The sequence below is a fragment of the Sycon ciliatum genome, chromosome 9, assembly GCF_964019385.1.
Source record: "Sycon ciliatum chromosome 9, ocSycCili1.1, whole genome shotgun sequence".
NCBI lineage: Eukaryota > Metazoa > Porifera > Calcarea > Leucosolenida > Sycettidae > Sycon > Sycon ciliatum.
Window position 1 is genome coordinate 17854109 of NC_088651.1, and position 72089 is coordinate 17926197.

At 45.4% G+C, this 72089-nt stretch overlaps 2 protein-coding genes across 2 annotated transcripts in view; both read right to left on the reverse strand.

Moving 5' to 3' along the window:
- Positions 1-15538: 15538 nt before the first annotated feature.
- LOC135824313 (CUB and sushi domain-containing protein 3-like) lies at positions 15539-58204 on the reverse strand. The gene is made up of 16 exons (XM_065337047.1): positions 58114-58204; positions 56841-57011; positions 55102-55266; positions 52272-52436; positions 48725-48895; positions 46813-46983; positions 46079-46243; positions 39528-39704; positions 38966-39130; positions 32943-33113; positions 29372-29536; positions 26019-26189; positions 22920-23090; positions 20429-20599; positions 18142-18282; positions 15539-17443 (listed from the first exon to the last, which is right to left on the reverse strand). The coding sequence occupies exons 1-16, from the start codon at positions 58202-58204 to the stop codon at positions 15693-15695; spliced, it is 4182 nt and encodes a 1393-aa protein (XP_065193119.1). The 3' UTR covers positions 15539-15692.
- A 7129-nt stretch (positions 58205-65333) lies between these two features.
- The window catches only part of LOC135824314 (sushi, von Willebrand factor type A, EGF and pentraxin domain-containing protein 1-like), a 72595-nt gene continuing 65839 nt past the window's right edge, over positions 65334-72089 (reverse strand). Inside the window, exons 8-11 of the mRNA XM_065337048.1 lie at positions 71265-71429; positions 70394-70564; positions 67846-68010; positions 65334-65359 (exon numbers count right to left, since the gene is read on the reverse strand). Coding sequence (XP_065193120.1) covers positions 65334-65359; positions 67846-68010; positions 70394-70564; positions 71265-71429 — 527 coding nt within the window. The remainder of the gene's footprint in view (positions 65360-67845; positions 68011-70393; positions 70565-71264; positions 71430-72089) is intronic.

A 72089-nucleotide genomic window follows, 5' to 3' on the forward strand; every position in this document is an offset into this window, starting at 1 on the left:
ATACACATTATACACGTGTGGGTACTCGATCGTGCTAATGTAGCGTACTGATACGTGATGGATGCTACTGCACCTTCTCCAGTATAGAGTGAAGAACTTCTTGGCCCAAAGGCATCATCCAGGAAGCACCAGACCAGAATACCCTATGACAACACACATGTGGCTCCAAGTCGAGACATCAATGCCTCACACTTGTGTGTTGCTATCACTATAGACGATAATTTTTCTGTGCAAAGAGGTGTTTTGAATGGTGATTCTGTATCCTTATAGCCGATTTATCGCTATATACGATATATTGGTTATAATGATAATTTGACTGGCTTTTTCTGGTTTTGCTTTTGATATTTTCATTTTGTATCAATATAGCCGGTTTATCACTATGTCCGATGACTTTATAACCGATATCCACTGTACATGTACTCCTGTGGACATTGAAATGGCCGGAGCCGGCGACGTTATTTGAAATCGGCCCTTGTCGCGCGTACACGCACAGTATGACAATGCAAAAATGGACCCGCAGTAGTCACGCCTTCGAGGCCAGCGCACCACTTCCCAACGGATGTCAATATCCTCTAGTAAGAGAACATGACATGTACGTAGCAAGTGGCTTCCACAGTACTGGGCAAGCTCCCATCGCTCACTGCTACCTTCACTGCTGCTGTGAACTCCAATGGTTGTAGATGGCTCTGTGGATACATGTGCAATGTATATGTATATGTACCGGTACATGCACTTCGAAGTAGTTTATGGAAGGACATTGGGTGACGAAGACTTTCTGATGGTACATAATACAAATATGTTCAAGAAAATGTTCGAGCCTTTGGTGTCAATGCAGAATTTTAACCCTTTAAGTGGACCAGCTGTACAGCTTTCGATCTCCTGGCATTGAAGCGTTGGATCAGTTCCGATTACATCACTGTACTTGTACATGTACGTGTGTACATTCCGCCGCATTCGCGCCACTTCCAGGGCGTCGAGGGCGTCGAGGGACGTGCAAATTTTACGTTTTTTTTCTTAACCCTTTCACCACTGTCGACGTATATATACGTCATGACGTGTGCACCTGCCCCACTGACGACGTATATATACGTCCTCAGTGTACGTCGCGTTTGTACTGATGCCTCAACATCAGCGGGGCCTGGAACTGTTCCTCAGTGGGCTGAAGGACCTGACCGACGTGTACGCAGCGTATGTGGCCAGTCTGCACAGCAGAACAGCCGCGAGCATTGAGTTTGAAGTGCGCATTTTGGCATATCGTTCAAATAAATTGTTTTGCTGAAAGTTCGTTTTCGTCATCTTGCCCTGCTGTTTCTCGGCAAGGTAAGTAGCTCAACTACTCTGTGTCGATGGAAGGAGTCCTGTGAAGCAGTGTGAGGCGGGTAATGACTCTGAGGATGATTCTGGAGACAGCGAAATTGTGTCGGAGTCGTTTTCTGAGGATTACGAATTTGCTGCTATTCAAAAGATCGCAGCTGACTCGGACGCAGGGGATGCTGGAGACCAAAGAGATTTGGAAAGCGATGCTGAAGTCTCTGACACCTAGGCATGGTGTTCTGAGTAGGAGCTGTCTGTCGTGAGCCCGTTTGCTGAAGTTCCTCAAGTAAACTGCGATCAAATTTGAAGGTCAGATTTTTGAAAATATTTGAATTTGAAGTCAAGTGTACTGGTCAGACATGCATGCAGATCACAATAGAGATGTGCATACATGTAAGTATTGTATGTTGAGTACAGAGCCAGGCACCTACAGGATGGAGATTGTTATCTAATATGAATCCAGAATAATCCAGAATAGTCAATAATTGTGCAATTTTGAACCACTATCAGAAATTGCGCAGCCGATTGTTTCTTGAATTTTCATGCGTACGTACACCGGTACGCAGTATGCACTCGGCTGTTTAGGAAATGCTTCAAACTATTTTCATAGCTGGATTGTCTTGCCAATGAGTGTCTAAATCAGAGAATGAGCAGTATTGCATTCTCCATCAATATGACTTTACCTGCGCCGTGTACGTACGTACGTACGTACGCGTGCGGCCAGAGATGAATCACCCTGGGATGAGCCGAGCACAGTGAGTCAACCGCTGCCACTGCACCGGCTGCTATTATAGCTGATGCAGTTGCTGTGGTTGCTACTCCAGTCACTCGGCATCCTCACTGTCCATCATATGGTTTTGTCTTGAAGTAGGTAGGGCTGCTGGAGGATTCAAACTTTACGAGGCGCCCAAGAAAAAGAAAGACCCATTCTGGATCGCGCAGTCGCATATGATGCAAGCGCCGTATAAAACGAGTCGCTGTACTCTAGTCTAGGTTGCCGTAGAACACCAGGATCATATCAAGCATGTTATATGACATTTCTCCATTCTGAAGTCAACACTGACCAGTTATAGCACTGCTTGCCATTGCTTGTCTGATCTTTGTCGTCAATTGCCTAAATTGAATGAATTTTGAGGAAAAATCGCCAAAAGTCGCATATCTAAATATGGTGTTATGAGTCTCGTACAATGAAATCCTGCAAAATTTCTTCGGATTCACAGTGCATATGTCCATACCCAACATCTCCAATCAATTTTGGACCAGAATATGCATTCTCAAAAATTGCCATTTTTGGCCCAGTGGGAGGTGATTTTCCAGTCAGGGCTGAAAGGGTTAAAATACAATAAATACTACATTTACATGTACTACTAAGTTGAGAAGTATTCTAAGTTCGTACTAAGTTGAGGGCGCCAGAAATGCGATTCGGGGTCAGATTTCACCCACTGCTGTACTAGGATGAAGGCGAACGAGCACCTCAGAAAATGAGTACAGGACACTCAACGATGCATGCCACCTTCTGCTGACCACAGCCCCTTTCGCAATACCCCATATAGCGTGTTGGTGCTCGAAATGCCATGTGTAAGTGCCAGGAAATGTTGACTATATGCAAAGTACTAAGTGGCCGCGCACAATATTGGTATACGTTAGGCTCCAGTCATCCTTCCCCCATCACCGCAAAAGAGACTGTATTTCATCAACATTGGAAACCAGAAATGGCAGCTTGCATACCTACAATGTACATGTACTGATGTAGGTAGGGTATCCATGTACTGATGTAGGTAGGGTATCCATGTACTGATGTAGGTAGTTTATCCATGTACATGTAAGTAGGGTATCCATGTACATGTAGGTAGGGTATCCATGTACGTGTAGTAGGGTATCCGCCGAAACTCTGTCTCAGGACTAGGGAGTGAAGATTACGTGCCTAGAGTGCGACCTGTCACGAACAATGTTCGTACGTCACTTCAAGCAATGATAAAGTGAGAGGATCCATGCAGATAAGATTGACGTTTGACAGTTTCTGAGAGGGCCAGATGGATGGAGTTACTTTTAGATGCACAACACCTACACACAGAACCCCCTCACGAGGATGATTATCACAGTCCAGATTACAATGGGCAAATGGTCCCTACAACAGGCGTCAATGCGTTTATCATCGCGGATCTCTCTGTGTCACCTTATTCAGTAGAGGTTATGCATACACATACATGTATACCGGTATATGTACCTTGTACATAATCACTCAATCTGCGGACAGAACTTTTACTTATCATTATTACTCCGATGGTGAGCCAATCAAATTATTGTGAAAAAGGAGAAGGACAACATGTTACGAGTTATGACTAACTGTCCACCAACGTAACCAGATCTTATACAGTCAGCGAGTGCGACAAAATGGCACAAAACTGGCAAGGAGTACTGAGACATTCGGCGACCTGACACTAGCTTCAACACTTCTCCAAGGCACTTCTTGTCAGTTTTGTGCCATTTTGTCGCACCCGCTGACTGTTTCAGATCTGGTTACGTTGGTGGACAGTTAGTCATAACATTTTGTCCTTCTCCTTTTTCACTATTATTATTACGGTTACTTAACACCCGGTTCATACATGTACGTAACTGGGAGCGGTTTTCCAGCCGTGCTGCTACCCACAGTCAACTGGGAACTTGTCGCCAGGCACAAGGGGTACATGGATTCAGCTAATGGGGTCGTTTTCGGCACTTGTGCCAGTGGTTGTGAGACTTATCCACTCACCCCCACCGTTAGGCGCTACATCTGCCGCTAGGTGTTAGCGGCCGTCGTGAGTTCCCTTCGGGAACGGACACGATAATTTACCTTTTTTTTTACATACGTCATACACTAAACGTTTGTGTCCTTGTACATGTACAGGTAGGTAGGACCACTACGGCAATGCCATTCGTCATAGGCTTGTTGGGACGCTTCATAAGAAAAGAATTCTTCTGGCAGTGCCATAGGGGTCCTGTGGCTTGTTAGGATGCTTCATCAGACAAAAATCCTAATACCCCGCTTGGCAATCCATGTGAAAATTCCTTAACTTAATTCGCGATTCGCAATTTGCCAATGCTAAAATCTCTACACACGTGTGATATACATGTACCTGGGCCAGCGCCAATCCCCCAGGGACCAGTGTTGTTGAGACTGCCTGCAAGGAGCGGCAATATGACAGCAACGACAATTGTCTTGCGTCTATTGCCGCGCGCATACTGCAGTGTATAACTGGGTCATTTTGCTTTCACGTGTCATTGCCTTGCACTCATGAGGAGGAAGTGCAATTTTTAGTAAAAGTCAAGTTCACATGCATCCGCGCATCTTTGTCACGTGACTAAATTTGTACAGAAGGTGATCATAGCATGTGGACAGTGGAACCGACATGGCCACGGACATCATCTGCATACATGTAGATGAGGGGTTGAGTGGAGTTGGAACCAACATGGCTATAATAATAATAATAATAATAATAATGTATTTATTAGGATGACCCAAGGCTGACCGCCTAACGGTGGGTCCGTCGCATTGAAGGATGATGGCACAAGAGAGTACAGATAGGGAAAGGGGTTGGTGGTGGTGGTGGATAATTGATGTAAAACCACAGTACTCTTATACAAAACAACAGCACAAAGAGCCGACACGCTTATGCAGCCATGCATTACGGGTTTCACGCTACGCATGCACGGTCGCGATGCTACCGGAATCAGGATCTTTGAATCTTGAAAACCTGAAGCAAACCTTGTCCTTTTAGGATTTCATTACAGTGATGCCTGAAGAGGAAATTTTAAGTAGCTACTGAAAATTGTGCAGGTTTACAGAGGGCGCTGGCCTATAAAGTATTTGATTAAAGAGGTGGCTGGCTTACGATGCTATATGCTTGTTCTTTTCTTTTCTGTCTTACTTTCTTTCCTTGTGTTTCTTATTATTCCTTTTTAAAACCAATATTTCACACTCACTTTGCGCACTTTCTCTCGCATCCATAAGTATGTTACTAGTACATACACAAATAGGAGATCCCCCAGATAGGCGTTAGCCTTTGGGTAATCCTGAAATAAAGATTATATTATTATATTACTCTATAGTAAGGAATTTAAACAAATAAACACAACCAACCAAAACACAACCAAACGTCTTATTTCTGGTTAACTGCGCCTGCCTCTACTATCGTCATCTCCTCGGGTTGGGTTGTGTTTATTTGAATTCGCAAACCGAACGGACTGAACATGTCCAATGACAAGGAAGCGAATGAAGTCCAGGTAACCCAGGAACGGGAAATTCGGCAGCAGACACAGATAAAAAGAAAATACGGGAACAGAAGGCTCTCAGCAAAGCATATTTTCGACTCTTGATTCCTTCATGCCTTTTACTTTTTTTAACTGTTTCGGATAGTCACCGTCGTTATCAGCCTTCATTTCACATTCATTTGCCATTGACAGTTGTTTGACGAGCCAGGAAATGTTGAATAAATACAAAATACAAAATTGAAGAAGGACGACTGCAGTGGGCTGGGCAACCAGGCAGGTGCACCCTCAGGACATGGGTGACCTAACCATACGGGTTGGGGTTGACGGTACGGATAGTTCGTCACGCCAAGGTCAATGTACATGTATGTACATGTGTATGAATAATAATTATCCGAGTGCCTACTCTGAACGGGTATACGTACACAGGGTTTGACGTGGCCTTTAACAGGACCACTGGCGAATGATGGTCTCTGGAAGTCCATGATGGGGAAAGGTACATACGCGTGCAGGGAAATTAGCGTTTACTGGACTTTGATGGTGGTGCTTCCGAAATGCATTCTCGCTTTGTCAGATGTCTTTTGTACTCCACAATCACTATACAGCCGTACCTGCGTATATACAATACAAAGGCAAATAGAGGGTTGACGACGTCCAGTGGCTGTATCGTTGTATGCTGATCTCTGTATTGGACCTGAAGGACGCTTTCCCCTACACCGCTGCCGCATACGTGTACGTTGGTCGTTCATATTAAATTTAGTCCTTTCGGAACGCACTCAGAGAACACTCGAAGCGAGGTGATTCGATTGCAGCCGAATCCCCTGGCACAGGCGCTCTCCCCGGATTTGATCAAGCTCACAAAAGTCATCATGCCTAGGAAACCTCACAATCCGTCAATCGACTCCGGCGGCCAGGAGCTGGTCAAGGGTTGACAAGGGTGCTTTTGGTACAGCTACTTTGCCATGCCTGTGGCACGTGATTAGAAGTTGCCCTCGGGCAAGATGTAGAGTGCTATAGAAAACTGCTACCCATCAAGGCCTCTTACGCTGCATCCCATACCGCGTATTTGAGTTCCAGAAAACTGACGATAAACAGCAACAAATTCCACAAATCCAACTCTATTCTGCATGTAGAACTTAAAAAGAACTTTGGCCTGGGATCGAAGGTTCCGAAAGAACACAGGCAATTATTATAGCGTTTTGCCTTCTCCTGGCATCTGGAACAGGATGCCGTTCATAGTGTAGAGCGAATAGGGAGGCTATCTTACATAACGATTTACTTACGCTACGGGCTAAATGCGCTACAAGATGAATGTCTTGCAGGCGTTTGTTGCACCGCTGGAGCACTCCCAGGTGTGTTGGACGCTCCTAGAGGGTAGGGAGCTCCTTTAGCAGAATCCTAATTTGTCCGAAGCTCAAGCCACAGCAGTAAAGACATGGGAGTACTGAAATTCTTGGTTTGATCAGGCAAACAGTACATCCACTTTGAACGCTTATACATGCACCCAATGCAGCACCTCTTGTTCACCTGTCATCTCTGAGAGCCAAGGAGGCAAAGGCGAGAATTTCGCTGATTTCTGGCACTTTTCTTCTATGAATATCATACCCTCCAATTTCACGGAAGACACCAGAAGTTGACACGTAATTGAAGTTGCTAACTGTAGCATCATCTATACTGAGCAGCCATATTGAAATAAATATAATCAAACTTTACCTGGAATTGATCTGATCAAGCTCTGTTAAAATTGAGAATAAATCGTGATGTTCAATAAGGATAAAGCGTTGTTATTAAAAATGTGTTGGTTAAGATGTGACGGCCAAGTAGTAGTCTCATGATGCGTACAATTTTGATACAGAATTAGAATAAACAACTCAAGTATCACGTTAAAAAGTTTGGGGCGCTTCATGCGCTCACATTAAATCTTCGAGAGAGCAACGATGTGAATCCTCAGGGTTGACTCTTTGTCTGGTATTAGTATTCCTGGTCAGCGTTGACATTGGCAGTCTAGTGGACGAGCTACCTTTGCCAGTTTAGTGGTGCCATTGCTACACACTAGAGTGACGTCTTCCGCTACTGTTTCTGTAGGGCGGCAACACCGTGACTCCTCCATCTTGCTCCATGCTTTCAATGATGGCGCCGTGGCTCCCTGGAATGCGCGAAGCAGGCTGTTGGAATGGCAGACGCCACGACAGGAGATAATGGTCACAGATGCCGAGCACCCGTCAACGGTCATTGTCGTGTTCTTCCGATGTGGCTGGCAGGATTCTCGTGTTGCAAGTGACACCGGCACTGCAATTTCTGGTGTTGAAGTAACATTAGTCGTATTTTTGGCGAACACGCCTTTGCACAGTCCAGATCTTGCCAGCACAGGACTCGAATAGCACAGAGCCTGTCCTATGGCCCCTAGAACAGCAGCATTTCTCTGAACCCGGTGGTGCTGCGGGCTTGGCTTCATCGGTAGCGCTCCTGCGTGAGTGACTGAATAGAGAAACATTATTGCTAGCGCTTTCAGCACAATGATGGTTCTTGCTGAAGACTGCCGGGATGGTAATACGCGTCTGGAGTACACATTAGCGGATTCTAAGTCGCTCGAGATTACGGGCCTTGCCACTGTTGATTCCTTGCGCTGACAATACTTGGTTGCGGCCTGGTTGTCCATCATCTGACTGATTACTGCAAGAGCTGATAACACGAAATGAAGAACCTTGCCACACCAATGCCTCTACCTGTAGCAACATCCTTACAGGGTTTTTATAGGACTGCTTGGAGTGCAGCGGGAGCTTGGAGTGGTGTCGAAACCATCCGGAGTCGGACGGTGTGCGTCAAGTGTACACAATACAATGCTCCTTGGATTCTACAGGCAATGTCAACAACAACTTGTATGCCAAGGACCCGGGGCGGTTGCGGGACATCCCGGCGTGTAAAGACATACACGCAATGAGTAATACTTGCTCCGCGTGCCCAGGAGATGGATGGAGGGTAGCAGAGCAGCTGCTTAGGCCAGAGCAGCACACGTGTACGGTGCGGCAAGCAGCAGCATTGGCAAGATGATCGAAGCACCACTCTAGTCTTGGCGTATCACGACACACTGTCATGTACATGTACATACTCGGATTCTTATCTATGGGAGCTACCGCGAGTGAATAATTGAAAACCCACTTCGCTCTGTTCGAGTTCCCCTTCAACGCAAGTTCCCATTCTACACTGCTACAGCGCTCAAATACTAGTAGTAAAAGTCCATTGTAATCTGCCATTATTTGGTAACCTGGTTGCGATGCTTACTTATAATTACCCTCTTGTAGCGACCATGACTAACAGTTGGCGATCACGGCGGAATGAGATTCTCATCACGTGGGGCTCTCCACGTCGCACTGACATGACACGGCCCATGCGTGGGCGAAGTGTGGAGCATAGTGCCAGCTTGAACTGGCAACCACAGCACTCGCAGCGTATGTCCTGACGCTGATGGGCCACTGGGAGTGCATCTGGTGGTGGCATTATCACCACCAGGGCCTGAAAGACTTTCTAAAGTGAACGGAAGATTTGGACTGTGTCACGTTTGCCTAGGCACTTGCGGCGCTGATGGTAAATGAGTGCAGTAGATATCTAGCCACTTACAATACCATGCTACAGTGATTATCTAACTTGATCAAGTGGGTGGTGTTCAATGTTCAGTAAAAAATGCTGTTACCGATTGTACTTCATATTTAATATTATGCATGGGGAAACGTTTAGCAGGTTTATAGTACAAACATGGACAATGCATATACAATGTACCTGTGGATATCTCTATGGTCAATGGCGGGTTCTCAAATATTCTGCTTCCTTGCGCACTTGACCCGTCAGCTAATCTACGTGTACGTGTACATGTACATGTAGGCGTACCGTTAAAATGGTAACGCGACTGGGCAAACTTAACGTTTTGACTTTTTCCATTAGAACAATCAATCCCCACGTTTATAAGTTGCATACTATACATGTACATGTACATAGTGGACATAATACCACTGGAAAATTCCAAAAATTCAATATCGGATCTGGCACTGTGTGGGAGTGACGTGTTCAATGCATTTGAATCAAAATCAATGGTAACAGGTCCAAACGCACATGTATGATTACCCTCGATTAAACTGGCCTTGTCTACGTCTTCCAGTATAATTACATTACTTGTATACATGTACATGTACATGTATACAGATTAGCAGATACAAGCGATTCCCGTTTATTCCCATTTAGGCAAATCGCCGCTGAACCTGGCTTTACTTAGCTTTCAGTGCGATAGCGTTGCAGATAGCGCAAACAGCGAGGCGCTACTGAGCTGTGTACATTGCACAGTTTGGTTCTGGACCAGACACGGTATGATAACTATTCAAGTCTAGTTGAAGCCCACGCCTGATCATCCTTATGTTGCGAAAGTCGCAGTTGCAACATCCATTTTCTGCTGGCATGTGAACTAGTGACATCTGTATGGATCTGCAAAGGTTCACGTTCGAAGGTTTCCTCTGACGCGTGATGTTTGTGGCGACATCATCTCATCTACTACCGTCCATTCATTGGAAACTGGCACCATAACCTTTTGGTGTCTCCCACACACGGTTGTAGATATCATAAAAACAACAGTACATCCTGCATTGTGTGACCCGTGCAACTACACCTTGCCATATCAGAGGCCAGAAAAGTCCAAGAACAGGGAAATATAAATTCAATCAGGTTTTACAAATTAGAACAGGTATACCATGGCAAAATGTACGGAGAAGCATATCCCAAAAAGTGAGGTTTTGATCCTCGATTCGGGCCTAATCGGACTTTCAAAATCCTGCGGGACGGTTTCCTATACATGGACTGTATGTAGTACGTTGTGGCCACAATTCACATCCGTTGCCCTGGGTTACTAGTGAAATATGACTAGTGTTCGTGGAGTTATGGAGTGGTGACGTAATCCGAATATAAATAGCAAACTCGCTACCCATGTACCCAGAATGACTTCATTGCTTATGTTGATTTGTCTGCTAGGGTCGGACAATAGTTACTCTACGCTAGACACTGATGATGATGACGTAGTGACTGTCTATGTTTTCCTTACGGACTGAATTCCGAAGTCGATTCAGTGGATGAATGAATACCAGTGCCAGACGCTTGCATTCCTATCAGTTAGCATTTATTAAACATCTATGATGCTCACTGCATGAGGGTTAAGTACAGAGTGCACAACTAGGTCGCAATTTTGACGGAAGACTTTGACGACTAGCCCAGATTTTCTCTTCAGCGTCCGGACGAAACTGCAAGGGACGCCTGTGAAAAGTGCATTCAAAAATCTCAGACACCCAATATTGTTAGAGAGAGCGCGACCAACTCCAACAGCTCACAACTTGCCCTAAACATGTTTGTTTCTGCACTACCACTGCTTGCAGAATAAACAATGGACAGGATGGGCGAGACAGGTGTGCATGTAAATGGTGATTCGTGAAGGCATGTCCATGTAGGTTTTTCATGAAATTTATTTGTTTGAAGTGGTTATAATTCCTATTCTGACTGGCTCAAGCTATCAAGCCTCGCCCACCACTGCCACAGTATGTCTCAGTTTCGCCAAGTTGTTTGAACTGAGTTGCGTTTTCCTGCAGCACTCACGGGTGTTTAGCTAAACAATGTAATTTCCGGCTATCTCACTTAATTGGCTGAGCTTTGTTTCCTCCCTGTTCCTTTCTTTCCACGGTTTTCTTGTTTTCTTTTGTACTTTTACCATGGCTGGTTATCGCCCTCTTCTCTGGGGTTGCTCCCCACATTAGCAATGCGTGCACATGCTACGAGATTGAGTTTAATAATAATAATCACTTTCTGTCTGGCCCGTAACTATCTCGGTTCTCTGTCAGACTTCGGAAAGACAGTGTCGTTGAGCACGACATAAAATATCGCAGAGCCATGTGATCAACCAAGACCTTTGCGAGCAGCGTGTAGAGTAACCACACGTGCAGCTCAATACATTCAGCTCTTTTGCCTTCTGCCTCCGCAGAAAACGTATAATAATGATGGCGAACAATTCAGAGACCATCCACCTGGACGTCTGTAAACGTACATTGTACGTTGAACATACAGATTGATGGGAAGGTCTTTGTTTGCTCCAGGGTATAGCTGAAGTGGATGAAGAGCGGGCGAGCATTCTTTGCAGCCTTGGGCTAGGCCATCGTTAGATCTCAACACCTGCCGTGATCGAGAACCGTTTGCAAACCCTCTGGCTACTTCCACAATCAGCGGCCTGCTTATAACGACTATTTCCGGTTGCCCTTTTGAAAAGGAGCTACAACGAAGTACAATGCGAGCGTGGTACGGGTGTTTGTGGTATGGATCAGGAACGGTATCGAGATGTCCATTTCTCATTATTCTAAAACGGTACATTGTGCTTCACGTGGGCTGTTTGCATGTACCGGCACTAGAGGTGCATGCACATGTACATGTATATTTACTAAGTAAAAGTGGGGAGGCTTCGTGCATTTACATTTCTTCAAACAAAAACTGACTACTAATATTGTACTGTATGAACGACATCAGTTCCTGCAAACGCCTGGTGCGCTTCCTTGCTCCATTAGAAGGCGACAGTGAAGTAGCTGATACCGTTCAACAACAACACTTGTGCGTGAAACTCGGAGTAAAAACACTTTCTCTGTCCTCTCATCGTGTCAACTACATGCACATGTAGAAGGCGGAAAGGTGAGCACACAAACAATGATTGCGCCTGCCGAAATAATGCATTACCTACCATCGACGGTTATGATGCGCAGGGTTGGGGCATGTTTTTTTCTTCGCTCTTGTGACGGTCCTAGTAAACCAAATGCTTCTTCACAACGATGTTTTTTTCTGGGTGTACGTATGGGGCCGAATACTGCTACATGGTGCTAAGTGCCCTAGTACGCCTTGGGCGTTGGGTGCCATAGGATGATGAACGTCACGTGACTCGCAGTAGCCATTTCAGGTTTATCCCATGCCGGTTATTGTGAATTTCGTGATGCAAATACATAATTGCGACTCTGGGCGAGACCATCTGAGGAACAGCTGATTAATGTTTGCTGATGAGCGACACCAGCACGGTGGTGTTTGAAAAATTCTACAAAGTTTTTTTTACGAGATAGGCACAAGCCATCATCTTGCCAAAACGTACAGGGATACACATAGCCTTGGCAGCCGAATCAGTGGAGGCTGGGCGAGAACAGGTAAACCGACTAAGGCAGTAAGGGTCTCAATAGCAGCACTGCTCATCACTGCTCATGCGTACCAGACAGAAAAGAATGAGACCGAGAGAAGAGAGAGGGGGGGGGGGGGGCAGTACCATGTCGAGCTGCTTTGCCACGCGTCCAGTGCATCAATAAACATGCCCTTGTGCGTGGAAGCACACTTTGCACAGATCCACACGCACAGCACGCTGTACATGTATAATACGTAGTACCCCTATGAACCTCCCCCCCCCCCAAACACACACACACACAACACCAACAGTCTTCACTGTTTTTAAACACCCACCGTACATATACAAGGGCTAATCGAAATAGGGCTGCGTGCCTGCACACCTGCGTTCAGCCCCAGGGTTGAAATACGCCCCTGTAAACGACGGGTGTGGTGCAAAATACATTAGCAGCAACTGCGTGCTCCTTAGCTGCACAGGCACGGGCATGTGCCCCTCTAAGTGCCACTATTGCTTTGACATGTTGACCATAACATTTCCCCTTGACAACACATGAATCATGTACTGTATCGTGTACATGTCGGGCATCGACTATAATCATGTGAAAGCAAGTAAAAAGTGTCCCGACATGATACTTGCCACTTGCGCTCCCGCATACCCTACAAACAACCTGTGTGCCTATAATTATATGAACCACGGTCCTAAATGGCCAGGTTGCATTATTTATATGGCATGGCATTCTACACTGCGGGACGCCCAGTGATTGTGTGTGTGATTACCTTAATTCTGAGTAGTGTTGGAGTTGAAATCGAGACGACATGGCAACAGCTGGTCAGCTGGGACCACGAATGCATGCAGCCTGACCCGCGAACCCAGGCCAACACGGATTCTACACTAAAACTTATCACAACTGGACGCAAGCGGCGATTAGCAAAACATACCCATAGTTTCAACCTTTCAAATCGGAAGGCTGTTGGAGTGCGCATGCAAGACTTGCTAGAGCTGATAACCACTTACACGTTCATGTAGCTGCAGAACGTCAGTACCGTCGGTCAGTGTTGTGCAATGTTATCGCATGAGCTGATTATAACTGGTAGTGTTTGTGGACATTATTATTATCGTAACTTGTAGTTCCTTGGTTCTCTTAATCCTTGGCTCTCCATCCGAGTCTATCCATGGTTTCAAAAAAAATATTTTTTTTGGAATTTTTAGACTGACAATAATTTATATTGCTAGTGTCGCTCGTGGAGGAGCAGAGCAAGCGCTGAGGACAGTCAGCCATTTGCAACGTTCATGAATTCAAACCATCTGTGGTTCGCAGTCCCGTGCTGCGGACAACAATGTGAATAAGAGGCACTGCCTCACGCTGCTGCATGGAGTTCGCGAAGTGTTTGTCTCGCTGAAAACGGAGGGTCACTGTAAGCATAGTATCCCTGTTGTGCTACCGATAATTATGTGTTGCCTTTATCACTGATGATATGGCATGAACGTATATTACATAAATTATAGTATAATTTTTATTAATTTACTGAAAACTTTCAAAATGTTGAGCCTGAAGTGTGTTCTACTTCTCGGTAGTGAAGTATAATCCTTTATCACTTGCAAAGATGCTGCATGCTTTCTGAGTTGTAAACACATCAATCGGTTGCTCTTGGTTATGCTCAATACTTGAGTGACGACACCCTCTGAAGATAGTCGCGAGAAGGCCTTCTGGTGAATTTAACCACAAACACACACACGCACGCACCCACGCACGCATGCACACATACACACACACACGCACACACACACGCGGTTTTAGTAACAATGAAAGAGGGAGACGGAAGAATTGGAATCAAAGAGGGGAAGACAGAGAGGGATAAAATGTACGAGGTATATTAAAGGGAATAACGAAACACGGGGAGTTGAAATCTAAACAAATTGATTATCCTAAACCGCGTAATTGAACATCCATTTGAATAATTAGAGAGAAAAAGGTAGAATGTACTTCGAGGAATGAAGCAGAAAGAGCTGGGGCCAAAATGTGTTAATGAGTAATGGGAAGGAAACAAATGGGAAAATGAGGAGAAGAGATGAGAGGTGGAGACTTATCATTGAATATTGATTGTTCATTGAGCCCCGTAAGAAATGTCTTGATGTTCAGTTTCGGCAAGATCGTCCAGTGAAAATGTCAAGAGTGATTTGTGTGTGTGTATGTTCGTTTGTGTGTGTGTGTGTGTGTGTGTGTGTGTGTGTGTGTGTGTGCGTATGTGCGTGGGTGTGTGCTCGAGTGTTTGTATGTATGTACTGGCATGGATGAGTATGTGTGTGTGTCTGCGTGTGTGTGTGTGGTTGGCGTTCTTCTGGAGCAGCTTCGTGACATCGTTCAAGATCGACAGGGATGGCGGGTCACCTGCCATGACGCTGTCGACCCTATTGTCCAGTCCCCCATGGAGCCTGTGGTGAAGCCCCTTATCTGTGGCACTTGTGCGCGCAGTTTTCGTCGGCCACAGGATATTGCGAGGCACAAGTGTAACGCTGTTCGCGCGGCCCGCGCGCGCTGAGTATGGCGTTCCCCACCCGGTGCACAACAAGTCTCTTGGCCTGCCCCGTATAGGGCCACATAGCCAGTCACGGCAGTGGAAGAAGGAAGGAAGGAAGAGGTGTGTGTTGCTATTCCTAACCCAACTTGTTCACGTTCCCACCCTAAATCAGGGCAGTTGTCAGTGCAAGTGTTAGTGTAAGTGCAAGTGCAAGTGTGCATGTGTGCATGTGTGGATGAGTGCATGCGAGCAAGCGTGTTAGAGTTGGGGGGGGGGGGGGTTGGGGGGTGGGGTGAGAGACAAAAGGTGAAATGCACCATGCAAAACTTCCCTGCATTACAGTCAATGGGAGGATAAAGGTTAATTAACCTAGAAATCAGGGAGTGGAAATGCACGTAACGTGAAACTAAAAACTGTGTTAATATGGTTTGGTACTAATTGATGGTACCATACACTCCATCGTCCTCCTCTTTGACAGAACTGAAGCTACGCTCGATGAATTCCTCTTGAGCCTCATTTGGCTCTGGTAGGTCTGCATATATATCATCTACTGATGTAGTGGACGTCGGGATGTTTCTAACTGGCAATGGCTGTAGCTGCTTCATTTCGTTAGATATTGGGGCTGGCGTCTTTTTGCCAACAGCGGCACTGAAGCCTGCAGCACTAGACGAAGCTCTCGACACAGTGCTTCCTGGAGGTTTTGTGTCGCCTTGGGGTACTGCCGAAATCAAACTGTTCGCGCCTGCATGAGATGAGGTGCGTTGACGTTGAACAGGTACGTTTCCTGTCGACACCTGACCCTGGCCATCACTGAGAGCTAGGCACGCATTAGATGGCTGCAGAGACTTGTCAGATGTGGGATATTGATCAGGTAAGTTTCCAGGTGCATCACCAAAATTGGAACTCTTTCTAGTTGCTGTTGCTGAAACATTTGGAGTCTGATTAGGTCCCATGTTCAGAGTTTCCTCCGCCTTGCCACCATCTTGCTGTGAATTGACCCCTGAGGCCTGAAATGAATCCCTCGTTGATACCTCGGTGCAGGACAGTTCAGCACTAACACGACGAGAACCATTTGGTGATGGTGCGTTTCCATAGGTCAAGTCGTCGGTAGCCGCTTCTTCGGACAACCCTGCTGGGGTACTGGCGTTACCGCTAGCATTGGGAGTTTCATAGGTCATGTCTTCGGTAGCCGCTTCTTCGGACAAGCCTGCTGAGGTACTGGCGTTACCGCTAACATTGGGAGTTTCATAGGTTGATAAGTGGTGAATATCTAGGCCATTTCCAGCATTACTTTCTCCCATCTGAAAACGTGCGCAATTGTCCTCAGAGAAAGTCACTGTGGAAATGCCACCGGCACAGAAGTCTACACTGTTCGCGAATGAGGTCTGGAGCGAGTTTCCATTGGCCTGGCCTGATTCCCTGTTGTCGTTGCCAACCAAACTGTTGTTCCGTGAGGCCTCGCGCGACTCTGCATTTCCATATATATACTCAGTGTCGGCAGGATCAGTGGAACTCTGTCCAAACACTGTTGTCAGAACATGAGAGTTCAATTTTAGTTCCTTGTTCAGATTGTCGTATGCAAGAATACTGTTGCCTGTAATCGAATGGTCTGGTTTCAGGGGTGACAAGTTCCCGGACGATTTCAGTGCCATGTTGAAATTGACGGCTTGGCCAATTTCACAGCATGATACCCTTGGAGAATCCGCATTGCCATACATACACATGCTGCTCTTGCGCGATCCAGGGCAAGAATCGCCGTTGCCGTAGGTTGTGTCGAGATCTTCCAGTGTTGCCAAGCCAGTGTCAACTAGTTTCTGCTGGGTACTTTGTGTTGTTTTGTTTTGGTCGGCAACCTCATAAATGTCATTGCATAGACCTTGCACACCTGCTTCCTCATAGACATCATTTCCATCTTTAGCAGGCAACATAGTATCAGTACTGTAAGATGATGTTTCAGAGTATTTATTCGCAAGATTATGATATACACGGCTTCGAGGGTCCTGAGGGCTTGGTTGTCCCTTCTTCGCCGGCTCTCGGTTCATATACGTTCCACCTTGCTGTTCAGAAACATGACCAGTTAGTTCACTTCCAGATTGGCCAGGATTGTAGATACCCTTGAGGGGCATAGCGACACAACTTTCTTCTGGTCCTTCAGGCTGCTCTTTGCCCAACCCAATGTCATATGCTGTAATGAAGAATCACAAGAGAAAAAATAGATTTTAAAATGGAAATTGAACTCGGTTGGTGATCCGATGTAATCATGGATAGAGAGAGAGAGAGAGAGAGAGAGAGAGAGAGAGAGAGAGAGAGAGAGAGAGAGAAAGAGAGAGAGAGAGAGAGAGAGAGAGAGAGAGAGAGAGAGAGAAAGAGAGAGAGAAAGAGCGAGAGAGAGAGAGAGTTAGAGAGAGAGAGAGAGAGAGAGAGAGAGAGAGAGAGAGAGAGAGAGAGAGAGAGAGAGAGAGAGAAAGAGAGAGAGAAAAAGGGAGGGAGAGAGAGAGAGTTAGAGAGAGAGAGAGAGAGAGAGAGAGAGAGAGAGAGAGAGAGAGAGAGAGAGAGAGAGAGAGAGAGAGAGAGAGAGAGAGAGAGAGAGAGAGAGAGAGAGAGAGAGAGAGAGAGAGAGAGAGAGAGAGAGAGAGGGGGGAAGAGCATGTGGGGAAGCCGAACGAATTCAACAATGCTGCCGGTGAGGTAGGGAGAGAGAAAAAGAGAAAGATTTGCAACCAAATATCCTCACTGTGTTGATGTCTGATGATTAAAAGAAGAAGAAACAAAAGGGCTGGACAGTGTCTGTGTAATAAACTGGAGGATGCGATCTTCGCTACACAACGGAAGTTTAGTCCAAAAATGGGAAAAGGAAAAACTACGGCAGCAAACATTACTTACATGAAGTGAGCAACTTTGCGTTTTGCTGCCGTTGATAAACGAGAACAGCAGCGGCAACAACCGCCCCTCCAACACCCAGTATAGTAACGGACACCAAAACTGCAGTTGAACTCTTGGAACCAGAGCCAGTTTCTCCCGAACCTGCAGGTTCCAAAGAACACAATGCAATGCAAAACCACTCTTTTTTCCGTCAGATTTTTACAATTTTCAACTCCCTGAACATTATGAACAGACATATTGACTCGATTATTGAAAAAGATTTTATATGGAATCGATTGTCGTAAAGTTTGTTGCACACGCTCGTGTCGCAGCAAACACCCACCCCAGCTGGCCCTTTCTATTTTCGTCTTGTTCAAGTCAAAAAAGCTGCACAAAGCTGTCATGAAGTTGCTATAATAAATATTATACCGCTTGCATGTCTTCATTTCTGTACATTTCCCCATATAATTTCCTTCATCTTTCTGTGAGAAACGGACCTATGGGCCGGTGAGAAGGCAATCATGCCTGTGCAATTAGTGAAGTAAAATAGAAGTCAACAGCAACGGCAGCAACATGAAGATTGAATGTGCATGAAAACAACCGTACTGTCTACGAATTGCTTATGTCTTGTCAGGAGGCCCTGCACAAGAAATAGACCACTTGCCCTTTGTGCAGATCCACGAAATCCCGTAGAATCCCATAGACCCTGTAGGGTGTTCATTGTGTGCTATGCATGCTCATTCGACCTTTTTAGCGTCATAATTCAATGACCAGCAATCGCTTTTCCAGCGTCTTCACTTTGGTTAGAACTAATGACTAGCTACCACCGTTAGGCGCTGCATCTGCCGCTAGGGTTTACCGGGTGTTAGCGGCCGTCGTGAGTTCCCTTCGGGAACGGACACGATCATTTACTTTTGTTTAATGACTAGCTAGATCTTTGTCAGCAAAAGGTTTTCGAATGAATTGCCTTCAGGCCCCATTTCTTAGTGGAAATGGCAGAAAACACAATAGGGTCCTGCACATTCAATACCCTACCACGTCTACGGGATTCTGCGGGATTTCCTGGATCTGTACAAAGGGCAAGTGGTACATTGTCATTATCCTGCATCAAACTACCACTACAGTCGAGATTTCTCTTTATTCGAAATGAGTCGTCTTTGTGTGAGTTTGCACGCCATTTGTAGAGCCTCAAAACAAGGCGGACTCAAACATACCAACATTCTGCAGCTGTTGCACTACCGATGTTGGGATGGTAGTTCTGAAACTTCTGTAACTGAGTCAGTACCCTCGACTAGTCCCCGCCAACTAGTCAGCACAGCCTCGGCCACACGCTCACTTGTGCTCTGTACCCCGCCTTGACGGAGAACCGGGTGAACAACCAGTCGAACAGCTGCAAGTCTCGACACCACGCTGACCGTCACTCAGCTCTCAACCATCGCTCCATTCCCTTCTGCGGTCCACTTGATTGTTAAAGGAGAATTTTTTACTTATCTTCTCTCGTTACGCACAATTATGTTGTTGTCGCGTTCTTAGGGAGCGGCTTATACAAATGCTGGATAATCTTGCTTGGCAATGCCAATGGGGAAGGAGCCTATACAGTCAGACCTCGCTTGACCGAAAACATTTCCTCAGAACAATAGCGGGATAGGCGAGGGAACGAAATAACCAATATAAAACACAATTTTTTCTCATCTTTTTCTATTTCTTGTTTTTCATTAGCTTTAGCATGTTCATTCACATTCTTCATCATTTGTGAGAACTAGACCTGGTCTAGTGAGAAGGCATTCTACTGCCTGTAATTCTGGTGAAGTAAAATAAAGTAACAATAACAACAACCGAATGCCCATACTTTATGCATGTGGCACATCATCAGGTGTAACATTGTGTGTACATGTACATGTGTACCGTGCAGTACAGTTGGCATGCATACCAGTACTCCGTAGAGCAAGCGAGAAAAAAATGGCAAGTAGCTTAGTGCTGTAAGCAGGCAGGCAGCAGCTCACTGAGTCATGCAAACCCTTTCTTTGGTTTTTGTAAAACTCCCGTTCTGGGGTCTGCTTGTCACTTGGATGCCAGATGTGACAGGAGTTTGTGTACACGTTTGAACCAGTTTGTACACAAATCCATTATGCCGGTATGCGGATCCTGGAGGTGGTTATGTTGCATGCCAGTCACGTATACTGAAAAATCAGTTACCAATGGTATTCTTCCGGATGGCGAGGGAACCGGGCAAACGAGGTCTGGCTGTATCTACAGTAATACAGCACAGTAGCAACTTTTTTATAGTCCACATTGCATTTGTACTTACTATTACTGTTGCAAATAGGCATTTGTAGAGTTCCATCGGCACTGCACATTGCTGTTGCAGATCCATTCATTCTATAACCAGTATTACACGTGTAGTTCACACGCTCAAGGTAGGACACCATGGCCTTGTCCGCAATGCCGTTCATGAGTATTTTCACTGTGCAAATAACCACTAACAGCGCAGAAACGAAGAAGGATGCTGGGAAAAGGAAGTGAAAACTGCCTCCCCTAGCGAGTCATGATAACAAGTGTTCTGCTCTATTTCGCACGCCCAAGTGTAAAACTTGTCTAAAATAAAGGTAATTCCATTATCATGGGAAGCTATAGGGTGGAGATAGCGAGCAGTGGATGGTTAATGAACAGCCCAGCTAAGAATTATTTTTCTGGTCAACAAGTTGCTTTGATCAGGGATAGGATGCAGTAGTGATTGGTGTGAAACATCATCGTGTCTGACAGACCGAAGCTGATTCCCTATCCCGACCCGATGATTTTCTTCTTCAATTTATCATACCTAGTTTGGGTCTCCTTTATGAGCATAATATGTGTGCAAGCCGATCTCTCCGATTGCGCTCAAAGTTTGCAGGAAGATTCCCTTTGGAGTCTAGATCGACTGTGCAAAGCCCGAGAATAAGTTTCTGAAGGGAACCTTGAACCTTGCCTGAATGCGGGCAGGGCGATAGTGCGGGTTCGAATCCTAGGTCATGTCTTGAAAAAAAAACCCTTGGCCAGCAATCGAGGCCATCTGAGAGTTGTAATTTTTGTTCTCCTCTGAGGTGTGATTTTTGGCGTGCTGGGCCAAGCACAAGGAAGCCATCTGCCAAAAAATGAAGAAAACGGTTGTTGTTTGATCCTTTGTAGCTAGTCGAAGGAAGTTGCTGTTTGGAGCAGAAACGCTGAAATTGACTATTTTCTGCATGTACTCATGCATGTACTCATGTACTCAGGCATGCAGTCTCATTCGTATTTCAGCTCCTTTTCTGGAATGGATGCTGCTCTGGGCCCCTTGGTGAACATTTCCTGCGCTCGTGGAGCAGTTGAGAAGGACCACTGGTATGTCTGGTTCCTGGTTTGAAAGTGGAGAGTCGACTTTTGTGCCTTGAAAAAGGAGTAGAGAGTGATAAAGGTACGTCTGTAGCTTATTTTGACTGCTGCTTGTACATTTTTGATCGTGATAGAAAGTCTCAGACCAAAGTCAGCGCGAAGATAGCCGTACAGTTTTTTTGTGGATTTTTAGTTGTTCCGTCTCGTATCTATGTCAGTATCTTGATGGTGAAGTGAACAGGGTGATTTTCTTCCTCTGGGCTTCGTTCGGCCGACTTTGCTTCGTCCTCGTTGAAAAGTGATGCTGAAAAAAGGTCGATTAGCATAATTATGTTGATTTTGAATGTACATGTAAGTGATGAAACATTTATAACATCCTTTTGCTTTTTTTGCCTAGGTCATGAAGATGGTGGACGGTGTTATATTACCCTCGAATGCAAAGAGAAAGTTTATTTCTTTCGCTCAGGGCCCTACTCTATGCTTTTCTGCCTAGCTCTTCGAACAGATGGAAATGTTCTGCAATACAATGATGTAGCAGATCAGTTCATTGTGGTATGGTTGGGCATTGTAGCCGTCATGGTCGATGTAAAACACTATAAGACTGCAACGAAGTTGGCGCCAAAGAGAAAGCTTGTATAACTCAATACTTTCTGCAATTACTTTTGCCTAACTCATATTGAAACTGATTGAAACGTTTTTGCAATACAATGATGTAGCCAATCAATGGAAAAACACATTGCCTGCAGTTCTAATAACATGCATGGTGAGCTAGGCAAAACAAGCCCTGAGATTCCAAGCTCTCTACTTTATGGATCTAGAAATGAGTCACACCACAGGGTACAAAAACAAGATACGAACAAAACTCCATCAAACCAACATTCCTCATCTTAGAAGAGTTCCTGGAGCAGTACCGCTTAGCATCCTAGGATACGAGGGCCATCGCCCCTTTACACCCCAAATGATCATCTTGATAATATCCAGTGTACAAGCGCCGATAAAACTATGAGCTACGTCTCCAATTAGCAAGAACTATACACCGGCAGATAGTAGAGCACATCTTCTTTCTAGCACTGGGGACATGTCCCCCATCTTTGTTCTTGGGTTATCTTGAAATAAACTTTTTGACTTTTTCCTTTCCACCATGCTGAAATACGGCCAAAGTCATACTTGCGCAGGAAAGCTCACCACTGCACCCCTCCCCCCTTCGCGACGTCTCCTCAGTAATTTCTACTCCCACACTACCCAATGCTGCAGAACAAAGTGTATTGTTGACTCTGACAAGGATAAGCATCGGTGATCACTTGTCACTCAAGACGAGAAGCTTCTCCTTGCAACCGTTGAGTCCTGATTCCTGATGACGAAAAGTATGTTGTTACTCCGAGTTTCACAAACTAAGTGATCACCAGAAAACAAGCATAGCTTTCTGTATAGTTTACATCATTTGCACTTACTGTTGCAAGTAGGCATTTGTATTTGTAGAGTTCCATCAGCACTGCACATTGCTGTTGCAGATCCATTCATTCTATAACCAGTATTACACGTGTAATTCACACTCTGAAGATAGGACACCATTGTCTTGTCTGCATTGCCATTCAGGAGTGTTGGCACTGTGCAATTTACGACTGGAAGAACAAGAACAAAGACAAAATTGATGTTGGAGAAAGGACGCTTGGAATGAAAAAAAGGGTACAAGATTAAAAGGGTGGTAAACAATAATTCTGTGAAACCAGCTCTAGATGAATTACTCTGTCTCAACTACAGTAAAACCTGTGACTAACGACCACCCCTTGGTGCCAGGAAAAGCGGTCTTCAGTAGCACGTGGTGTTTAGTTCGAGGTTTGCACCCCGCGACCATATATGTATCCCATTATATGATAGGTATGTCAAAATGCAGCTAATACCTCCAGGACTTGCGCAACACCATTCTTATTTCAGGCCCAACAACAGACAGACAGACAGACAGACAGACAGACAGACAGACAGACAGACAGACCGACAGACAGACAGACAGACAGACAGAGAGCGAGAGAGAGAGAGAGAGAGAGAGAGAGAGAGAGAGAGAGAGAGAGAGGGAGAGAGAGAGAGAGAGAGAGAGAGAGAGAGAGATAGAGAGAGATAGAGAAGATTAATTTTTGGCAGACATCAAATTCAGCTGCTTCTTCTGAAACCAGGAGTCAAACGTTCCCTGTGGAAGTTTCGTTTTGCGCTGAGCTTCAAATTTGTCCATGCGATTAATTGTACCGACTGTCCTTGTGACTTCTCGATTGCTTGAACGCGATCCTTCAGCATCAGGACCTTGTACTTCTGCTTTGTTTCTGGATTCATTGATGTCATCGATGATTCGCCTGTATGATTGGGGTGACAGAGCCGCTCAGTCTTCTTTTCTCCTCCAAGTAGTAACATCGATCAGAGAGAGAGCATTCGATGCGCTCTCCAAGACGTTCCCTATCATATTTATTCCTGAGAGCGCTGGAAAATTATTTCACAAGTGTTGTGCAGTCCACACCGACTCCACAGTCAAAATGACGTTCCCTATCACATTTATTCCTGAGAGCGCTGGAAAATTATTTCACAAGTGTTGTGCAGTCCACACCGACTCCACAGTCAAAATGACCTGCGTGTATTTTATTTGTTCAGCTTTAGTATCGAACGATTCCTTTCTATTCAGGACCATGGAAAACCAGCAAAATTTCAAGAAGGAGCTTCGAGCAATATTCGATTTCCTACATCGCGCTCGCTAGTTACGGGTCAAAAATCGTCTTTGGGACAAGAAAACACGGTCGCTGGTCGCGTTCAGCAGGTAGTCGCTAGTCATAGTGCATATGTGAATGTGAGAACGTCCGTACCTGACAAAGTGGTCTGTAGTACCAGGCTGATCGCTAGTCACGGTGGTCTTTAGTTACAGGTTTTACTGTATTGGCAAATGATACCTATATATTTTTGAATGAGTTACACTCGATACTGTCGATTGCCACAGGCTACTGTCCGTAAAGGCTTCTATTGTTGAACCTGACGACTTACACCTGATCCACAATCTACTGCTTTCGACAACTGTGGTCGTCAAGTTGGAGGGATCGACCTCTCAGCGCCTGAGCAGCACCGTTGGCTAAACCACAGGGTGATGGACTCAGTCCAATATTGTTTCTGTGTTATCTCGAAGCAGCTATGAAGCAGTGCTGTCAGCAGCTGCCAGCAAAACGGATCAGTGATGGTGACATTCCGAGTGAGACCGGCTACGCCGGCGACGTTGTGCTATACAAGACGAGAAACATTGGTTGTGCGATTCTCTTCCATTCATCAAGGACGTATTTGATAGCTAATCGCTAACCCTGAACACGAAGAAAACAGAGTGCATTCAGCTAACCCATGATGATGACACTTGGCCATCCTCTCACCAGCTCGGATCACTCCTAGGCGACAAGGAGGATTGTGAGCGATGAATGAGGTTGGCATCAACTGCCAGGGACGTGTCGCACAGGAATGCGCCAGGCTTTTCGACTCGACACGACCTGGACGAGCTGTCCATTATGGCCCCGGATCGAGAAGCTTGAAGAGACTTTTAATCACGGAGTGAAGAGCGCGTACGGGGCGATCTCTAGGCGATGAACAGCAGCTGAACCATGTGTTGCACAGTAATATTATACTTATTGTATAAATGGATATTGTACGCCATCTGTGACATGTTTTTATTATTGTACTGCACTGCGATCCATCAACAACGACCTGAAAAATTCCAGATCCACAAACTCCCTCACATCACACGAGGATCTAGTTGCACTGAGGCAGCTCGCCCAGGATCGTCGAAAGTGGAAGGAACTAATGTGTGCTGTGTGTAATGGCTGAAGTTATACAATTACACTAGATACCCTTAACAATAATAACGGATACAATTACACTAGATACTAGATACTCGGTACTCTAGATACTAGATACTCTAACAATTTTATCAAACATTATGATAATTACCACATCAAATGCTGCGGAGACCTATCCAGAATCGGCAATATGCTGGCCCTGGCCTGGAGATCTGCAACTATAATCAGCTTCTACTTTGCAACACTAACGAATTAGTCCCCTTTGTCGATTGATGGATCAATCGGTAGATTCGGCTCTGTTTTTCTTTCCTTTCTTTTTTGTTTTGAATTGTACGTTGAACTCATTGGATTTCTTTGTATTCTGTATCTCGTTATCGTTATATTTCCCTCTAGCCCTCTCGCTAAGGATGAGCTTTCTTTTTTATGGCAGCTTAAGCGAAGGCTATATACCTGCTTTATGCAGGTTGATGCCAACGCGAACAAGCAAAATAATAATAATAATAATAATAACTGCACAAAAGCAGAAGAGAACAGAGACAGCTGGCTAGGTCATTGTTGCCTGTAATGCTCCATCCTTGTGGTGTTGAGCACTCTAGGCAATCTGGAAACTATCGCTTTTTGCATTATTGTACTCCAAGGTATGAGGGGGCGGGGGGGGGGGGGCAATGGTGAGAGATGTTTGGAACACATATCTTTGAAAAAGTGGTGTCTATTCCAGGAATGAAACCAACTCACTGTTACAGACAGGTTTCAGCTCTGTCAAAGTTCCATTCTCATTGCAAGTTGCTTCTTCAGATCCATTTATACTGTAACCAGTGTCACATGTGTAATTCACTTGTTGAAGGTATGACAGAACTTTCTTGTCACCACGGCCATGGGCGATAGTTGGCGCAGTACAATTGACAACTAGAACGAGATAAAGACATAAATTGTGCGAGACAGGTGGAGAAAAGAAGAAGATGAATGGTCGCAGAAACAGCTTGCTGCATTATGCAAGACAATGAACTTAAAGCTTTTTTAATTCCAGCACTCTACACACATCTGCCATTTCTTCAGCCCCAGCTCCCTCCTCTGGCAGGAGCTGCCAGATAACCCTGCACAAGATGGCAGTCTTAGCAGTTGGAAGGCCACAATCAGCTGCTCAGCATTCCCCTCCATCCATGCTCCAACACTGCGCTACTACTAACCTTCCCATACGGCTTCGTGCCTACCTGGAATTCCCTACCATCTGCAGTTCTCAGCAAAACACCGTGCCACAGCTACCAGCGCAAACGTGGAGGTCGTCAAGTTCACAGTTTGAGCAAAAAACATGGTGATGGCCAAATCGTGTCGTGGCAACTTGTAATGGCTGCGGAACAAAAGCTGGTGGAGGCGAAAGTCAGCGAGAATGGCGACTCGACGTCTTCGACCAGTAAGTCGTCATCAGATTCAGACAAATACTGAAGCTGGACCGATTTGAAACGAGCTGTGTGACATATGTAAATAACTGTCTCTCATATGCTGCTTTGTTTTCCACTTTGCAAAGCGTGTTGGTAGCCGTAGAATGCTTTGCACTGAACTGTAAAAATTAGGGGTGAAAGTTGGCACTGAGATCCAGTGTTCGAGGACTCTGATTTTCTCTGTCAAGTCAAGTGGGCGGAATGGAGCGAGCTCCAGTGTGGAGAGCAAACCTTTTTTTACTAATCATCGCCGAAGTCGCAACCACTATTTCGTACTGTTGTGCCCAGCGCGGGCTTGCGACTAGTTGGTTTGGAGGTGACAGCGTTGTGAATGACTGAGGGTTCTGAGAATGTCTAGAACGTCTGTTCTCATCGTCCAGGAGCAACACTGACTCACGCTGCTATCTGTTGTTCACGAGGTGTTTGTCGCGCTGGAAACGATGCATCTCTGTAAGTTTGTATCCCAGGTGATGTTTGTGCCTGGAGAGCACTATATAAGTGGTGCTCTTCAGGCACAATCTTCCTCAGCCTATTCAAGCTCAACTGATGAGCGTTGATTTCCGCGAAACACTGTGTGTTTCGTAGTGAGTGGTGGTTTCTTGCAAGTTTGCCGAGTCGAAGGCTCGATGGACTTCTTGTGTGCTCTGGATGGCAGTCGTGAGTCTGTCAAGTGTAAAGTCAAGTCGGCGGAATAGCGCTCCGGTGTGGGGAGCAAACATTTTCCTGCAAATCTTCGCCGAAGTCGCAACCACTATTTCGAAATATTTACCATACCTATGGCGAAAAAAGAAGAAGGATAAAATAATACGAGTTATGGCTAACTGTCCACCAACGTAACCAGATCTTATACAGTCAGCAAGTGCGACAAAAATGGCACAAAACTGGCAAGGAGGACTGAGACATTCGGCGACATGACAAGTAGCTCCAACACTTCTCCAAGGCACATACCAACAAACTTCCAAATTGGAAGGCTCAGGTTTAGAAAGGTCCAAGAGGGGAAGGAAAGCGCAACGAAGAAAAGCACGAGCTACGCATCACGGCAACGAAGAAGAGCACGAGGCACGCATCACGGCAACAAATAATGCCGAAAGCTACTGGATGATGACGAAGCTAGTAAGACTATTAGACATGCCGGCCTTACTACAATTCGACTTGTCAGTTTTGTGCCATTTTGTCACGCTCGCTGACTGTATCTCTTAATTTGCTAAATCCTATATATAGGATTTTGGTCATATTTTTCAACTCAAAATGGGTGTGGCATGAGAATAGCAAAAAGTATGTGACCAATTCTTCCTTGCTAGGTCTTATTAGATATCGAGAGTTGAACAAAATAATTTTTTAAAACACTAACATCTCAGGCTCATCTCCTTGCCCAGTATTACTAAGGCCTGTGCCCTATTTTTCGAATCCTATATATAGGATTTGAGATTCTATTGGACCTTGTTTTATCCTTAAAACTGGTAGTTTCATGACGGCATGTGCGATATGTCGTCATGAAGCCACCCCGTACCACACCTGCAATGTTCTTCTGCACATTCACTGCTTCAGTCCTTTCCATGACAGCAGCTGAACAATTATGCTCAAATTTCCAATTATTGCGGAAAATAGGTATTCATCAGAAATATTATCACCCTATGAATCTAAAATGTAAACATTCATGCCTCAAACATATTTACAACTACCATGAAAACCATTATGCTGTTATTATTGGTCGTGATGACCAATAACAATGGCATAAAAGGCACACATTTTCAAATCCTATATATAGGATTTTCGGCCAGCAAATTAAGAGATAAGATCTGGTTACGCTGGTGGACAGTTAGTCGTAACTCGTAACATTTTGTCCTTCTTCTTTTTTCACCATAATTTAACCCTTTCACTCTTGACCGGCTAAGCTTTCAGCGCACCTACTTTCCTTTCAAACCATGCATGCACGTCGCCGAGCAAAGTGTTTCGCCATTTTCGCATTGATTGATACATTTTAGAACACGTTAGAATACGATCTATAGCTTGTTGGAAAGGCCTGAGCCAAGTGAAGACTTCCTGGCAGTTCTGTGCTCCATAGGCATTCCAAGGCCACTTATATGTGCTCTAGAAGATGCCCTTACATGTCTCAGAATCGCCAAACAGCTTCATAATACATGTCCGTTCGCCATCTCTCTCAAACTAAACGAAACTGCACGATTCAAACTTTGCTGCAAAGCTGAGATCCAAGCGCTTTGTTTGAACCCCAACACCCATGCGCTGTAGCAAAGGGAAATCTCCTAGAAAAAGTGAGTCGCGAACAAAAAGTTTGAACTGATGGCCAGAAAGCGTACTTTTATTTTTTTGCAATTCTACCCCTCACCGGTCACTCAAACCTAGTCCTATCGCGCAGAACTTCACTGGAACGCTGAGCTCAACACCTTTCCAACGATATATCGCTTGTGAAAATCGGTCGCCGTTGACATTAGTTACGACAGTTTGTCCAGTGATATATGCACTCGTACTATTGCGTGGGCTGTGGAGCGAAATATCTCCTCACCCGCCGCTCAGCCACACTTTGCAGAGCGAGATATCTCGTCGTTAGCACTGAAAGTAATTTACATTACTTAGTTTCCATTTCCTTGGTCTTTCTCTTTTGTATAGTTTACATTATTTTCTACTTACTGTTGCAAATAGGTAGTTGTAGAGTTCCATCAGCACTGCACATTGCTGTTGCAGATCCATTCATTCTATAACCAGTATTACACGTGTAGTTCACACTCTGAAGATATGACACCGTTTTATTGTCTGAATTGCCATTCATGAGTGTTGGCACTGTACAATTTAAAACTAGCAGAACAAGAATAAAGAAGGACATTAGAGAACGGAAGTGACATGCTGTCCGTCCTGAACTGCAATGATTGTATTTGTATGTATGAGACCCAAGCACCCAGCAGACATAGTGAGTTGGTCTGTGTCCATGAATGAGAGATGATGGGTGATGTCAAGTGTAGTCCTGGATAAACAGACTGAAGATAACCGTCTACCCATACCAGATATTTGTCTTCTTGCATCTTGACTACGTTCTTCCTTGGGTTTTAACTACACGTTTGCAGGCACTTGACAACACTCAAGAAAGCACTGCCTTTTCCCGGTTTGGGGAATTATGGTTGTGGTCATAGATGTGTGTGTTAGGCCCACAAGTAATTACAATTTGGGCCATCCAAAGCAAAAACAGACCTAACGGGTCAAATTTTGGAAAATTGTTTTTGATTTGAATTTGTTTATATGGACATAGTGAACCTCTGTACAAAATTTCAGGCTGATACGACACATAAATCATGCTTAAATTCACTGTATTATGTCTTGGGGTCCATATTCTACTATCGCAAACAGTATTTTCATCTTTCACCGTTGTTTGTTCCACATACACGTTGTTTTCTAAGCCCAGGTTGCTTCTTTGCCTTGGGTAAGGTAGGGCAGTACTTCCTTGTAGAGGTAGGAGCAGCGCTGTTGCGACGATCCACCGGGCGCAAGGATGGCAGGGCGACAAGCTGGAACGCCAGCATTGGCTTTCAATAAGTTTTTCTTAAATTCAGGACCATCGCAGATCTCGCGCACCCACACTGTTCCCTTCTCACCCGATGCTGAGAATCGGAAATGCTGATATTGAGTGATGCTTCGGAGAGGTAGGAAGCTCTCACTGAGATGCGAATCCCACTCCCTCCAAGACCAGGTGAACCGCTGCGCAACGTTGGGACCGCAGGAAGAATTGATGACGTCTTCCAAGTCATCTGCAGTGTCAACGACGCTGGTACGGAATTTTTGCTTGATAAGACCAAACCTGCCGTCAACGACACAACGAGTGTGGCCCACCTTCATGAAAGAAAGCTCAACAGAATCGAAAATTTTGTTGCCGACAAGCCAAGAGAGGTAAGCTAGAACAGTCTTGTTCTTGTTTTGCCCAACACAGTTGTCAGCATGCAGGTGAAGGCTTCTTTCATTCCTGGACAATTTCGTGTCAATGTTATGGTCCAGCATGCTGACAGGTGCATTGGGCCCATGAGCGTGCTTGCCGTCTGCTCCAATGCACTCACCCTCGTGGAACATGTAGTTCGTTTGTCTTTTGCAGCCTGCGTCCGATATTCCAAAGAGTTGGCAACGAAACCCAACTTTGAAATACAAAGGTCCCACCTGCCGAAAGTGATAGGGTAGCTCAACTTGCTGCTCAAAGTCAAATGTTAGGTGAGTGAGCTCAGGTGCATCAGGATTATCTTCGTACTCAGCAGCAGCGGTCGACAGCATATCGTTGTAGTACTCGCGCTCATCTGTAGCTGTGGAGAGATGCATGTTGAGCTTCTTGGCAAAGTCTTGCATCTCCTCCTCCTTTTTGGCATGCTTGCATGAGTCACGCAAACGTTCACACATTGCACATACATCTGTTTGTGGCTTTATAAACTCCACATCAGAGCACTGATTGACCCAAGTCCTTCTGAAAACTTCATAGGACACTGCATAATCTTCCTCACACTCTGCATAACACTTGTACACAAGGAGCTTGGACAGTGATGCTGGCAGGTATGTTGGGGCTACTCCTGCTCTGCCCCGTGGTGCAGCTGGCTGTGGCATCCCATGGACGGGTGCATACTTCCTAATGAATGTCACAACACGTTCAGTAACATCCGCAGGAGTCACATTCACAGGCGATTTGCCAGCCAAGCCATGCAAGGGTAGTTCTGCTTTCGCATCTTCCACAATGCCCTGTAGCGACTTCAGCATGTAAGGACTGAGACCAAACACATCGAGCACCACAGACTGACAAACCTCAGATCCCAGCAGTGAATACGAATAGTGGTGTCGCGTGAAGGCAGGTTCAGAGCGAAGCGCAGTTGTCAGTACGCCCACGATGATTACTTTTTTCGCTTTCTTTCCCAGCTGCTTCGCGCTGAACATAAGCTCTTCCAGCAGCTTGGGCGACAGCGATTCGTAGTGGTTCTTGCCCTTACAGCTGCAGCCGGATGATTTCAGGTCTCGAATATCTGCAGCGATTAGGGCACGTTCTTGATCTGGTGATCCCTGCCCTGTCGCGCCGGCGCCGTCATCGCTGTCGGAAGCAGCGGAAAGTTCGCTGTGTACAGACTCACTGGAATCGCCGCTGAGGGTTTCTCCATAGTCGACGCGTTTTTTTCTGTAACTCGATGCTGCTATCACTGTCAGATGAGTCATCTGAGTGCTCCTCCGCGGAAGCTGGCTGCTGTACTTGACACTCAGCGGAGCTTGACTCGCCCGACTCGGAAATTTGATAGTAGCTCGCGTCAAGTGGCTCAAGTGCATTTCGCTCTTCCGCAGCCAGCCCAATGGGCTCCAAACTGCGACGACGACTCATTCTGCATGTGCACTTCACTCGATCCAACCAACTTGTGAGCTTTTCTCAAATCGTCTCCTTCAAAAGCTAGTCACCCACTCCCTTTCTTGTCGACGGCGAGGATGTAGTCAAAACAAATGTAATCTGATCGCTTCCAAGCCGCGCACGCTTTTCCAAAAACATTACGTCAACTTTGAAACGTCATAACTTGATAATTGATATCAAGGTCCTTAGGTCGTTTTCTGCTTTGCACGGCCCATACATATAATTCATTAGCTAAGTAGTGGTTGCGACTTCGGCGATGATTTGCAAGAAAGGGTTTGCTCCCCACACCGGAGCTCGCGCTATTCCGCCGACGTTACTTGACACTTGACTGACTCACGACTGTGAATTCCCCGAAACACTGTGTATTGAGCAGGGAGTAGTGCTTTCTTGCAGGTTTGCCGAGTCGAAGGTTCGATGGACTTCTCGTGTGCTCTGGATGGCAGTCGTGAGTCAGTCAAGTGTCAAGTAATGTTGGCGGAATAGCGTGAGCTCCGGTGTGGGGAGCAAACCCTTTCTTGCCAACTCATTAACTCAATTCATTAGCTGCATTATTCATTTGGTCTGGGTAGCTACTTGCGCGTCCATGTTTGCCATAGCTACCCAGGCCCATTATATTGCGTTGCTGCTCTCTCAACTCTCTCTCTTCAATAAACTCTCTTCAATAATCTCCCTCTTCAATAATCACCATGTAGTCGTTTCGTTCGTCTTGGTCTCTTGTCCTGTTTCTAATAAATGTCGTTCCACCAACCTACCTGCTCCCGTCGTTATTCTTTCGTTCGGACTCAACATGTGGAATACATATCTTTGAAAAATCAGTGTTCGTTCCCAGGAAATGGCTCAACTCACTATTACAGACAGGTTTCAGCTCCGTTAAAGTTCCATTCTCATTGCAAGTTGCTTCTTCAGATCCATTTATGCTATAACCAGCGTCACATGTGTAATTCACACGTTGAAGGTACGGCACAACTTTCTTGTCACCACGGCCATGGGCGACAGTTGGCACAGTACAATTGACAACTAGAAATGAGATGAAAATGAAGAATGCGGGGACAGAGAAAAGAAGCAGAAGGATGTTAGAAGAAACAGCTCGCCAGGTTAACGAAGGATTCAACAGGTTCAATGGGCACCGTATGCCCTCTACATGTCAAGTCAGCCCATATGAATGTCAGTGTGAGTGTGTGTGTGTGTGTGTGTGTGTGTGTGTGTGCGTGTGTGTGTGTGTGTGTGTGTGTATGTGTGTGTGTGTGTGTGTGGTATGTGCAGCGATTTCCATTCGATAGATTGCGGGTTCGATTCCCGACGATTATGGTCACACACGTCTTTCTTCTCTTTCTCAGACTCTTCCTGACTTTTCTTTCATTCTCCTGGGTGGTTACCAACAGCCAGTGCATGCCGGAGTATGTGGTGTGATGTGTGTGCGGGAAAAAAAAATGAAAAGACCAAAAATAGGGATTCACTGGCCAGAAAATGTCACTCCAAATAGCTGTATGGTGTAGACCAGGCTGAATAGTGACGGTCAATTCTTCAGCCTTGCAAGCTGTTGAATGGTGAAATCCCAGCACAAGTTGCTATGGCTTCTGCCGTAGCATTGCTATCATCGCCTCCGGCGATGGGTGTCAAAGGTCAAGGTGTGTGAATCTGTGTTTGTTTGCAGTTTGCTCCAACCGATGTCAACTATCAGTCTCTGAAATAGCCAGAATATAAAATGGCTGGTAAAATTAAGGGAACCAGAAAGAATTAATTACTCGCCATGCGTAAAGAGAGAGCCTTAAAGCTCAGGGCCCTACGCTACGCTTTTTTTCCTCTAGCTCAATATGAATGTTATTCAAATTGATGGAAACGTTTTTTGCAATACAATCATGTAGTCGACAAAGTAACGTATTTTGCATAGCGGCATAGATTGCGTAGATGAAGGCCTTATGCCTACGGACTGCCGTCACCACACACCGAACATGTTCGGGCATGCTCAGGTATTTTCTGCTGCTGACTGGATGCCTGTTCAGCAGTATCTTGTTGTGGACAGACCTTGTCACGAAATCGGCTAGTCTCTAAACGATGGAATATTTGCTCCGTTGTTTCTTGTTGTCAGCTTAGCCTTTCGCAAGCATAGCGACTGTCAAGGCGACGGAACCTCTCTTCTCCCATCTTCTACTCTCTGTGTAGTCATTCCTGCCGACGCCATCTGATCAAAGCTTCAACACTGTCTCCCTGTCATTTTTCTCTTCCTCATAGTTTTCCGTTAATGATCTCACCATTGCATTTATGCAACCGTGCCCAACACTGCGATCTACCCTATCCTTACATTCCCTGAAACGATCATCCATTTAGCCCAATCGATTACTCTTTATCATAACGATCGATTATTCGATTATAATCTTTAAGAGGCCGCACCTGGAATATGTAGTACGTAGAATGGCCAAAAGTGGAAATATGTACAACATTTTGCACACAAAAAGTGTTATGTATGCAGACGGGACGCGACCTTGACCTTCGAGCTTCATGCTCCAGCTTCGTTGTACTACACTAGTACTGTCACTAGGACTGTTTTTCGATTCTGACAGCATGTAACAAGGCGAGTCGCGCGTGCAGTGCGTAAGAAATTTAAAATTAAAAAAAAAAACGCAAAATAATCGTAATCGGTAATCTAAACGATTGCTCGATCGTTAGAGTTATCAAACGAGTACTCGATTATTCGGTATAATCGTTTCAGCCCTACTCCCAATACACTTCGCATACACACAGTCTTCCAAGTTGCTTCACGTCATGATCTTGTATTTGACAGACCTATTTGAGTAAGGTGGCCAGCTGTCTTTGATGGTACGATATGTGACATGTACTGGATACTGCCAGGTATGCCGACGTCGACAGGCCTAAAAAACGGAATTAAAGGGGAACTCCGATCCAAAATCACCCCCATTTTTTGTTGCGGAATCCATTAGAGTATGTCGTAAGTGGTAGAATGGCGAGAACCAGAAGCTTCTACGACAAGGATAACATACCTAAATTACCAATTGCGATTTTCCATATTTGGCACGAGGGGGCCCCCGCCCACCCTGTGACGTAGAACGTTCTCAGTGACCTCCAAATTTGTTTATTCAAATGGTAGACCTGCAGAAATTTTGAAAAAGGTATTCACTGTTTTTTCTTCAATCAATAACCCTTGTACTAGTATTCATTCGATCATCATGTTGGAGGAAGAGGAGACCACGGGAGGTGTGGAGGTGGACGCCACTTCGGATTCAACAACACCGAGGCCTTTTAGGTTCGAGCCGAAGCGCGCATCAGCGTCTGCGAGACTGTCTACAAGTAATATTTCTGAGACTACAAAACAGATGAACGTGAAGAGAACGCTTTGGTTGCAAGTGGTCGCGTGAGAAGCACTGCTTCATGCCGTTGCGGACAATGCAGCATGATGTGGAGCGAGGTCGAGTCGACTTGTTGCTGGGAGGTTCCTGCAGCTTTCAGTAAACGCGGCGAGCAGGAAGGACTGCAGTGCGTCATGCAGCACTCAGTGTTTGCTGTTGTTTGCCTGCAAAAATCAGTGCTCGAGGTCGCATTGCTTTCCTTTGAAGAATTTCCGGCAAGGTGTGGACCGTGGTCAAACAGGTGAGGATTCACTGAATCGGTTTCATTATTTCCTTTCTTTCCATGTTTCATGTACCGGTACAAAGTACTAGTAAATGGGAAGTGTTGTGCAATGATTTTGTGTAGAGTATTCAAATTCACCAACTTCCGTCACACAATCATGAAGTTCTATTGCACCCATGCCAATATAATTATACTGGTACACGATGTCTTTCATTCATACTATTCCTAGCACTGTAAGTGTTTCAACTGTGTGTAAAAGTGATGTAAATTTGAAAAAAGGCCAAAGTGTCTTTAGTATAGTCGCCCATAGAAATATTAATTCGAATCCGAAACTATTTACACTAAAACTATTTACTTTTATACAATCATGAAGACACTCGTGGTATGTGTATCTACATCTCTCCAACTGTTTTGTGCAGGATTTGGAGACATGTGGCGTATAGACAATACCCATGGTTCACCCATGGATACTTTGGACGCAAGCAGCAGCGTGTGATACCGTCTTGCGTGGTATCGAAGATAAAGCAGCTGTACCAGAAGCCAATGCAGATGCGCACTGGGGCTTTGAGGAAGCAGTTGGATATGATGATGATGATGATGATGATGATGATGATGATGATGATGATATTTGTAGTTCTATTGTTGACATCTTTTGTCTTTTCTTTGGGTTTTAAAAGGTTAACTTCATCCTCGTGTTCCTATTGCCTTGTATTGGAATTTGCCCATAAAAGTGGCTACGGTGTGATAATGCATTTCTATAAATTATTTCGTGTTTTAACATTATTTTCAGAAAATTGCTCTTACAATACCTTGCGTTTCATATTCATAATATTGTTGCCCGTAAAAGCGGCTTGGCCACATGATGATGATGATGATGATGATGATGATGTGTACGGGTGTCTTAAGTTTTTTATGTTTGTTCTTTTATTTTCCATTATGAGCCGGTCTTCTCCGATTGGTGGCCCCATGCCCCATGCTCATTGTGTTCAACTGCACTTTGCGTTCCTTTCTATATTGAGTTCTAGTGCACTTTGAGTTCATTTTCCTCTCTTTTTTCATTCTAATTGAATTTTGATGTATTGCGTTTTTGCTTGCCCGTACAAGAGGCTGTTCAAATGATGATGATGATGATGATGATGATGATGATGATGATGATCATCATCTTGCGTTTTATATTCATAATATTGTTGCCCGTAAAAGCGGCTTGGTCACATGATGATGATGATGATGATGATGATGATGATGAAGTACCCACTAGTAATGGGCATACTACGCACCCGTTTGTCTTTCTGCTTGCTGCGATGGGCAGTCACCTGCTTCCGCGGTTGCCGCGGTTCGTACGGCAAGAGGCGACAGCCGAACTCATTTCTGGCCCAGTGCCGCCAGGCGGAGTAGGGTGCTGCCTTTGGCCTCAACTTAATATAATGCTATTTTGGTTTTTTCCCCTTTTATTACTCTGTGTTCATTGCTTGTTTTTGTATTGATTTACTTCCTTGACTGCTTTTGTGTTTCATCATTTTCCGGTTGGTTTTGTGTTGATTTCCCCTGTTCACTTTACATATTGTAATGATATACATTTGCTTTGCCCGTAAAAGAGGCTTTTCTCATGATGATGATGATGATGATGATGATGATTTCCCCTGTTCACTTTACATATTGTAATGATATACATTTGCTTTGCCCGTAAAAGAGGCTTTTCTCATGATGATGATGATGATGATGATGATGATGATGATGATGATGATGATGATAATGCTTCTTGGCCTGGTTGACGTTCACATAATCATTGGTACATGTGCATGCAGAATGTAGAAAACAGTTGACAGACACGATTTATAACTATTCTTGACTCGGGCAATATTTGTGTTTTCGGGTGGGCGCATGCTTTGCACCAATGCAGCTGCATGAACAATCTGGTAAAGTTGACAGATACAATGGCACAAGACTGTACTGTGTTCGGGAGCATGGGGTTGTGCCGGTGCCGTGTGCCGTTGCGAATGCCGAGAATGGTTGTATGCACATCGTTCAACAGGTCCTTCAAGAAGTTGCAGGAAATTGTCGTGCAGCTTCTTGGCCACTTTGTGCTCTTGGTGTATTCCAGCCTGTACCTGAGCACACCCTCCTTGGTTTTGGCGTGCGCTCTCCCTATATTGGCATTGTGGGACAGACATGCCGACTGTACCCGTGCTCTCATGCCATTGTACGAAAAGTGGACACGTTTTGGTGCCCACTTCAGTATGACAGCATGGAAAATTTCCAGACTACAAATCATACTGTACCTTGTATTTGTGGCAGTGTAGCTGCAACCGGAAAGTAACGCAATGGAATTAACTTACAGATAAAGAGAACCGAAATAACACACATGATAACGTTCCATGTACATTACATCAATTCTCGACTTCACTGACTAGGATTTTGAGTAGAGGACTTTGCGTAGGACTGTACTCTGTACTCGTTTAGAGCTACGTTCTGGACGGCACAAAATCATGCAGTTCACTTACCTCATCGTGCTCACGTTCCTGGAAGTAAATCGAAGATGGTCTGCTTTTGCTGGCAGCAGAGGTAGAGGAGCTACTAACTATTAGTATGACATGCACCGCCAAGTTCAGGATGGCAGAGACCCTGGCTTCAAGCATCGCTGCTGCTTCTGCTTATAGTCACCAATGCTTTGTGCAAACTCTTGTTGGAAATCTCTTTCATAGCACATCTCAGTGAAATGCTCAGTGCAGACACGATTATTTTTCGTCGGAGAAAAATCCTTCCAACATACTCTCCATAGCCAAGCTGTCGTCAGGTTCGCGTCAGCCAGAGGAAAGCCATGCTACGACAGCCCGCAGGCGCCTCTTTCTTCGTGACATTGTTGCATCCAGAGACGCAGCAGCGAGTCGTGACAATAAATCGGGCATGGCACAGAACAACAAGCACTTCAACAATGGCCAAGGACTTTTCATTCTTGCTTCAATTATTTGAAAATGTCATCTGAGTGGACCGGGCTGAGAACGTTTTACGTCACAGGGTGGGCGGGGGCCCCCTCGTGCCAAATATGGAAAATTGCAATTGGTAATTTAGGTATGTTATCCTTGTCGTAGAAGCTTCCGGTTTTCGCCATTCTACCACTTGCGACATACTCTAATGGATTCCGCAATAAAAAATGGGGTGATTTTGGACCGGAGTTCCCCTTTAAAGCTGTTTGGACCCTGTCAAGCGCCACATGTTAATAGCCTCTTTTGCATAGCTACGGGAATTAAAGTATTATACTTTGTGCGTTTTCTTGCACTTACTGTTGCAAATAGGCATTTGTAGAGTTCCATCAGCACTGCACATTGCTGTTGCAGATCCGTTCATTCTATAACCAGTATTACACGTGTAGTTCACACTCTGAAGATAGGACACCATTGTCTTGTCTGCATTGCCATTCACGAGTGTTGACACTGTGCAATTTACAACTAGCAAAACCAGATCAAAGAAGGACATTTGAGAACGGAAGTGAAATGCTCTCCGTCCTGAAATGCAAAAATAATCATTGTATTTGTATGTGTGAGACCAAAGCACCCAGCAGACATAGTGGGCTGGTCTAAGGCCATGATTAAGAGATGATAGGTGATCTCAAGTGTAATCCTGAATAAGCAGACTGAAACCGTCTACCCATACCATAGAGTTGTCTTCTTGCTCCTCACACTACATTCTTCTTGGCTTTATGCTACACGTTAGCAGGCGACTTGATAACACTCAAGAAAGCACTGCCTTTTCCCGGCTTGGGGAATTGTGATTGTGGTCAGAGATGTCTGGAATACATATCTTTGAAAAAGCAGTTTTTGTTCCCAGGAAAATGACTCGACTTACTGATACAGACAGGTTTCAGCCCTGTCAAAGTTCCAGTAGCACTGCAAGTTGCTGTTACTGATCCATTTATACTATAGCCAGTGTCACATGTGAAATTCACTTTTTGAAGGTATGACAGAACTCTCTTGTCACCACGGCCATGGGCAACAGTTGGCACAGTACAATATTTATTGATAACTAGAAATGAGAGGACAATGAAAAATGTAGTGGAAAGGGAGAACAAGCAGAAGAACGTTAGAAGAAACAACTCTCCAGATTAACCCTTTGGCGTCCATGGTTCGATTTCAAACCATGGGCATTTTGTATGCATGTGGGCAAAGTCAAACTTTCGGTTCTCGGCCAAATCTTGACCAAATTCAACAATCGAAGGGTCTAGGTGGTAGAGAAAACTCTCACCTATCAAAAAAAGAGAGAATTAAACAGGTTAGATGGGCATCGTATGTGCTCTACATGCAGTCGTGAGACAGTCAAGAGTCAAGTCAGTCCATATGGATGTGTGTGTGTGTGTGTGTGTGTGTGTGTGTGTGTGTGTGTGTGTGTGTGTGTGTGTGTGTGTGTGTGTGTGTGTGTGTGTGTGTGTGTGTGTGTGTGTGTGTGTGTGTGTGTGTGTGTGTGTGTGTGTGTGCGGCAGAAACCAGTGTGTAATCAGGCTGGTGCTTGCCAGTGTCGTCTCTGCCAACGCTGGTTCCGCAGCTCCGGTGGATTGACTACCCATCGGTGTGATCACGGACCTGCTCCCAACGTCGAGCACCCCGGCAACCCGGTCACTCCGCAGTGCAGCACCTGTCACCGGAGTTTCAAGGCCAGCAGCGGCTTGGCCAGACACAAGTGCGACCGCACGAAACGAAGGACAGTGTCGGAAAGGGTCGACTTGCCAAAGGAAGTTCCGACTACGTCCCCATCTAGTACGCCATCAGAAGTGCTGCTCCTCAGCCTCTTCCACCCCTCTCACCTGACGGGGACCGTATAACCTATCAAGGCAACGTGTATCAAGGTCAAGGTCAAGGTGTGTGTGTGCATGTGTGTGTGTGTGTGTGTGTGTGTGTGTGTGTATCAAGGTCAAGGTCAAGGTGTGTGTGTGTATGTGTGTGTGTGTGTGTGTGTATGTGTGTGTGAATCTGTGTTTTTTTGCGGTTTGCTCCAATCGATGTCAACTATCAGTCTCTGAGTTAGCCAGAATATAAAATGATTTGTAAAATTAAAGGAACCAGAAATAATTAATCACTCGCCATGCGTAAAGAGAGAGCCTTCAAGGTCAGGGTCCTATGCAATGTTTTTTTTTGCCTAGCTCATTATGAATGTGTTTCGAACTGATGGAAACGTTTTTGCAATACAATGATAATTATACCGTATTTTTCGGAGTATAGCGCGCACCTTTGTATAACGCGCACCCCCAATCTTCATTGGGGGTGCACACTTCAATCTTCAATCTTCATTGAAGTACATGCATTTCATATTCGGAGCATAGTGCGCACCTGCGATTTAGGGCCTAAAATAGCACATCTAAAGTGCGCACTATACTCCGGAAAATACGGTAGTCGACAAAGTAACGTATTTTGCATAGCGGCATAGATTGCTTAGATGACGGCCTTATGCCTACGGACCGCAGTCACCGAATATGGAACAAGTTCGGGCATGATCACGTCTTTTCTCCTGCCGCCTAAATGCCTGTTTAGCAGTCTCTTGCTGTCAACACATCTTTTCACGAAGTCGGCGAGTCTCCAAACGACGGAATATTTCCTTCGTTGTTTCTTGTTGCCGGCATAGCCTTTGCGAGCACAGCAAATGTCGAAGCGGCGGGACCTCTCTTCTCCCTACTTCTCTCTGTGTTTGCATTCCTGCTGACGCTATCTGATCAAAGCTTCAACACTGTCACCCCTGTCCATTGCTCGTATCCGTGAGGAGGTGTCAGCCGTCAGTAACTCGTTCAATGGCTTGGATACTCGACTCAATATTCTTGAAAGAAGGCTTGAGAAGACGGATACCGGACCCTTGGAGCAAGCGATCAGGTCGCAAGGCGAAGAAATCCGGCGTGTGGCTGCTAACGCGGACGTAACTTGCAGTCGAGTAAGGAAGCTGGAGGAGTGCCTGGCCGGTACCCAACCAGTCTGTACCAGTCCTTCACCGCGGGTACATCCACGGCCCGCGCAGGCTGTGGGTGCGTGCCAGGCGCAGATGCACCCCCACTCCTACTCCAGGGCTGCGGCTGCGCCGGCTACCGATGGCTTTCGTGCCAAGGCTGCCCAGGCTGCACCAGACAGGACGAATGCAGGCTCAGTAACGGAGCCCACACTTCAGGCAACGGTGACATCTTGCTATCAGCGCCCTGCACGCAAGCACGACCGGTTAAGGGGTGCCAGTCGGCTAAAGTGCAAGGCCGTCTACGTTGGCCGTGTTGATGTCGGTTGCTCGGCAAGTTCAATCGCTAAATGGTGCGAGGACCGTAGTGTGACTGTGATCAAATGCTCAGTATCTGCGGCACGGTATTTTGGTCTGGCGTATGCCCACCTTGTTATTTCGGAGGAGCTTGGCAGAAGTCCAGAGTCTAGACTTCTGGCCAAGTGGCATTTCGGTTCGTGAATGGCGCTTCAAATCAGACCGCATCACTCAACAGAACTGAGTGCGTCGCTCAATCCACTTGCGCCACCATTCCTTCCTGATTCTGGACGACAAACTAATAAAACTCCCAATCAACCTGCCCAATTACCTTCATCCTTCTCAGTGCTCTCACTTAACTGCCGCTCCATAGTGAATAAGTTAGCTGAGCTTAGTCAAGTCTGTGAGCAGTATTCTCCAGACATAATCTGCCTATGTGAAACGTGGCTGACAACTGCCATAGACGTCTCAATTCCAGGCTACACGTCATACCGCCTGGACCGCCCACCCACGACCAGCTCTGATAACCTGCCAGCAAGAGGCTATGGCGGTGTTGCTACTCTTGTAGCTGACAGATCGTTCATGTCCATCAAGCGCCGCTTCGACCTTGAGCGCTGTGGACTGGAGGCGGTTTGGCTCGAATTGCGGCCAGTGATCCTTCCCTCACTCCCCCTCATCATCTGCTCAGTTTACAGACCCCCTGGAGACAGCATCTCCCAAGTCCAGGCATTTAGTGACCTCCTAGAGGACTGTCTGTCCAATATTAGCCTCCCCAATTCGGCGATTGTACTTGCAGGAGACTTGAATGCTCGCCACTCTGACTGGTCTCCTAGTGACACCACGAATCGTGCTGGAAGGGAGTTCCGTAACCTCTTCTCTTGTTTTGGCCTTGAGCAAATGGTGACATTCCCCACACACTTTACCCCCACGGCTCAACATCGTGTATTGACGTTGTACTCACGGATCATCCTCACCTACTACTCTCTGTTACATCTGTTGCTCCTCTTGGTGCATCTGACCACGCACAGATCCTCAGTCATTTCCTACTGCCTACTGATGCTGTTTACCGTGAGGAACCTGCTGCAAGCGGACATCCCGCTGCTGCACCCCGAAGCCACTTCAGCAATGTTCCTGCAAAGCCGGAATATGACTTTAAATCCGTGCCATCTTCCGTCTGGGATAGTGTGAATGCAGAGCTCTCTGATATTGACTGGAGCTGGCACCTGCGTGCCAGCAACGTCGATGATGCGCTTTCACACTTTTCTTCCATTCTCAACAGTGCCCTTGAGAAGCACCTCTGGCCATTCGGAAAGCAGCCGTATTCTCACCGCTGCCCACGGCCCAGTCAGCCACCCTGGGTTGATGCCCATCTCCGCACAGCAATCAAGTGGAAATATGATCTCTATAGCATTTTTAGGAAGTACCCAACACAACAAAACAAACAAGCATACCAACAGCAGCGAAATATAGTGAAAACCCTGACGCGGACAAAGTACAGAGCTTATATCCGCTCAGTGAAAACTACTTTGCAGGGTAGACACCGTCCATCGCTTCACCAGTTTGTGAGACAAGCAAGAATTCGAAACGTATCACGGGAAATTCCGTCACTCACAACAGGGACTCAGCAGGCGGCTGACCCTTTGGCCAAAGCTACGGCATTAAACGCCCAGTTTGCCTCTGTGACTCGGCCAGATGACCCGTTGCTCTCTATTCCCCCTATTCTCACCCCCTCGTGCCCTCAGCTTGTTTCACGTCCGTCATCACCACAACTGCCACTGTCCGGCGTCATCTGAAGAAGCTTCCGACGTGCAAGGCGTCTGGTCCTGACGGCATCCCCAACCGGGTCCTCAAGGCCCTGGCACCATCCATAGCATTCCCTTTGTGCCATATTTTCAACATGTCATTTGCCACGGGCATAGTCCCTTCCGCATGGAAAACAGCGAAAGTCATACCTGTATTCAAGAAAGGTTCCCGTCACGAACCTGCAAACTACCGCCCTATCTCTCTTCTTCCCTGCGTGTCCAAAGTATGTGAACGCATCTTTTATGACCACTTATACAGACATGTTTCGCCGTTTCTGAGTCCCGCACAATCTGGGTTTCGTAAAGGCGACTCCACCTCTCTTCAACTGACCCGCATCGTGCAGCAGGTGTGCCAGCATAGGGATAACAGAGCGCTTGCTGGCATTTGCTTCTTTGACTTGGCCAAGGCTTTTGATACCGTCTGGCATCGAGGACTTTTGGCAAAGCTCGAGCATGCATTCAGGGTACGCAAACAACCACTCTCCTGGCTGAAATCTTATCTCTCTGGGCGTTATCAGTACGTAACTGTGCTTGGCACATCCTCAGCTGCAGAGCCAGTATTGTCGGGCGTTCCTCAAGGATCAATTCTTGGTCCCCTACTATTTATAATTTACGTAAACGACTTACCTGCAGTCTTCCCTGGAACGTCTCTGTTTGCTGACGACACGACCCTTCTCACCTCATCAGCTTCCCTCACTGGCCTGAAAAACAACTTGCGTGCTGGCATTCAGGAAGTTCTTTCCTGGATGTCGTCCTGGAGGTTGTCCCCAAATCTATCAAAAACAAAGATCATGCTCTTCCCGCCCCAGCCGGAGTTCACAACCCTCATCCATGCCAACTTTCCAAATCCAATTGACATAGTGTCTTCTCACAAACACCTTGGCATTGTGATTGACTCTGCACTCTCTTGGGTACCTCACATCGAATATATCTGTAAAAAAGCAAGTAAATCCTTAGGAATTCTCTCCCCCCACTGCTCCTACCTCCCACTTTCTTGCAAGCTTCTTTTTTATTTAGCCTACCTTCGCCCAATATTTCATTATGCAGATACGTCTTGGGTTGGGTTATCCTCTTCCGCTGCTGCAAAGCTTGAAATACATCACAAGAAAATCCTTAAAATTCTCCTCCATCAACCCCGCATGCTCTCATCATCCGCCCTTTATAAAATCGCTCACACAACCCCGTTATCACATGGACGCAGTGCACACCTGGCTTCTCTTGTCCATTCTATTAAGCTTGAGTTGTGCCCACCTCATCTCATGTGTTTTAATTGGTTCTCTTCTCTAAGAACTAGAAACTCGCTCTTACTCCCTAAGTGTAACTCATCCACTCTTTTGCGCTCCCCTCTCTTTATTGCTTATTCTGTTTGGCTCACTCTACCCAGAGAAGTTAAGGACCTGACCTCACTCCGCCTGTTTAAGATCCGTGCCGCCCCTTATTTACTACGACATGCATAGCTCATTATCCACATGTCCTTTGCGTCTCTGTGTTTTTCACTGTTTTTATTTGACATTATCTTTCTTTACGGAGTTGTTGTTGCTGTTCGTTTTGCTACTCTTTCTTTTTCCCTCCCCTTATTTCTATTTATCGCCGTGGTTGGCAATCACCCACTCTCGTAATATTGGCCGGTGTTTCCGCCGAGTCTTGAGATGTTGCAATAAATACTAAATACTATTTTGCTCTTCCTCATAGTTCTCTGTTAATGATCTCAGCATTTTATACAACAACTGTGCCCATTAAAACACTGCAATCTACCCGATCCTTGCATTCCCTGCCCATTAGGCATTCGAATGATAATGCGATAGTGCAGCACTGTAACCTTGATGACCTAGGCAAAAAAGCATAGCGATGGTATTTTTTTTCATTTCCCCTACTTTCTCAAGTCACAATATGGGATTCGAACCTGCACTCTCACCCTGCATGCATTCTCCCAATACACTTCGCATACACACACATTATTTTAAGATATGAAGCTGACAAAGTACCATTTTTTTCATTTTTCCATTTTTCTATTGCTTCACAATTATCATATTCAGCAATTGGTAAGAGCCGTAGTTGGCTCTGGAAATCGCGGCAGGAAGGCAGATATGCCTGTTCAATTGGTGAATTAGAATTAAAATACCATACCATACCATGCTTCATGTCATGATCTTGCAGTTGAAAGCCCTATTTGAGTAATGTGGCCAACTGTCTTTGATGGTACGGTGTGGGATGGGAAACCGCCAGGCATGTCGATGTCGTCAGGCACAAAAAAAGAAACGGAATTAAAGCTGTGTGGACCCTGGCTAGCGCCAGACCAGACGTTATGTAAATACGGTCTTTTGCATAGCTACGGGAATTAAAGTATTATTGTTTACGTTTTCTTGCACTTACTATTGCAAGTAGGTATTTGTAGAGTTCCATCAACACTGCACATTGCTGTTGCAGATCCATTCATTCTATAACCAGTATTACACGTGTAGTTCACACTCTGAAGATAGGACACCATTTTATTGTTCGCATTGCCGTTCATGAGTGTTGGCACTGTGCAATTTACAACTAGCAGAACAAGAACAAAGAAAGACATTTGAGAATGGAAGTGAAATGGCGTCCGTTCTGAAATGCAATAATTGTATGTGTATGTATGAGACAAAAGCACCCGGCAGCCATAGTGGTTCATTTCACTCATTCAAGCTGCTTTAGCTTTCGCCTCCTTGCCGGCCCTTGATATGTCTTCAATGACTTCCAAGGTATGGGCCATCAAACTATGAATAATGAATTCAAGAGCCGAACAATTCGCTTAACAACATACAGTTTCCCAAGAAACTTCTAAAACGTTGCCACAACGATTCAAGTGAGATAAGCAGTGTCTGGGACAGCCCCATGTGATCAATAAGTCTGCTATGCACTCATACCCTCTAACTGCAATCATGTTACCAACTGTGGGGTGAAACCTAATTTCGATGAATCTGCTCTTCATGGACAATTGGCAGATGAACATGATTGTTTTCTGAGACCCTGCGGCGATTCCAAGTCAATTAAGGGGGAATGGTGATTGTGATCGGGGATGTCTGGAACACAAATATTTGAAAAATCAGTGTTTGTTCCCAGGAAATGACTCAACTCACTGTTACAGCCAGGCTTTAGCTCTGTTAAAGTTCCATTCTCACTGCAAGTTGCTGTTGCAGATCCATTTATACTATAACCAATGTCACATGTGTAATTCACTTGTTGAAGGTATGACAGAACTCTCTTGTCACCACGGCCATGGTTGACAGATGGTACAGTACAATTGACAACTAGAAATGACATAAAGACGTAAAGTGTTAGGAGACAGGTAGACAAAAGAAGAAGAAGGCTCAGAGAAAAAAAACTTGCCACATTACAGTCTATTTTGATTCCATCACTCCTGACTGAGCTCTTGGCCCACATGATGGAGTTTTCAAACTCGTCAAAGATTATGATCTAGAACACGAAGTGCAGCATCCATCCACATCTCCTCCTCCATTATCTAAATACATGTGCAATGTACCTCGTAGCGTGTGGATTTTCTCCTGAAAGAGAAGAATCGCAAACAATTTGAATCTAGTACAATATATGGTATATTTTAATTTTCAAATCTTGATTTCGTGGTCCTGGGTGTGTGCGTGTGCGGGTGCATGCAAGAGTGCGTGCGTGTGTGTCTGAGAATCCGTGTATGCGTGTATTCCGGGACATGCATATATTCATGGAGGAGTGCTTTCATCCACAGTCAGCTGAGTATGCCATTCTTGAAAGGGTGCGCTTAATGAAGCCAACAATTACGAGTGTCAGTGTCATGCAGAATATTGCAAGATCGTAGCAGTAAAATTCATGTCATGGAAGGTAAAAGAATCACTCTCTCATCATTCTTTTGATCATAATTCAGATCACGGCAAACAATCGAGGACATCTAGAAGTAGTAATTTTAGTACTCATCCGAGGTATGAATCTTGGACTGAGCCAAGCACAAGAAGAAGCTTTCTGCCAAAAAAACTTAAGGAGTTGCTTTTTGTTTGATCCTTTGATGTGATCTTTGTAGCCAGTGAAATTTAATTGATGTTTGGAGCAGAAAGCAGAGAGGTGAGAGGTGGACTGAGACTTGATGGCACTAACGGCGAATATCAAGACCTTACGGCCACGGAGCTGCGGGCCTCTGCGCTGGTCGTCTGTCCGTGTGGAAGCGAAGCAAACGCGGGCAACATTCTGCTGAAGCGAGCGCGGAGCTGAAGCTGGATTGGAAACTGACGTACCTGCTTACTCCACAACACCGGCGCATAATGATGTACATGTACAAGACTTCGTGCGTATTCAACTCAAATCCGTGTTCCGTCAGCATCAGTGTCAGCAACTACATGCAGGACAATTTGTTCCCAAAATAACTTCGGGACAGTCTGTTCATGGTTTTCATTTGTATTGGACTCATTCTCTACACTTGCGATAATTTAGCGGCAATTCTAATGTTGAAGCGTTGTTCTCTTGTAATTTAGTGGAACCTGTATTAAGTAGTTGGGTTATATGTTTCATTACACTGTGGATAGATCTCATGTGTACCGGTTTTGTGGCACGATGATTATAGCCATTTGTCCTCTCCGTTCTTGTGCAATCATGCATATGTAGGTTGGTTCTCTTCATGTTATTGTTACCTATTTCATAGATGTTGATTGCCTTGTTGCTTTCTCTCCCCTCTCCTCTCACCCAAGCCATTCTGCATAAGCAAAGCTGTGGAATCAACATACGGCTGCTACACTTCAATGCGAGAATGCGTATAATAATAATAATTGGAGCAGATACATTGAAATTTACTATTTACTGCACGACTGCACTCATGTACTCAGGCATGCAGCTTCACTTGTACCAACTATTCGGTGAACCAATGCTTTCGATGAATCTGCTCTGTATGGTTATTTGGCAGATGATCATGTTTTATTAGAACCTGCGGCAATTCCAAGTCAATTAAGGGGGAATTGTGATTGTGGTCAGATATGTCTGGAATTGTTACCAGGAAATGGCTCAACTTACTGTTACAGACAGGTTTCAGCTCTGTCAAAGTTCCATTCTCATTACAAGTTGCTGCTTCGGATCCATTTATACTATAACCAGTGTCACAGGTGTAATTCACTTGTTGAAGGTATGACACAACTTTCTTGTCACCACGGCCACGGGCGACAGTTGGCACAGTACAGTTGACAACTAGAAATTAGATAAGGACATGCATATGAGAGACATTAAGTCTATGTTGATTACGTCAATCCTAACTGAGCTCTTGGCCCACATGATGGAGTTTTCAAACTATTTTGGAATTGTTAAACTCGTCGCAGATTATATCTAGAACTCAAAGTGCGGCAACCATCTACATCTTCTCCGCAATCATCATAATACCAGTTTATGAACGCCTCAACATTCAACCCCTACCATCAATGCATTTGCAGCAAACTCCTGCTGCTAGCGTTTCGTGTAATTCATAATAAATGTAGTGTGCTTCTTCATGACCTCGTTAAACCTCTGTCACACATCCATAAAAAAATGAGCACAGATGTTCCCCTGCTTCTTTTCCCAAGGATCTCATCTACCAGGTCAATTCCAGACCGCTCTTTTATCCCACTTGACAATTCAATGACATTGCTCACTGATCAAATAATTATGCAATCTTTCTCCAATGTTATCGCATGAGCTGATTGTTTAGTAACTGGTGGTGTTAGTGGACAATATAGCGTAACTTGTACTTGGTCCGCGTCAGCTATATTGTCGCTTATCTTTCAGCTTTGTTTATATGTCGCCAATGCTTACTTGGCAGCCCATTTCATCCCAATTTTGGTTAGCAAGTTAGTTTGCTAGTACCTGAAAGGTCTAGCTAGAGTTCGAGTGGATTTCGAGAGCGACAGGTGGGTGATTCTGATTGATACAGCGCCACATCAAATAGATTATCTTTTTACGCTGTGCAGGCAAGAGCAGCGCAAGCCACAAGAATGCAATTGGCTACTCGGAATCAGCTCCATTTTGCTGAACGGCAAAGATGGCTCACCTCAGGGATCGCTCATCAAGCTGAGATCGCAGCTCCCTTACCTCCAGATCAACGCTCGGAGTATCCAGAGCGTCGTGGAGATTTGCAAGTACTGTACGCATCGTCGTTCAAAATAAAATCTTGCAAGGAACAGCGTCTGATTTGAACCACACAGGCTGTCGTGCTGCCCACGCAAAGTCCTATAGAGAAAGCGACGGTCACGATCGACTGCTCTTTAGAAAATAGCCAGGCAGCGGAGAGGAAGAGAGATGAGCTTGAAACAGCAAGAGAGTCGATCCCGAGCAAAAATATTTGTCGCCAGAGCCGAGAGCAGCGACGAAGAGGACCGAAAGAAGTAGGACCCCTTCCTTGGACAATATATTCCTCGCAGCTAGTTGTCACTCTATACCTTACCGTCCATCGTACCAAGTTTTATCACTTCAAGTGCACGCGTTCATGTCCAAAGGTTAAGTTCAAATTGTCGAAAAATAAGTGACAATATTGCTGACGCGGACCAAGGAGTTTCTTTGTCCTTTTTTTCTTTACTAGAATCTTTCTTCTGCGGTCTTAAACGCTACTCCATTTTTTTTATAATAATAATGATAATAATAATGTTCAGATGGAGAGCCAAGGTTTAATTTATGCAAAAGAGAAAGACCAAGGAACTACAAGTTACGCCATAATGTCCACTAACACCACCAGTTACTAAACAATCAGCTCATGCGATAACACTGCACGACACTGACCGGCGGTACTGACGTTCTACAACTAACTGGCTAACAGCTCTAGCACATCTTGGATGCGCACTCCAACAGCCTTCCAACTTGGAAGGTTCTAAGTTAGAGAAATAACATAAGGAGGGGAAGGTGAGCCCAACCAAGACAAGCACGAGCTGAAAGTCTCAGCTGTGAAGGATTTTGGCGGATGTTCATGCATGTCGATGACGATACTGGCAAGACTGGTGGTGTTAGTGGACAGTATAGCGTAACTTGTAGTTCCTTGGTCTTTCTCTTTTGTAAAAATAATAATGACAGTTCGCATATCACTCATTGCATGAGGTAAACACATCTGTTGACAATTTCGAGCCACCCAGCTCTATCAAAAGCAAATTCAGGTTGTGGCGTTTCCATGGAATGCTTGCAAATGCCCGATTGGCAGCAGACACTCTGGCTGCTATGTCTTCTGCTGTGCCTAGCATACTCCCCAGCAGCTTCACCGATTTCCATGAATCATTTTCCTTGGTCACAGTGAAGTATTGAGTTTTTGCCACGTTAAGCTTCAGATTGTCATCCGAGAAAACGGGTTCACACACACACGGACGGTTTCTTCCACCGCTGATCGCGTGTTCTGATGGGCAGTGGTTTCGTCTGCGTATTGTGTGAAAGTTACCGGTAGGTCTGATGTGGGTAGAGCTTGCTCTTGGATCTTACGCATGGAACCTTCGGTGTAAGTTATAAACATTATCGGTGACATTGGGTCGCCCTGGACGACACCGATGTTCGTTGGAAATGGTTTACTTAGTTGTTTACCAAGCTTTGTGCGGGCTGTTGTGTTTGATACTAGGACTGCAGTGGTGGACGTTGGTGCGCCAGCAGTGGCTAACCTCTCCAGAGCAACCTGACGAATGACAGTGTCAAACGCACCGCTGAAGTCCAATAGTGCCGATGAAAACGACCAGTCGCCAAGTAGTGCGCGCTCACACATCGTCCTGGCGTAAAATACACCATCCGTGGTCGATCTGCCAGGGCGGAAACCAGCTTGATTTTCTGCCACATATGACTGCACATGGTGTGTGTTTAGTCGGGTGAGTATTGACGTCAAGATCTTATGGATGACGGAAAGGAGCATAACGGGATGGTAGCTTTTTGGCTGTCCTAGAGGCTTGCCAGCTTTGTAGATGGGAACGGTGAGGCCGCAACGACTGTCGTCAGGACGGAAAGGAGTACTGAGACATTCGGCGACATTGGTGGACAGTTTGTCATAACTCGTAACATGTTGTCCTTTTCCTTTCTTCATCATACAATGATTGTTGTTTGCCCTTTGATGTAATCTTTGTAGCCATTCAAAGTTAGTGGCTACTTGGAGCAGAAACATAGAAATTAACTGTTTACAGCATAACTGTACTCATGTAGTCAGGAATACAGCTTCATTTGTACCTGCACTCGTGGAGCAACTAAAAAGAACCAATAGCATGATGGTATTGTTTCCGGTTTGAAAGTGGAGAGACAGCCTTCGTGCATTGAAAAAGGAGTAGAGAGTGACAAACGTAGGTTGGGAAGCTGATTATTGAGTGCTTCTAGTATGTTTTGAATATAATAGAAAATTCGCACACCAAAATCAGTGCGGCGGTGGGCGTACAATTTTCTTGCAGATGTATTGTTTGATAACTATATCAGTATCGTGATGGGTGCAGTCGAGGGGGTGGTTTTTCCTCTAGGCTTCGTTCGGTCGACTTTGCTTCGTCCTCGTTGAAAGTATTTTCTGAAAAAAGTCGATTCTCAAAATTGTGTTGATTTTCAATGTACTTGGTGCCATATGATTGCCGGCTATGAAATGTGTACTTACTGTTGCAAGTAGGCATTTGTAGAGTTCCATCAGCACTGCACATTGCTGTTGCAGATCCATTCATTCTATAACCAGTATTACACGTGTAGTTCACACTCTGAAGATAGGACACCATTGTCTTGTCTGCATTGCCATTCATGAGTTTTGGCATAGTGCAATTTACAACTAGCAGAACATGAACAAAGAAAGACATTTGAAAAGGAAAAAGGAAGTGAAAACCCAATACGACGTGAAAACCAGCCCCGTCACTTGAAATATTACTCATGGTATGATGTAAACTTTCACTACTGCCGCCATTCACACCCTCGCTCACTTGAATTATACTGTAATTCACGTCATGCTGTAATCTTTCCGGTCTGATATGGTGATAGATGTGGAACATCTACCTTAATAATGACAAACTGGACAAATGGCAACGGAGGAAGCTACGCGTACTGCTGCAGATTGTCTACCCGCAATGCATCACCGATAACAACGTATGCACAGAAACAAAACAATCTCCAGTTAGTGCCACATGCCGGCGATGCAGGCTGCTGTGGTTTGGCAATGTGGTGCAAGAGGGTCCAGAATCCACCTCGTTCCAAGCACTGGAGCTATCCATCAACCCAAATGACATAAAAACACTGTGGCCGTTCACTGTTGGGGTGGATAGATACGATTCGGCATGAACTGAAGGCAGCGGATCCCTCCGTGGAGAGTGCTCTTCCAGCTGCAGAAGATACACTAACTTGGATTGACACTGTTGACAGATGCGTCGACTCTGCACCTATGTAACATGTTTAGGGAAGATGCGAGCTGTGTGTATTATTGTTATTATTATTTTTCGCTTTTTCTTTATTTGTTGTGTCTGGCCAGTGATATCATGTTATGATTGCCCATACAATATTCAACTACTGCTGTCATTCACACTTTCACTCACTTGAGTTACTAGTATACTGTAATTCACGCAATGATGTGGGCCGCGATCAGCTAAAACATGTCTTTGGGGTTTCGTAAAAATGTTGAGAAATGACGAAATGAAAAGAAATGTTTTGTTTCGAGCGCTTTCACTCTGCGCTTCATTCATGATGCGGCGATCATCTTCTCAAATTGTGTTCAAACACTGGTTCGGCGGTCTAGTTCAAGTAGCTGGCTAGCAAAGACTGACAATGTTCGTATCTAGTGACACTAGAGCAGCTCGCAGGGCCAGACGATCGCTGTGCATGGCCCAGGTTTGGTCAGGTGTCAGCAAGTCTGTGGCGGCGGGTCTGCAGAGCGACGCTGAATATTTGTTGGGATCTCAGTGATGTTGATGTCGACAGCGAAGCTGAATCGTTCCCGTCGTCTCCAGTAGTGGCAGTGGCGAAGAGGCGCAAGTTGTGGGCGGGTATATTAGGCGGCGAACTGCCTTACGTCGTTACGATGTTACTTGCCGTTCAGCTCTAATGAGTCATCTGACACAGTCTCGGAAGCGCAGGCGACGATCAAAAGTGTCACTGCCAGAATCGAAAGAGTATGCAAGTGCAATGCCGCCCAGAGCATCGTGGTGCTTTCCAGGAAGAACTTGGTCCATGCGTTGGAACTTATGTCGTTGACATGCTCAAGTCTGTGTCAACATCTTTAGTTCCGTTGTATTGTGCTCCGCCACGAAAGCCACTAACTTTGTCTCTTTGTGTTAGACTGTGCGAAAACTGTCATTTTCCATTTCAAAGTACATATTTTGAAAGCGGTGTTTGGGGCACTTGTAGACTACTTTTCTGCCCTGTATCACCTTCAAGAGGTCAAGTAAGGTCCCAAGAACTGTTTTCTGGAGGACATTTGAAAATTTCACTCTAAGACATGTTTTAGCTGGTTGTGGCCCATGTAATCTTTCCGCTCTGCAATGGTGATATATTTAGAACATCATAAAAAGTTTATTCAATGTGTAGTTGTGCTTTACACTCTGTTCCAGAGTTCTCCTTTTCGCCAAAACTATCAGTTTGCGCTGGACGCCTATTCTGTGCATGAAGTGAGGACGAGAGCTCTGCATCAGAGTATGCCTTTGCAGCTAAGGGCCTGGTCAGACATGCCTTTTGCGGCAACGCTTTTTTCGCACCTCACTTCATATTTTTGCTGTCGCTTTCGGCGAAACATTTTGAACCGTGGCCACACATACATAAACACAAAGCAGCTGTGCAGTCTAGGCACTTGCGATATGAGGCCACCAGCGAGACATTTCAGTACTCTTTCAAGTAGTTTTCTGTCATATGCAGGCAGTCAGTGCAGTCAGTGTTCAGACGGTATCGGGTCATGTCAGTGGACACTAAGTGCATTGTACAGACCATGCATGAACTACTGCCTACTGCAGAGCTCAACTAGACACAAGCTGCTACTGCAGAGCTCAACTAGGCATTGCGACTAAACAGCCGTCTTCCTGGGAATCCTGCAGTGCTCAGCACCTTTCGTTTGAAACCTATCTGCTAGCTAGCTACGGATCCCGGCCCAAGCTGTTACTCGGGCAGCTAGAAGAGATGCAATTCAGCGTATGACTGTGTGGATGGGACCAGCACTCAGAACCACGTCCTTGATTTGTTTCTCGCTTTCAACTTTCTGCCTGGCGAGATTTCTTGGCGGAGACGAACAGCGCTCACGCTGCTAGGTCAGGTTGGACTTGCGAGTACTGTAGTGGCTCAAAACAATAGTATTACCAATGTCGAGGCGCCGCTATAGCAGTCTCACCGAATAGGTGCATGTAGGACCAGACCCGAAGAGATCGTTTTTCGGCAGAGAAATATTTACCTCCATTCGCAATAAGGTTCGACTTTAAGTTCAGCTGTAAGGGAGTCTACAATAAACATATAGCTGCACTTACTGTTACAAGTAGGCAATTGTAGAGTTCCATCAGCATTGCACGTTGCCGTTGCAGATCCATTCATTCTATACCCAGTATTACATGTGTAGTTCACATGCTGAAGGTATGACACAGTTTTCTTGCCTGCACTGCCATGTAGGAGTGTGGGTGCTGTACAATTTACAACTAGCAGTACAAGAAACAAAGAATGAATCAGGAGACAGAAAGTGAAAACTGCCATTCTTCATCAATGCTCACTCCGAAACTGTACTGTCCAGCTGATCTTGACTCGTTGCCTCAGCACACCACCAGCAAAGTAACACATCCGTTGCCACTGAATTTTATCCAGCTGTTTCGAGTACCGGTATAGAACCTCTGTCCGTGAAGGCAGATATTAGAGAGGTTCCGCATAACATAGTTATCGTAGTAAAAACGTAGTCGATCTGCGGAAAGTCTTACGTACACTGCATGCGAATCTGTGTTTCGCCATACGAAGTTTTCAAATCACGTAGCTGCCCATGGCAATTCCGAACGCGGCAGTGTTCGACCGGAACGACCTGGGGAGAGAGTCCTAAATTTGTACCGCAATCCACTTACAGAGCACCTACGTTATCAGAGACCTATCCACGAGGCGTTGGGCAGACAGAGCACAACAGAGGGGCGGAGGTGCCAGTAGGATGGCGGGCAACAGGCAAGTCAGATTGTCAGGGGATTGGGGAGTTGAAGAGCGAAGGAAAGCCATTGACTACGATAATTATAGAAGGTGCCGGCCATACAGATGTGAGTCAAAGAAATGCAACCTACCATATTTCCCCGATTGTAAGTCGCACCTTTTTACACTAAACATCAAGGGCAAAGAATGGGTTGCGACTTACAATCGAGTGTGACTTCTTACTTATGTGAATACATTGGGACAATTTTGTTCGAACGTGAGAATGTGCTGCGACTTATAATCAAGTGCGACTTATAATCGGAAAAATACGGTACGTATTGCAGAACTCCTGCTCAACACGCGATCTGAGATGATCTCAAAATGCAGGCATGCGAATAAGTTCCGCCTCGAAAATGTCACACCCCTCAAGTGAACTGATCAAGTACTGTACTGCACTTTGTCTACGAAACTCACTGTTGCGGACTGCACCACTCTGCTCCCGCCCGCCCCTCACCCAAACACCCCTAGCGATCTCACTTGCCTGTTGCCTTCATCCTCCTGGCACCTCCACCCATCTGCTGTACAATGCCTCCCTAAGCCTCTGCCCGCGCTTTTAAGTAATGCTCCTACATTCCTGTTGCCCGTCACCCTCCAAATTCGTATACGACTGTGACTCTTTGTGTTTAAAAGCGCACTGCTGGGTGGATTCCAGTGTCAGCTGTCTGATGATTGCCTGGCGGCATGAAACTCAGAGTTACAACCAACCTGAACGTCCTCCGCTGAGTCTGCTATGTTCTAAGTTCTGTCTCTGACATTGAAAACTCTCTGCAGCACGGGCATACTGTAAATATACCAATTTTCGGCAGCTATTTAATTTCAGCTATATTCGGCACCGACCCAAAACGCCTAAATTAAAACGCCGATGAAAATTTTCACAGCATCTGTCGCACTATGCCGTGCCCTCTGATCTACCCCACGCCGAAAATAAATCGCCGCCGAAATGTCAAAAATCGTGAAGTGCCGAAATTTTGTATATTTACAGTAGACAGATTGGAAAATTGAACGGTATAGACTTCGAGATGTTTGGAAAACAGATCTTCCAACTCACTGTTACAGACAGGTTTCAGCTCTGTCAAAGTTCCATTCTCATTGCAAGTTGCTGCTTCAGATCCATTTATACTATAACCAGTGTCACATGTGTAATTCACTTGTTGACGGTATGACACAACTTTCTTGTCACCACCGCCATGGGTTAAAGTTGGTACAGTACAATTGACAACTAGAAATGAGATCGCAATGAAAAATGTAGGGTACAGAGAAAACAAGCAGAAGAACGTTAGGAGAAACAGCTCGCCAGTTCAAGGAAGGATTCAACAGGTTCGTTGGCCATCGTATGTTTTTTAAAATATCGAAAACTACAATCCTTCAGACATATGAATGTATACAAAGAGAAAGACCAAAGAACTACAAGTTACGCTATACTGTCCACTAACAACACCAGTTACTAAACAATCAGCTCATGCGATAGCATTGCACGACACTGACCGCCGGTACTGACGTTCTACAACTAACTGGCTAACAGCTCTAGCACATCTTTGATGCGCACTCCAACAACCTTCCAACTTGGAAAGTTCTAAGTTATGAAATAACATAAGGAGGGGAAGGTGAGCGCAACCAAGATAAGCACGAGCTGAAAGTCTCAGCTGTGAAGGACGTTGGCGAATGTGTAAATGATATACAGTGTACATACGTATGTATAGTGAAGGCAGCACAGAAACGGCAGTGGAGGTGAGGCCTGGGCTGAGCTCGTCCGACTGTCAGTCTCGGAGTCAACACTGGGCAGACACCCAGGAAGGTGTGTGTGTGTGGGGGGGGGGGGGGGGTAGTAGCTTAGGAGATAAGGGATGGAGCCAGTGCGATCATAGTATGTAATGCATATGCAGAAGTAATATGTAAATCTTAAAAACAATAGTGCGGTGGACCTGTGTAGAGGAGAGGCATCATGGACATGATGTACGTGTATAACTTATAACTAAGTTATAAGTGAGCCACAGTTTGTTTCAAAAAGATTTGCAATCAGGTTTTGGTCTTAAGAAGTATGAAGCTAAGAGAAATTTGGATAGCAATGTGCATAAAACGACTTATTAGGGCACGGCAAATTGTTCTGTGAATATCAATTTTTTTATCAAAACCCACGATTTATCACTTCCTTTTTGGCCGTGTGGTTATGAATGCTGTCTGATGACGATGAAGTTGTGAGTTCAAATCCGAACCTATCTTCAAATCAAACTTTTTTTCATTGTTTTGGTGATCAAGCTGGTACAAGACAAACAAAAGAAAAAAGGTGGCAGCACAAACGACTTGTCCTTGTTGGACCTCACACTTCCCGCCGAACTGACTGACACTTGACTGGCTCACGCCATGTGAACAGATCCACAACACTGAAACGGTGTGAGTGAACACGGAAGTCATTGCGATGTAGCTATGTGTTGATCACACCGGCACATCGATCGATCGATTTCTTTTTGAGATAGCCAATTTTTGAATTTAGCAATCAACGCCGTCTACTATCAGCTTTCACAGGCATCTCCTTTTCTCAAAATGTCGTCGAAGTCACAAGGATAGCTTTGCCAAGTCAAGGCCTTCGGAATGAGTCTGTGTCGATGTCGTTTTCGTCACATGGTGAGAGAAAATTCCATCGCAGCTCAAAGAAACTGTTTGGTCACAAAGCGAATTAGAACCCATGCCGCTCGTCAACATTTAACAGACTTTCAACATGTCCTCTCTGACTCCATATTGATATGAGGAAGACCTCATTTTATTTTAATTTTCTATTAATTAGCCCCTCGCGACAAAAGGGTCACTTTGGCTTCCGTGACACTTTGGAGAAAATCGCGTACAAAGTTTGAAGTGAGGAAAATCCCGTTTTTTGAGAGTGCGTCATCGTTTTTGTGTTCCTACGCGGAGCTGTTGCACAACATCGATTTTACGTCACCGTTTGCGCATGCGCCTTGGTGACAGCTTCACGCAGCAGTTTATTTGAGAAAAATCCGTCAAGGGATCTCTGTTTTATTGTTGTTTGTAGTTGAGGAAGAAGTTTGATTTTTTGACGTGGCGTGGTTCGCGAGCGCTGTCAGCTGTTTCTTGACGTCGACTTGTTGTTTGCCTGTTGTTGACGAACAATGAGCCGTCCAATTTATTTTACGACTGATGAGGCGCTCGCCGCTGTCCTCGCTGAAGCTGAAGACGAATTCTGTGGACGAGAAGGCGAACAGGCGCACGCCAGCGCCCCTGCCACGGAGAATGTTGTTTCTTCTGATGACGAGGAGAGCGAAGGCATCCCTGATCACTTCTTGGATGATGAACTGGACATAGCTTGTGCTGCTGCGCAGTTCAACGCTTTGGCCGCTGACGATGTAGATGAGGCAATGGCGGAGGACGCAACAGAGGCTGTTGATGAGGAAGGCACTGATGCACATGAAGATGTTGAGGCTGCTACTGCTGCTGAAAATCCTGGCAATGTGTGTGGCTGCTCCGAGAATTGTCTTTCGAAATTTGCGAATGCACAAGTGGAACAAACCCAGATGGCAATGGCAGAGATGGAAAAAGGAGATGCAGACCTGCTGTTGATTGGCATCCTGGAGTCATCCAAATTCAACCAGGACACAACCACCAAGCAGAAGAAGTGGAAGTATGTTGCGTTCGGCTACACTTACCTTGGACGGCATGTGTGCGTGAAAGCGTTCCGTACCATTTACGGAGTGGGAACAAAACGCCTCCGCAACCTTATCGGCCACATAAAGGAGCACGGACCAGTGGCAAGACAGCATGGGAACATGGGGAGAAGGCCAGTGCATGCCTTGCGCTTCGAGCAGGTAGAAGGAGTGGTGAAGTTCATCAAATCCCTCAGTGAGCAGTTTGGCATCCCTCATCCTGCGCCTCTGCATGGACGAAGTGCGCGGCCGCCGGTGTATCTTCCAGCACGCATGTCGTACACCAGCACCCACCAAGAGTACCTGCAGGCATCTGGTGAGGCTTTTGCGAAGCCTGTTGGGCTAACCAGCTACCGTGAGATTTGGTCGCAGTGTATGCCGCACATCCGGTTTATGACGCCCCGGACAGATGTCTGCGACAGGTGTGAGCAGTTCCGGAGGGGTGTGGTCAGTGCGCTAGGAGAAGACGCCAAGCTAGAGGCATGCGCTCAGCTCTCGTCACATGTAGGTGAGGCACAGAAGGAACGAGATGTGTACAAAGAAGCCACAGTTGCTGCAAAGTCTGAGCTAGATGCATGCCATGTACCAATTTCCCCGCCATGCCTCCCTTGTAGCAATGACCTCCATTCTATTCATTACACTTTTGATTTTGCTCAAAGTGTTGCTCTCCCTCACAATACTCGTCAAGTAGGTCCCATGTATTTTAAAGTTCCACGTAAAGCTCATATATTTGGTGTAAATAATGAAGCCGTCCCATGTCAAGTCAACTATTTGCTTGACGAATGTGACACCATTGGTGCAGATGGCAAGAAGGGCCATGGCCCCAATACTGTTGGCTCGCTGCTTCACCACTACTTTGAGACATACGGCTATGGTGAGAAAAGCTGTGTGCTGACTGCCGATAACTGCGGTGGACAGAATAAGAACAGGACTATTGTCGGCTATTTGGCATGGCGATGCATTGTGGGCCTGCATTGCCGCATCACGTATAGCTTCATGCTGGCTGGCCACACGCGGTGTTTAGTGGATGGCTGCTTTGGCCTGCTCAAGCAAAGATTCCGCCGGAGTGACTGCTACTCCATGGCACAGCTCGCCACTACTGTCAATGAGAGTGCCACCGTCAACGTTGCGCAGTTGATCGATGACAGTGTTCCGTGGTATGCGTGGGATGCCTTTATCAATCGGCACTTTAAACCCCTGCCTGGTATTTCAAAGCTGCACCATCTCGAGTTCTCATCTGCTGATCCTGATGTTGTGCTTACGAAAGTGCACAGTGAGTCTGAGCAAGTCAAGGTCTTCCTATTGAAGTCGTCTGTCGAGGAAATTCGTGGGGCTTGACTGCCTGATGTGTTGCCGTGTGCAGGAATGTCAATTGAGCGCCAACAGTACCTGTTCAAGCACATCCGCCAGCATGTTCCCCCCGAGTTTCAGGATGGACTATGCCCTCAACCTGCTGTTGCTGCTGCTGCTGAGATCCAGGAAGCAGATGCCTGATTGTCATGCCCATTATCTCTCTCTGACATATTTTTTTTCTTTTTTCGTGAGCTAAATGTCCGTATGCTGTATCACGTGTGCATCCACCACACAATAAGTAGCTTATTTTACCTTTGTAGAAAGAACTAGTCATCATCAAGTGTCCCTGTATTCGTTTCCATGCTAAGTTGATACTAAGTTGATAACATTGCCATGCTCATTCATAAACAACACTCATACGATGTATTCGAACATTCCCGTATTTTCATCCTCGTGCACCACGAAAATCGTATATACCTACCGGTACGGAAATCGCTGTAAATCCGCAACGGATGCATATTTTTCAGGCCGGTTTTTTGCATCATATTCTGTGATAATCAAGGAATCACATCCCAGTAAAATCTCAAAATTGACCCCTGAAGCCAATGTGACCCTTTTCTCGTGTGGGGGCTTTGTTGTAAACCAGACGTACATGTACCGACGTGAGCGAGTGGTCATTTAAATTTTTTCATGCTTTCCCGTGAAATATTTTTTTCGAGTTCAGAGTGATTTTTTCCAGGCAGCGCTCGAGCACTCATGCAGTAAGACGGCAAACTCCCCTGGCGATCGCCAGGACTGCTAATCTTTTTCAAACAGACTGTAAGTGCTCTACATGCAGTCGAGAGACAGTCAAGTGTCAAGTAAGCCCATATGGATGTGAGTGAGAGTGTGCGTGTCTGTATGTGTGTGTGTGTGTTTGTGTGTGTGTGTGTGTGTGTTTGTGTGTGTGTGTGTCTGCGTGTGTGTGTGTGTGTGTGAGTGTGTGTGTGTCTGTGTGTGTGTATGTGTGTCTGTGTGTCTGTGTGTCTGTGTGTGTGTCTGTGTGCGTGTCTGTGTGTGAATATGCATTTGTGTGAGAGTGTGCGTGTCTGTGTGTGAATCTGCATTTGTGTGCGTTTCCTCCAACTGATGTCAACTATTAGTCTCGGAGTTCCCCAGAATAGATAATGGCTTGTAAAATGAAAAGGCACCAGAAAGAATAATTCACTTGCCATGCGTAATTACAGTATTGCAGACTCGGACGGAGAGCCAAGGAAAAAAGACCAAGGAACTACAAGTTCAAGTGTCAAGTAAAGTCGGTGGAATAGCGCGAGCTCCGGTGTGGGGAGCAAACCCTTTCGAACTACAAGTTATGCTATAATATCCACTAATACCACCAGCTACTAAACAATCAGCTCATGCGCTAACATTGCACGACACTGACCGACGGTACAGACAATCTACAACTACAATATTATACTTTATGTTTTCTTGCACTTACTGTTACAAGTAGGCATTTGTAGAGTTCCATCAGCACTGCACATTGCTGTTGCAGATCCATTCATTCTATAACCAGTATTACACGTGTAATTCACACTCTGAAGATAGGACACCAAGGTTTTGTCCGCATTGCCATTCATGAGTGTTGGCACTGTGCAATTCACGACTAGCAGAACACAAATAAAGCAACAGGTTGGAAAAATGAAGTGAAAACTACCCGCATTAAGTTATGAGGTAATGTACACAAGTGAGAGGGGGTTCCAGAGATTATGTCAAAATGCCATCATTTTGGGATCAAAGCAAAAGTGTATTATCGCTTTCTACGTGGTTGCTACACTGTATTTTGTCGTTATCGCTTTTGCTGGCTGTCCACTAGGCCATTGTGATGTCCATGTGGAAGTTTCGAGGTGTAATAGAGGTGCTTGGCTGTTTTCGCTCAAGGTAATGACAGGAAAATCATGTGTTTGAGAGAGAGGAATACAAATTGTCTTGTTTGAGCGATCTTACAACTGTTCTGAGACATCGTTGATCTGCAGCGGCTGGGGAATACTGTGGCAACATTTCCTTGTCACCGGGCGGCTGGGAGGTCTTGTTTGAACGATCCTACAACTGTTCTGAGATATTGTTCATGTGCAGTTGAAATAAACCTCCTGCAACGGCTGGGGAATATCGTGGCAACATTGCTTGGTCACCGGGCAATTGGGAGTGGTCGAGGTGGGGGGTCGGTGGTGGGGGGGGGGGGGAGGGTCGGGGGGGGTCCATTGGAGAAACAGATTCGGATTTGTTTTGGTCAGCAGGGCACGTTTTAGCGCTCTACAGCCGCAAAGGAGAATTAACCTGGCACTTATTAGACAACCCCACTCCAGCTAGCTCCAGAAAATGAAAGGCCAACTAATACTGCTCATGGATGACACCAGTATTAATTGCATCTCTCATGTAGCGGGTAGGTCATTCATACATGTTTTCTACACGGTATACTGTGTGTCAGTCTTGAACATGATTGTACATGCAGACTTTTTCGGTACCTTTGAAAACCTTAAAAGAGCAGCTTGACCAGAGCGAGGAGAGCTGAGTGTGAAGCGGGGAATACTACTACCGATGCTTTACTGCTCCTTGGTGTGATATCCATGATACGTTATTTCTCTTCATGCACTGAGACAACCCTTGTGAGGTTGTTAGGTCCATATCTTTCCAGTATACGAGAACAAACCAATTTTCATCCGATTTGTTTGTTATACCCTGATTGGTCAGAAATATGCGCAATTGGCGCATATTTTGGCATTTCACCTATGGCTTTCATATACTACTGCACGATGCACCAAAATCCGTGCATAAATGGGTGCAGTGATTTATACGGAGTCAGGAAAACATAACTTGAATATACAACACTAACATGAAGGAAGGACAACAGAGACTCGTAACTCGGAGTTCCGCGTTTATGAACACGAAACTCCGAGTTACGAGAAAGATTTTTGGTCTCTGTTGTTCTGCGTTGTGTAGTACACTCTGCCTATCTTGAGGTGTTGAGCACTATCTGCAGCAAGGACCCCAGACGTTGTCTATACAAAACTAATCTAGATCTCATGCTATGGTCCCATCTTTGACTACACTACCCTATTGTATACAGTAGATACATGGTGCATCATAATGATGTAATGCTCCATTGTAGAATTGTTATCTTTACCCTACGGTAGAATCAGTAATGTTACGAACATTTAATTCTAACGATTTAACGAATTAAAAAAACGGTAACATTTGAAGTCGTTATGTACTAAACGATATTTACATGTGCAGTCATTTGCCAGTTTTGAGACAAAATTCGTTAGAAATTCACCGCGCTAACCCACAAAAATCCAAAGATTGTTAAATTTAATTGACTTTAAAATATCTGGTCTTACGTATACCTCACTCGAAACACACGAACAGTCCTCGGGAACACAGCGCACAACGACGGCTTCCACATTCTAATCCAGGAGGATCACAGATCTTTGAAAAAAGTAATGAGCTCTATTTCGGGAGTGAAACCAACTCACTGTTGCAGGTAGGCTTTTGCTCCATCAAAGTTCCAGTAGCACTGCAAGTTGCTGCTTCAGATCCGTTTATACTATAACCAATGTCACATGTGTAATTCACTTGTTGAAGGTACGACAGAGCTCTCTTGTCACCACGGCCATGGGCTACAGTTGGTACGGTACAATTAACAACTAGACATGAGATGACAGAAAGAGAGAAAGCAAGCATAAGAACTTTATAAGTGACAGCTCGCCAGATCTAGCAAGATGAAGTACACAGGTCAAATTTAGCAGAATCCACCCGTGTTACATGAATGCACACACCGGGCGCTTCCATATGCCTCTTCGCTACGCTACCAGCCCTGAGACATCATGAGAGTAATCGCTGCCATCGCAGATTCTCGAGTGAAGTTGCCACGAAGCGCCACTTACTGAACCACAGCCCAACATTACAAGAAAGAAGAACTGCTCCAAAGCAACAAATCAGTAAGGACTGCAACTGTAACGCAATATGACCCAGAAGGTTCTCGTGTACGGAGCAGCTACCATAATATTTCCCCATGTGATTTTAGTGCATAACTTTATTCGACACTATAATGGTGGTCAACCCCAAATTTTAGGGTGCAACATCGCTGATACTGGTCCTTGAACATGTCCTTCGTAATGGCTGCCTTTGGACAGGTTGAATTGATTGATTGGTTTGAGGGACTTGTCAAAGGCGCCAGTCGAAAGTTGGATGGCTAAACATTACTAGGTAACTTGGATTGGTGTGCGGACATAGTTGGTTTGGCCATGCTGTGTTGTTGTTAACAGCAGCGACACCTCATATTTTAGTTGTTTTTATTTGTTTGCCCCCTATCCAAGCGATTTGGTCTCTGGACCAAAACCATCATAGTGGTGAACAAAATCCACCCATCGTTACAAGTAACCAACTTTGTGTAAAATCGGAAATTTAGCCATGTCCGGTGATAGTAAAAAGTTATCGCACCATTAGCGGTTGGTTGCCTCGCTGCTTTCTCTCCGCTTCTCTCCGGTACATCTCCATGCCTTCACCCACCGTGTACCAAAAAGGAGCCTCTGTATCACCAAGAATATACTTAGGTCTTAGATCATCAAGAATATAGCTAGATCTGTAAATGTAATGGGGACCGTGTGGGAACAAATCTTACATTATGCTTAAAACTATGTCATGGTTTATATTGTTATGTACTTATTATTATTATTACAGTCGTCCCTCTCTAATCCGGCACCTTTTGCTACGGCATTTTCCGCTGGATTAACGAGGGTGCTGGATTAAGAAATCCTGCCCTCTGACCCGGCCATACCCAATTGCATGCATGTATCATACGTCAAAACGCAGGGTTTTCCATGTCGACCCCAGTACCGTTGGTGCACGGCTTTATATTCTCAACTTTTCTCCAGGAATATACACAGTGATAAAGTAAAACAGAAAACATGTTCACATGTATACGTACTCTTGCACACACACGCACAGTCGATTTACGACTGCCGGATTATGAAATCAAACTACGTGCAGTTTGAGCGATTCGTTTCAAAAAGTCACTGCCGGAGGCGGAATTCAAGTGCCGGATTAAGATGTAGGAATTGAAAAATCCGTTTCGTCAGAAAGTGCGCCGGTTGGCAAGGGTTCCGGATAAACAAGTGCCGGATTAGAGAGGGTCAACTGTATTATTATTAGAACAAGCGGCGCAGAGACAATAACTAGCACTATCTGAGAGTGCTTAATCTATTACCAGATAGTGCTTGAGCCCTACGGCCTAGACGAGGCCGACCAACTAAGCCCTTGAAGGAGACTGACATCCGACAAATGACTCGACACCAACTTTTACCTGAGGAGACTACACGATTAACAGACAGCCCAGATGCTATAATAATAATAATAATAATACCACAGCACGCGTAATAATATAATTATGTGGGTATAATTATACGTTCCGCTTCTGTCCTATCTCCTATGATCAAATTCCATTATCAAGATAATTATTAACATGGCGCACTGATGACCTGTGACGCCAGATCATGGGTTGTCGGCCAGATTTCTCCATGTAGGCTTGTCCAGAGCGATGGCCCTCACATTCCCCAGCTGACTGCTGCGCTTCAAGTCGATGTTCCTCCTCTGTAAGTCTCTTGTGATGCGCGTCGCAATGGATGTCCTTGGACGTCCACGCCCAGCCTTGGCATCTCCCGCAAAATAGCCCGTCAGCGCGATCCATGGCGGCGCATCCGTGTCCATACGGAGAATATGGCCGGTTAGCTGCCATCTTCTCCTGTCCACGATGTCAGATAGTGGTTCCGTGTTGCACCTCTCATACAGCTCAGTATTTGATATCCTGGCTGGGTAGACTATGCCAATGAGCCGTCGGAGCTGCTTCCGGTGGAAAACGTTAAGCGATTCTGCTTGTACTGCCGTGAGCCCCCATGCGCCGCAGTTATACAAAAGAATGGGCAGAACCAGGGCATTATACAGGCGGATGCGCCTCTGCTCACTGACCTTCCCACGCCTCAGCCAGAGGCTATACATCCTGCCGTATGCACTCGAAGCGAGGGGTTTGGAAGCTGTTTTCATTCGCAAACATAAACCCCAACCTATGCATCCAGAAAGAAAATGTCACTAAACTTAGACTATTCTTTTAGCATTCACACACACGCACATACACCCACCCACATACCCATGCGCGTACTCCTTAAGCGGGATTCACAGAAGCTTTTTTGCGATGCGACACGCGATACGACGCGATCTGCGACGGACGTGTACGATGCGAACTCGCGAAATACCATTCACAGAAGAAGTCAGTGATGCGACAACATCTTGCTGATTTGGCTACGTCACCATGATATTTGCGCGGTTTGATACAACTTGTACAAATTTATAGGCAACTCTTGAACCTTTGTACAACTTTGCTGTAGAAAAGGTCAACATTGTACGCCAAATCGCTTGTCGCATCGCAACACATCGCAAAAGTTGAGCCAAGCTCAACTTCTGCGATGGCCTGCGATGGCCCAGTTGCAGCAGTTGCGTGGGGTGCGACATGGCTGCGATTTGGGGTTTTCCCGGTTTCGCGTCTGTCGCATCACGTGTCGCATTGCAAAAAAGCTTCTGTGAATACCGCTTTACACTTCACCCTCTCTGAGTCTCACATTGTTATTATTTCTCATCTCCTCACCTCTGTTATTAGTTTCACACTTCACCTTCTTTTTCTCCTATTTTCTTTCACATACTGCATTTCGTACTCTTCCACGTATATATCGTTGTTCATTCCTAGATTTCAGTATTGAGACGTATTTTCCCTGATGAATGTCTCTAGAAAACGTGTTCGGAAACTTTTATCCAACTTTTTTATCCATCTTTAATTGTTTTGTTCATGACTACGTCCTATGTCAGCTTCCCTGATTCTCCTTATTGCCTTATTATTATTAGAAACTTCTCCGCATTGGTATCAATGCAATGTAGATATGCACACCATGTATAGCTTTCACATAAGCCGAAGCGACAACAGCCAGACATGATATTTATGGCGATATAAAAACATATGCGATATATAGACGAAAATAGAATACAATTAAAACAAGCAAACGAGCAGCATTATGTACTTACTGTTACAAATTGGCATTTGAAGAGTTCCATCAGCACTGCAAGTTGCTGTCGAAGATCCATTCATTCTATAACCAGTATTACACGTGTAGTTCACACTCTGAAGATAAGACACAATTGTCCCATCCGCAATGCCATTCATGAGTGTTGGCACTGTGCAATTTACAACTAGCAGAACAAGACCAAAGAAAGACATTGTAAAATGCATGTTGAAATTGCTCCTCCTGTCACATACTGGCCGCAAGAGTCAATTGTGAATAAGAAGTATCTCGCATACTACGTACTTTTCTCACTCCCCGAGGTGGTACGTCTGAATGCGTTCGATTATGCATGCGAATCGATTCATGAATCCATTCCTGAATCAATTCGCGCTGTTCACATCACCCCATGTGAATAGGGTGAATGGATTCCGAAACGATTTGTGGGTCATGACATGAAAATCGAACGACTTGAATGCATGCGAATGGATTCATGAATCGATTCAAGTGCATAATAGAACGCAGCCACTGTACGAGGTCCAACTTCCAACTTGCTTGGTTCACTATTACTACAGTCGTGGATAGTTACTTCATACCTCGTTCCCTAAGTTTTTTTCTCTCTATTTTACAATTCTTATTGGCTCAGTGTCCGAGATAAATTTTGTAAGCTTTGTATTCGTATTTAGTTTTCAGGTATTCTCTACAGGCCTCCGCATTTATTAAGGGAATCTCCGTCAACAGCAGAAGAAGAAGAAGCTGAGGGGAAAATAAAATTAAGAAATGTAAGGATAAAAAGATGGGGGGGGGGGGGTAGCTAATTTTTCTTCTTCTTATCATGGCAGACATCTCATGGAATCTTAATACCTTTAATGAATATTATGAATCGGTATTTTACACTGATGGCCAGCCACTCGACCTCAGGCAGCAATCGAATGAGGAAGATCCATTCACAATCGAAGAAGTACTGTCTGCAATTATCAAGCAGAAGTCTGGTGGTGCTGTTGGTCCTGATGGTATCAGTGCTGATGCTTTGAAGTCAGCTAAAAACCTTTTCGCACCCTGGCTGACGAATTTCTTCAACGCTGTTCAAGCTAAAGAGTACTGTCCTGACGACATGCGCTGCGGCCTCATCGTTCCCATCTACAAAGCCGGCAAGCCTCTGGGACATCCAAAAAGCTACCGCCCCGTTATTCTCCTTTCTGTCGTCCATAAGATCTTGATGTCAATACTCACCCGATGACACACACTCCATGTGCAGAGAGCCAAGCTGGTTTCCGCCCTGGCAGATCGACCGCGGATGGTGTCTTTTACGCCAGGATGATGTGTGAGCGTGCACTACTTGGCGACTGGTCATATTCATCGGCACTATTGGACTTCAGCGGTGCGTTTGACAATGTCATTCGTCAGGTTGCTCTGGAGAGGTTAGCCACTGCTGGCGCACCAACGTCCACCACTGCAGTCCTAGTATCAAACAAAACAGCCCGCACGAAGCTTGGTAAACAACTAAGCAAACCATTTCCAACGAACATCGGCGTCGTCCAGGGTGACCCAATGTCACCAATAATGTTTATAACTTACGCCGAAGGTTCCATGCGTAAGATCCGAGAGCAAGCTCTACCCGCGTCAGACCTACCAGCAACTTTCACACAATACGCAGACGACACCACTGCCCATCAGAACGAGCGATCATCTGTGGAAGAAACCGTCCGCGCGTGTGAACCCGTTTTCTCGGATGACAATCTGAAGCTTAACGTGGCAAAAACTCAATATTTCACTGTGACCAAGGAAGATGATTCCTGGAAATCGGTGAAGCTGCTGGGGAGTATGCTAGGCACAGCAGAAGACATAGCAGCCAGAGCGTCTGCTGCAAATCGGGCATTTGTCTTGCTGTACAATTGTGCGCTTTGGACCTTATTGCAAACATTAACCAACGTCGTCAATGTATGGCACCGGAAGAAACTACGTACCATCATTGGTATCACGTACCCACAACGAATCTCAAACACAGCGCTGTATGCCAGAACCGAGCACACCCCACTCTCCCAAGTCTGCAGGCAACGGAGACTGCTGTGGTTCGGCCATGTAGTGAGGGAAGGCGAAGAACCGTCCTCTTTCCAAGCCCTCCTAATGTCAATCAACACAACAGACATACGACGACCCCGAGGACGACCACGTCTGAGATGGATCGACGTTGTCAAGAAAGACTTACAATGCATTAATCTGTCGCTTCTGGATGCTGTGCAATCTGCTTCTGATAGAGCTGCTTGGGTCGAAATTGTTAACAGATGCGTTGACCTCATGCAATGAGTGATATGCAAACTGTCATTATTATTATTATTATTATGACATTGCTACTCTACGTGGAATGAACCCAGAGGGCTCATAACGGGTGATAGCAAAGTGTGTGCGGACAAGATAGATAAAAAATCTCGGACTGGATACAGTACAAATGGCAGCCGGGAGTGAGTTCCATGTGGCAGTGGTGACAAAGAGAAAGGTGGCATGGGTATGTGTGCTGGCTTAGAGATGTCATGAGAACAGATATTTGAAAGAGCATTGTTCTAACACCTTACTGTTGCAGGTAGGTTTCGGCTCCGTCAAATTTCCAATAGCACCGCAAGTTGCCGCTTCAGATCCATTTATACTATAACCAGTGGCACATGTGTAATTCACTTGTTGAAGGTACGACAGAACTCTCTTGTCACCATGGCCATGGGCGACATTTGGCACAACGCAATTGACAACTAGAAACGAGATCGCAGACAGAAGAACTTAACAATAAACAGCCTGCCGGATTTTAATAGAGTTTTTTTTTCATTTGCGTTGATTTCTGACTCCGAGAAAGCATTTTACCTTTAAGGAACAAAACGTCCGGTCCGCATAATGGACTTGTTAGCGCAGAACAGGAATTGCAATACGGCCTAACCTGGTTGAAATGAGAAATGAAAATTCCACAGCCAGGCCCGAATGCTAAACATAAACAATGTCTTAGCAGTTGAATGCGTTTCATGTTTATCAGCAGGTACGCATTGAAAGCAATCCATGCATACAGAGAGTAGCGTGTAAGTTATCCGACAACCTGGGAACCGGACCGGTGGTTACACTCCCACGATGGGAGGAAGGAATAATCCTCCCATCGTGCAAAAAATAGAATTTAAAAAAGTAAATTATCGTGTCCGTTTCCCAAGTGAACTTGCTACGACCGCTAACACCCGGTAAATCCTAGTGGCAGATGCAGCACCTAACGGTGGCGGTGAAGCGGATAAGTCTCACAACCACCGGCACAATGAGTGCCAAGAAAGACCCCATTAGCCGCCTCCATGTACCCCTTGTGCCTGGCCACAAGTTCCCAGTCCTACCTGGGAGCGGTTTTTCCAGCCATGCTGCTACCAACAGTCATCATGCAAAACTCGACTTCATACTTCATCGCAGTCAGGCACTTACTGTTGCAAGTAGGCATTTGTAGAGTTCCATCAGCACTGCACCTTGCTGTTGCAGATCCATTCATTCTATAACCAGTATTACACGTGTAGTTCACACTCTGAAGATAGGACACAATTGTCCCATCCGCAATGCCATTCATGAGTGTTGGCACAGTGCAAATAACGACTGGCAGCACGCGAAAACAACAAAAATGACTTATTAGCGGTGGTAACGCTTCATGCAGCTACATTCATAGGAAGTGCTTTAAGTTTGAGCAGATATACTCTTCCCCATTCTCTCTGCAACAATATGGAATTCATCAAGTCTTACGTCAGAAAGACTTTTGAATAGACTGATGTTTTAAACTGTCAATCCTGATACAAAAACGTTAGAGCTTGGAAGCTCAGGGCTCTACGCTATGCTTTGTTGCCTAGCTCATCGTGCATGTTGTTAGTACTGATGGAAATGTTTTTTTCCTTTGATTAGCCACATCATTGTATTGCAAAAACGTTTCAATGAGTTACTAAAGTAATGTCTTCTGCATAGCTTCGGGACCGGCGCTGACTCTGCCGATCACAGGAGTTCCGGAGTCGACGGGATGTCTGTCCTGAGTCCTAACGTTTCCTGGGACCGGCGCTGACTCTGCCGATCACGAGCGTTCTGGAGTCGACGGGATGTCTGTCCTGACGTTTCCTGGGACCGGCGCTGACTCTGCCGATCACGGGCGTTCTGGAGTCGACGGGATCTCTATTCCGACGTTTTCTGTGACCAGCGCTGACTCGCCCGTTCACGCTTATTTTGGAGACGACGGTATCTCTCTCCCAAAGTATGTTTTTGCTGAAGCAT

What these genes read in the sequence shown, in the direction of transcription:
- LOC135824313 (XM_065337047.1), bottom strand. Translation starts at nt 58,204, where the DNA reads ATGACTTCCGTGTTCACTCACACCGTTTCAGTGTTGTGGATCTGTTCA. An exon ending in CAGTCAGTTCGGCGGGAAGT is followed by an intron (nt 57,012 to 58,113) that starts GTGAGGTCCAAC and finishes TCTCATTTCTAG; the next exon opens with TTGTCAATTGTACTGTACCA. An exon ending in ACAAATGCCTACTTGCAACA is followed by an intron (nt 20,600 to 22,919) that starts GTAAGTGCAAAT and finishes CTGCGCTGTTAG; the next exon opens with TGGTTATTTGCACAGTGAAA.